This window comes from Notamacropus eugenii, chromosome 7 (assembly GCF_028372415.1).
Source record: "Notamacropus eugenii isolate mMacEug1 chromosome 7, mMacEug1.pri_v2, whole genome shotgun sequence".
In the NCBI taxonomy this organism is placed as follows: Eukaryota; Metazoa; Chordata; class Mammalia; order Diprotodontia; family Macropodidae; genus Notamacropus; species Notamacropus eugenii.
This window is the reverse complement of record NC_092878.1, coordinates 145,886,721-145,958,809: the sequence shown is the minus strand read 5'-3', so window position 1 is coordinate 145,958,809 and position 72,089 is coordinate 145,886,721. Positions and strand designations below refer to the sequence as shown.

Below are 72,089 nucleotides of genomic sequence, written 5' to 3'. Positions count from 1 at the left end.
TGCAAAGATTTTTCCTAATGTACAATTTGAGTTGGTTCATCTGAAATCTTTTCAATTTCATATACTCAAAACTATTTTATCTTTTTAGAAAAGATAACTATTCCTTATCCCTTATTTATTTAAGAATTCTCCCTGTAGCCATAATCATAAGAGGTACTTTTATCTATTTTATTGTGATTTTTTTTAAAAATGGCATAACCCCTTTTATGATCAGAGATCTATTGGTAACTCAATGTGCTAGATGATATAAAATACTGATCTTGGTGGCACAGTGGATATAGTCACTGGAGTCAGGAAGACAGGAGTTAAACTCCAGCCTCAGACACTTTCTATGTGACTATGGGTAAGTCACTTAGCCTCTGTCTCCCTCAGTTTCCTCAACTGTAAAATAAAGCTGATAACACCTCCCAGGATTGTTGTGAGGCACTCTCATTTATCTAAATGCTAAGGGTTTGAGTGGCAACAAATGTTTCCCAGATCTAGAGCTCTTTTTTCTTCCAAAAATAGCTTTCCAGTTTTTCTCAGCCATTCTTGTCTAATGAGGAGCTATTCCCAATGTAGTTGATATTCTTGGGCTTATCAAATACCAATTCATCATCATTTTTTTCTAAATCATTGTGCAGAGGCTTAACAAGAACATCCATCAGTACCTAAGGATATAGTTTGTTCAGGCATAATGATTTGAACTGATTGAGGGAAATTAGGTGCATACACTCCATAGGTGCATTTATCTTGTATTTACCTTAAACTGCATTTGCCCTATCCTTTCCAATGTTTCTTGAAGGAGACATGAATCAGTTTGTGCCAAGTGAGTCAAACCACCACTCCCATCTCAACCACCACTTTCCTCAGATGAAGACAGCCTGGGACTCTGAATTCCAAAGTTTGTGGAACTGTGGAAAAGGAGCCTTCCGTCATCAACACCATCAGAAACAACCGTTGACCAACTACCACTGAAAGGTAGGAAAACCCAAGAGGCTTGGGAGTGGTAGCCCATTACCACTGGTCATACTTTGTCCTTACAGTCATCATCCTCGGAAGCAACCCATGTAGCAGTGGAATCCGGCAACTGCTCCAAATACTGTAGCAGTAGTTACTGAAGACTCAGCACAAAAAGGAAGTTTTTGCCACCAAATTGTCAGTTGGTTAAATGCCAGAAATGGATATGATGTTATCAGTGAAATAATATTAAAGAAGCAGAATTACCATCTTCTTTGCCCTGCACCTGAAGGATGATGGGACTTTTCCATCTGACTTACAACAAAAACCTTCTATATGTGCAGTTTTTCTTATTTACTCATCTATTTATTCAACCATTTATTCATCCTTTTATGTTTAATATTCTTTTTTAAAATTTTGACTTCCAAATTATCTTCCACCCTCCAGACTCTCCTTCTCCCATTAAGAGAAGGAATATGTTATCAATTATACATATGAAGTCATGCAAAATATATTTTCATGTGAGCCATGTTGCAAAAGAAAAACATAAAGTGAAAAATATATGATTTAATCTGCACTCATAGTTCTTTAGCTCTCTCTAGAGATGGATAGCATTTCTCATACTGAGTTTTTTGGAATTTTCTTGGATCATTGTATTGATCTGAATAGCTCAATCTTTCACAGTGGATCATTGTATAGTATTGCTATTACAGTGAACAATGTTCTCCCAATTCTCACTTCACTTTGCATGAGTTCATATATGTTTTGCCATGTTGTTGTTTTTTTTTTTCTGAAACCATCTGTAATGTTAATGTACGGTTAATGGTGGATGTGGGGAAGAGTTAAAGATCTTCCCCTCCCATTAATAGGCTTCAATATCTTTTGTTAATTTCTAATAAGGCACTGTGTCATGAGGGTCATGGCCTCCAACTCTGAAGAGTGTATATGTACTCTGAGGTGAAGTTTTACTTTGGGGCTTAGTTTTTGGAAGAAGATCTATGTGCCAGATGAGACTCTTAACAAGCTCACCAGCTTAAGAAACCCAGATGTTGGCATTTCTTTCTCTGGTAATGACGTATATATTGCCTATGGTCAGACAGTTGGAAGCCCTGTCTGTTGGTTCTGCTTGTATTTTTTCTGTTGGTATGTTCTTTGATTAAAGTGATTGTTGACCCCTCAAAAGTGGCCTTCTTTTTAGAAAAGCAGATCCAAGTACCTGTACAACAGACCTTCCTGTGTATGTCACAGTGCTTACTGCTATACCATTCCACCTTGTCATTTCTTATAACACAAGATTATTCCAACAGATTCATATACCACACTTTGTTCAACCATTATGGAATTGACAGGGTAGCCCTTCAGTTTCCAATTCTTTGCCACCATAAAAAGAGCTTCTATAAGTATTTTTGCACATAGACATCCTTTTCTTGTTTTTTTTTGGGGGGGGGGGCGGGGAGATACAGCTTTATTCGTGATATTGTTAGGTCAAAGGGTATGTACAGTTTTACAGTCCTTTGGGCATATTACCAATTAACAACTCTATCAACAATGCATTAGTATCCTGATTTTTCCATATCACCTCCAGCATTTGTCACTTTCCTTTTCTGACATGTTAGAATGTGATAAGGGTGAGGTATTACCTTAGAGTTGTTTTCATTTTCATTTCTCTAATTAGTAGTGATCTAGGTATTTTTTTCCATGTGACCATTGATAGTTTTAATTTCTTCTTCTGAAAATTATTTGTTCATATCCTTTATTAATTGGGGAATTACTCTTATTTTTTATAATTTTGGCTTAGTTTTCTATATATTTGAGAAATGAGACTCTTGTCAGAAAAAAAAAACTTGCTATATAATTTTCCTCATTTCCTGCTCTCCTTCTAACTTTAGCTGCATTGGTTTTGTTTGTGTCATGTAATCAAAATTATTTATTTTACTTCCCACAAGCCTCTCTGTCTCGTTTGGTTATAAATTCTTCCCTTATCTATAGATCTGATAGATATTTTTTCCATCATGCCCTAATGTACTTATATCACTGTTTATATCTAGATCATTTACCCATTTTGATTTATCTCAGCATACAGTGAGAGGAGTTGGCCTATGCCCAGTTTCTGCCAAACTGCTTTCCAGTTTTCCCAGTAATTTTTGTCAAATGGTAAGCTCTTGCCCCAAAAGATTGGAACTTTGGATTTATCAAGCATTAGGTCACTATAGTCATTTACTACTGTGTACTATGTGTCAAATTTATTTCACTGATCCACCTCTCTATTTCTTAGCCAGTACTAGATTGTTTTTATAATCACCTCTTTGAAATTTGGTACACCTAGGCCAGCTTCCTTCACATTTTTTTTCATTAATTCCCTTGATCTTCTTGACCTTTGTTCTTCCAAATGAATTTTGTTGTTATTTTTTCTAACTCTATAAGAAAACTATTTGATAGTTTGATTGACACGTCACTGCATTAATTAATTAATTAATTTACTAAATTAATTAAGGTAAAAGTCATTTTTATTTATATTGGCTCAGCCTCTCTATGAGCAATTACTATTTCTCCAGTTGTTTATATCTATCTTTATTTGTGTGAAAAATGTTTTACAAATTGTGTTAACAAAGTCCCTGGATTTGTCTTGGCAGGTAGACTCCCAATTTTAAATTAACTATAATTTCTCTTTCTATCTCTTCCTGCTGGGTATTATTGGTAATATATACAAATGCAGATGACTTGTGTGGGTTTATTTTATACTCTAAAACTTTGCTAAAAGTTATTAATTGTTTCAACTAGTTTTTAGTTGATGCTTTGGAGTTCTTTAAGTATACTATAATATCATCTGTAAAGAGTGATAGTTTTATTTTTATTGTCTATTTTTATTCCTTCAATTTCTTTTTTTGTCTTATTGCTATAGCTAGAATTTCTAATGTGATAATGAATAATAGTGGTGATATTAGACTTGCTTAACCTTTGTTATTACTAAGAAGGCATCTAGTTTATCATTATTACAGATGATACTTTGTCTTGGTTTTAAATAAATCCTAATTATTTTAAGGAAAGTTCCATTTATTCCTATTCTTTTTAGCATTTTTAAATGTTTTACGTTTTGCCAAAAGTTTTTTCTGTATCTATTGAGATAATCATGTGATTTCTGTTGATTTTATTATTGATATGGTCAATTATACTGATAGCTTCCCCAATATTGAACCAGCCCTGCATTCCTGGTATAAGTGTCACTTTATATCATAGTGGATGATGTTTGTGATATATTGCTCTAATCACCTTACTAGTATTTTAATTTAATTTTTTTCATTAATATTCATTAGAAAAATTGACACGTAGTCTTCATTTTCTGTTTTTGTTGTCACTAGTTTAGGTATCAAAATCACATTTGTGTCATAAAGGGAATTTAGTAGGAATTCTTTACTTTTTTTTCAAATAATTCATACAGTATTGGAATAAATTTTTCATCAAATGTTTGGTAGAATTCACTTCCATCTGGACCTGGGGATTTTTTCTTAGGGAGTTCATTTTTGGCTTCTTTTTTTTTTTTTTTAAAGAAAGGATTATTTTAATATTCTACATTCTGTTAATCTGGGCAAATTTATATTTTCATAAAGAAAGTAGTTTGAGAATGACCTGTTTTAGTACTGTTTCTAAGTACCTGATATCTCTCTATCCATTCTAGAATTTGGTCAAAGAACAAAGTCAAACTTAACAATTTATGCTTCCTAAGATCTACCTCTTTTTCTTTTCTTGAAAATGGGGGGAATTTTTTTTAACATACTTAGTCATCTGACATCTTTTTAATACTCTATGCTTTATCTAAACTTGCAAAAGCACACAGGGATATAATTCACCCGAGAATAAAAAAGGGTAGTTTTAAAGTGTTTACAATTTCCCTTCCTCATTGGACTTCTTCAAGATGCTGGATCTACTTTTCCCACTTTTGTTTGGGGTTTGTTTTGGTTTGGTTTTTTGGTAGAAAAGAAGTAGTTTCATTTTCCTTCTCTTATAGGTTATCTGAATATTATCTGTCTTAGTCTGATGGTCTTATTCCTTTTCTGTTCTTGCTCTGAATATAACTCAAAGGGGTTTCCATGTTGATTTTTGCACTTTGTTGTTAGTATTTTATTTTGTAAGCTTTAAGTCTTTCTGATATTCTTCCATGTTCATCCTATTTTTTGTGTTTTCTTTGGTTATCATTTCCTTTTGTGCTTCAATTTCAACAGATCCATACACTCCTCAAAATGGGTACTTCCTGTAAATGATGCCAAGTGTAGCCCTCAATGTCCACCTCTCATTGATCCATATCCTTACACCAAAGGGTAGATCTGTTTAGGTTATTTGGACACCAGTGTAGCACTTAGGGAATCTATTATCACTTTCTCATGCTACTTTGTGAGATCTGTCTGTCTATATAGCTATCTATCATGTCTGTCTATCATCTATCTATCTATCTATCTGTCTGTCTGTCTGTCTGTCTGTCTGTCTATCTACCATCATCCAAAAGGTTGCTAGGTGGCTAACTGAGCCTAGAGTAAGAAACACCTGTGTTCAAATTGAGTCTCATATGCTTACCAGCTGTGTGACCCTGGGCAAATTACTTAAGTTTTGTCTACCTTAGTTTCTTCAACTGTAAAATGGGGACGATACTTACCTTAAAGGGTTGTTGTGAGGCACATAATAGGAATTTAATAAATGCTTGCTTCTTTTCTCCTCTCCCTCCTGTCTTCCCTCTCTCCCTCACTCCATCCTTCCTACCACTCCTTCCTTTCTTTTCTCCCTTCTTTCCTCTCTCCCTCCTTCCCTTCCTTCTTTCTTCCTTCTCTTTTTTCCTTCCTTCTTTCCTTTTTCCCTTCCTTCCTTCCTTCTTCCCTTCCATTTTTGGTTTCACTAGAACCTCATTAGTAGTTCTCATTTCTCTTAAGAGTCTTCCTTTGTAGTTTTTTCTTGCCTTGGGACTACCTTTAGGTATACTACTTACCTGCACTGAAATAAATTCAGCTATATCCTTGTTTGGAAGCCTTAATTTCTATAGAAGAAGAATGGAAAAAATTCAAATTTTCTTGAAATAGGATATTAAGGAACAAAGTGAAGGCAACAATGATATTTACTAGTATTTCCAATCACAGAGAGGTTCACTGCTGCATTGGAGAAGCACTTCTCACCTTCCAGGCTCTCATTCTGTTCACGCATCACTTCCTGTGAAGTGCACTGCATCAGAAATTTGGCTACAATCTGGAGGAATCCTAAAATCCCAGAACTTTCCCAATGGCTAAAATATGGTACTGTGAAAACAGAGGCATTCATGTCCTAAAACAGTGAAATGAATGTAGAATCAGTTCAAATTTATATAAGAGAGTTAAAAAAAAAAAAAGGAAAGGAAAGGAAACAAAAGCACTTTAAGAGACTACATAATGATTCAGCCACTGCTGTGGGTTGTTATGCTTTTCCCTTCTGTGGTAAGAGACGCTGTGATTCTGTTTCCACATACTGATCTTTTCACAAGCCCTAAAGCCCCACATCTCTTGGGATAATATCCTTTCACTATCTTTGTTTGTTTCTCCGTTTTATCCTTAAATTGTCTGATAACAAACAAAATCATCTGTTGCAAATTTTATATCATTTCATTCAAAGGAAAATTAGTATGAATCAACAAAAGCAACTCTGGAAATCCTAATGATTCCTAGTTAAAGAATTTATCACATTAATTTTTCATGGAAACTAAATCAAAATCAGTGTTAAAGAAAAATGGCTTTATTATGTTTTTTAAGTGTGGTTGGTACAGTCCTATATCCAGAATAAGAAAAAAAGTTGTTTCTGTTTTGTTATTCTTTACTTACTTGACATTTTTATTGCTTTAAAATATACATGACTAAAATCAAAACTTTTTAGAACTGGAGAGAACTCTCTTTAGAACTCTTTCAAGACCAATTTCTTTGTTTTCCAGATGCAAATGGCTAGATTGAATGCCTTGGCCAACTTCACAGTTGTGCAAGGCCAGAACTAGGACCTGTTTTTCTTTGCCTCAGTTCTCCCTCTAGGAAGATCAGTTAATATATCCTTTATAACTTAAGCTATTTGGAGATAATTAGAACCGATATATTTTATGATTAGAATTAGGTAGATTCAAGTCCCTCTCTTTATTATAGTCCTAACAAACAAGTGGCAATTAAAAGGGAAAGACCTTGGTAGTTGGAAGTAATAACACCTGACCTCAAGTTCTGTCTTTGCTACTTACTAGCTATGTAATCCAAGTTATCTATATCTCAAAAATCTCATTTGTAATTGGAACAACAATATTCACCCCATCTATCTCACAAACCTTTAGTGTTGCATAAATGTGGAATATCATTATTAACAAAGTGAATTTGACTCATGTTGAAGTACGTAATGAGAAAAAAAATCAGCTTATTTTTCATAAGGAAATATTTTCTTTTTAGAGGAAAAATGCCTTGAATGTTTTACATTGTGACGACCAACCATGTTCCCAAAGAGAGGGTGAAAAAATTTACTTCCCTCCCTTCTCAATAGAGGTAAGAGACAATTATCTGGAAATCCACTAGGATTGATAGGTTTGAATGATGAATTATTAGTTTTGATTAACTGACTTTTTTTTTCAAACTCCCTTTCCTTTTTATTCTTTGTTGCAAGAGATGGATCACCATCTTTATTAGACAAATAGGAAATGACCTAAGACCAAATAAAGGAGAGAGATATTTGAAAAGGAAGGTAAAATAAAATATATACACATATATATGTATATATATATATATATATATGTTAAAACAAATTTGTAAGTACTCTAACATGAGAAAAGCTCCTTATTATGGATTTAATATATGAAGAAATCAGCCCCAGTCTCAGGAGAAAAATGTTTTGTGTAGTATCCACCTGACAAGTTGAGTGCGATTTTGAGGTCTTATTCAGCATATAGCACTATATGACAGGTGTCTTCATTATCTCAAAGAAATATTGCTGCTATCACTTGTATAATAAACAACATAAGTGTCTGTGTGATATTGCTCTAGTAATGGAAGGATATGGCCAGTCATTTTTTCATAGCTTTCAACTCTTAAGCACCATTGTGTTTTAAATGGAGAGCTGTTATTTTTCTACATGTCAGCAATACAATTGCCCCTATTATTTATGACAGAAATCCCTTGTGAGATATAGCCCTTAAATTAAATAACCTTTCCCCCCTCCTTCCCTATTTCACAGTGGAAATAAGGAAACAAATAGTTATTAAACATATGCAATGCGGAAGGCATTCTGTGAAACACTTTTCAAATATTATCTTACTTGATCTTCATAACTCTGGCAAGTACTTATTATCATCCCCACTTTGCAGTTGAAGAAACTGAGGCAAAGAGAGGTTAAGTCATATGCCCAATCTAATACAGCTTGTAAGTGTTTCAGTTTTTCTGATTTTGGGTCTACCACTTTACCCACTTTTCCACCTCCATTTCTTAAGCAATATCATAGAAAAGTGATAGAAAAAAATAAACTTGGGCAATGATTCATCTCCAACAAAGAATAGGTTAGATAAGAATCTTCTCTTCCCATTTTTTCCCTTTGTTTACCTTAGTTAGAGATGAATAGGTACTAGACATATGGCCATCAAGAAGGGTAGCACCAGGAGACATAAAATAGCAGATTTATATCACATTAAATTTAAGAGTTATGAAAAATTCTACTATCTATTCATATTTATATCTGTATCTATTCATAGTATTATGATTTCCATCTAACAGATGAAGAAACTGAAGTTCAGAGAAATAAAGTGAATTGTCCAAGGTCATATACTCCAGGATAGTCAAGATAAGGACCCTGGTCTTCTGGCTTCAAGATCTTCACTGACCTATATAAAGCTAGTCACCTCTAGGCACAGAAAATAAGCACATTCTTTGCTAGTGATGAGTTCCCATTCCAGATGAGTTTCTTCTCCTGTTTGAGCTGAGGCAATTTATCATTACTGTACTTGAGTTTTCTCAGATCTAAGAGGTGTTCTATTAAGAGTTATAGTGGTACTTGTCTTCTGCACCTCAATCAGGCTTGAGAGGGATGAGGAGGAGAGTGTTCAGTGATTTAATCAGCATCTCTATATGTTCAGACTAGGGCATCTTTTGCTATCATGCAGATGTTCTGTGTTTAATTCACACTTAGACCTTGATGCCTCTTTATTTTCTAGGAAATTCCCAAAGGAGAATTAAATAGCTCAGTAAGAAGAGAGGCATGATAAAATGTGGGCCTCTAAAAGCTACAATAAAAACAACTTGTGTGCCACCCTCAGCAATGTTATCTCTAGGGCTGAATTAAATTCAACTTAATTTTTTTTGTAGGTAATCAGGGTCATTTGTCCAGTGTCACACAGCTAGTAAGTATCTGAGGTTGCATATGAACTCAGGTCCTCCTGACTCCAGGTCCCGTGCTCTATCCACTCTACCACCTCACTGACCTTAAATTCAACTTCAAATCCAATATTTTTTAAGCATCTGCTAACTACGAGATATTGGGGATACAAAAAATAAGAATAACAGGATCCCTATCCCCAAAGAATTTGCAATCTTTTAGTTGGGTAAGGTGTAGGGATAGCAGATATATCACAAATTACAAATATATACAACACAAGTACGTGTGTACACACACAATTCATAGAGAGGACATACAATTGTATTTGTGGTTTGTTTGGTCATTTTCGGTCATTGGCTCTTCATAAGCCAATTTGGGCAAATATACTACAGTGGCTTGCCATTTCCTTCTCCAACTCACTTTACAGATGAGGAAATTGAGGGAAACAGAATTAAGTGACTTGCCCAGAGTCACACAGCTAGTAAGTGATTTGAACTCAGGAAGATAAGTTTTCCTGATTCCAGACTTCACACTCTATCTATTGTGTCAGCAAACTGTCCCATATACAGTTGTATATGTATGTGTGTGTGTATATGTGTGTATACATTTATAATATTTTAAAGATACCATAGGGGAAAATAGAAAAGAGATCGTTCATTTTTAACTAATAAAAATATCAGGAAGGATCTTTTTCTTTTAAATTAAAAAATTTTTAAATAATTTTTGTTATCTCTAGAAGAATATTTCCTCGTATTTTACCTAATTACTGAGTTTCTGTGCTGATGTGAACATTTTGTTCCTATTGGCTTTGCATCTTAAATTATTTTTAAAGTCCTTTATGTGTGTAATGTCCCTGCCCAAGGACAACTTGGGGCAGTTCCCTGAAGGGTAGTCCTGTGATGCTACCTACGAGAGAGACGTGACTCTTGATTGTCTAGAAGACCTTTGAGCCCATGAAACTGCTTGCATATGGAGAGACTTTGGAGAATCAGAGTTGAACAGAGATGTGCTAGAGAGAAGGTATAAAGTTTTACATGGCAAATTGGATCACTTAGAATCTTAGGCACATAGAGAATGCCATCCTCTACCCTTTCCCTTAATTCCCAATTCCTGTGCCCCAGAAATGGCTAAGAACAGACTTCTGCCAAGGGATAATGTTCTCTAAGGATTATATGTTGCTTCTAAATTGAAAAGTTCAATTAATTTCGTATATCCTATCAACTACCTTAATCTTTACAACTTCCCTGACTTCTATTTACTATTTTCTTTGATAAATATAGTGATCTTTATTTCTGAATCTCTTTTATGTAGCCAGCATTAGGTAGGAAGTAGCTAAGCTGTCCAAGAGTAATTAACATTTTACTCTCTCCTTTAGAGTGACCAAGGAAAGTGAGGAATTATTCCGAATTCCTAAAAGAGCATGGGATCATACATTAGAAATACTTGATGTGTCATAAGTGGATATTCTAGATCTATTCTTTTTGGGGTTAGGAAAGTGAAGAAATGAGTGTTCAGCCATACTTTTCTTGCTCTCACAAATGCATAATTCCCTTGGATAGAGAGTGGGACAGATCCCAGACCCTGTATCTATTTGTCCATGTCATACACCAACCAATCTGTGTATGTTCAATGATCATCTGTCATATTCCATGTGTAATATCTTTTCCTATAATCCGATTTTTTGCTGTTTGTTTTTAAGCTTGCTGTCTTCTAATTATTCTGAGGAGTTCAAAGATATTTTTTTAAATGCAATAATTTTGACACATCTGTAAAATCAGACAGGATCGTAAAAAGTGAAGAAACTGAGACCTATTTTCAAGACTTGCAAAGTATTTGTGACTTTTTGGACAAATAGATTTTTAATATTATAATGACAAGATGACTTCTCTAAAGGTATTCTGAGTTGGTAACCTGAATCCCAAACCCAGCTAATTTGTTTCAAAAAATAGACAAGTTAATTCTATAGATTTAAACACATGGAGAGCTGCAGCACCTGTTCTGGGATTTAAAGTCAGAGAAGACTGCATACTACTTACTGACTCTGGCTGCCTTTAAATAACTCTTAGCAATGAAAATAATTGCTGCTTCAGGAAGGCAGTTGAAAAGACAAATATAGAGTTTCAAATATTTTCTGTACAAATTTATTTTTTATGATTTTATTACTGTCTTTTGTCTTTGGTAATGTCCTTCAAAATAAAACAGGAAATTTCATTCATTCAATAAACATATTTTAAAAATGACCTTTTGGTGGCTTAAATAGTCCAGACAAAAGTAATTCCCAGCCAAATGGGAAGCTTCTGACCTTGCTGAATATAAAAATTTATGATAACCAAATAATACAGAACGCAATTTTAAATATTTTTTAAATGTTTGTCATTTTAGCATTATAATTTTTAATTCAAATTATTGTATTATAAACTTAGCAATCATTAAGAAACTTTTCATTACAAGTAAAAACAAAAGCTGAACTTCTGCTACTGCTTTTTGAAAGTCTGTATTAAATTTAAGTAAAGTTAGATAGCTTTGAAAATAATGCATAGGATTTATTATGTAGATTTTCTTGAAATGAAAATTTATTTTATTGAATCCTCTCATGTTCTGCTGTGTACATGGATATGTTTTTTTCTTCTCTCATTTTGTATATAAGTTTAAAAAGAATTTTAAAATTTATTTAAAAGACAAAGAGAACCAAAAAAAAAAGAAAAAGTATATATTAAATTCATTCCGAAAGTCATAAAATCTCTGTTTGTTTTCTCCTGAGAAGTTTTAATATCTTATACTCTTTTCTTTTCTCTTATTTTACATCTCTCTTCCTACCTACTAAGTCATTGTCCTCTCCCCTGCCATTATAGAAGCCCTCATTTGTTAAAAATATAATAAAATAAAATCAAAAAACAGTGAAGCAAAGTATTTAAGGCATTGTTTTTCTTTACAGCATTATGAATATTTTCCTGCTGATCCCATTCATTTCATCCTACCTAAGTTCATACAAATTTCCCCATTTTTCTTTGAATTTGTCATGCATCATTTCTTATGGCACAATAATATTTCATGACATTCATATATCAGATTTTTTTCAATCCTTTTCCAATTGATAAGGATCTTATTTTGTTTTTAGTTTTTTATCCCACAAAATATTTATGTTATGTAATGACAGTCTAAAACATGTTCAAAGCCCATCAGCTTGCTCAGATTCTGCCTTCCTATAAGAAGCCTAGAAGAGCCTGAGAATATGCTTCCCCATTAGTCATGATGATATGTAAGAAAACTACCTTAAAGGGACAACAGAACATATATTACTATTCTGTACCTAATTTCCATTGACTAATCACATAATTCATTAGAAAGAGCTTTTTATGAGCTGTTTAGATGGGACAATGAATATCTTCAAAAAATAAAAATAAAAAAAAAACTTTGAGTCAGTTTCAGCTTCCCCTTTTCCTCATTCTTGTCTAAGGAAGCTCAGTGACTTTTTTCATCTTTTGGTTGACTATGGTACAAGGAATTTCTTCTCTCTGAAACCATAACACTCACCTACCCCCCAAAAGAGGCCTTAATCTTCGACCTTTTTATTTATTAATTTCCATTCTAAAGAGTAGTCTCTCCACCTTCATCCAGAGACTGAGCCAGAAGAATCTAGGATTCAAAATCCAGAAGAGGTGACATAAAATAATATTAATATAAGGGCATAAATATTGTTACTATCAAATTATATTATCTATTACCTGCCACTCTTCTTAATAATCCTCAAAGGCGGGCCATCTCCAGTCATGCTGACCAATATCTGGCCACTGGACCCAGATGGCTCTAGAGGAGAAAATGAGGCTGGTGACTTTGTACAGCCCTCTCTCATTCAAATTAAAGTCAATTGCAAATCATGTCATCTCCCTGAAGCCATGGTTCTCTTTGAGAATGAAGGATAAACCACAATCTTAATAATGCTAATAACATCAGAATTCTACAAATGTCCTTGCATTCTTCTTCTTCAGATATTTACTCTCCCAATATCAGATTACCTGCCTTCTAGGGGAGGGAGAGAAAATTTAAAATTCAAAAGCTTATGGAAGTGAATGTTGAAAACTAAAAAATAATTAAAAAATAAAAGATCCTACTTTTTGTAATTAAATTTTGTAATTAAAAAAATAAAGTAGATGAAGACTTCAAAACAAAAAGATACTTACTGTCAATTAGGTTGCACTTTACTACCCCCTGAGTCCCCACCCTGGCATTTTACCTAGTAAAGGAACCTAGCTTGAACTGGATCTCAGTTCCTAACACCCTTTTCCTATTCACTGAGATTTATGGCAAGATCTTCAAAGGTAAATTAGCCAGAATAAGTGGTATTCTTGCCCAGATTGTCAAGGCTGACTGGAATATTATGACCAGGTCTTGCTACCTAATATCACACACACACACACACACACACACACACACACACACAAACACACCAACAGCCCTTTCTCCTTAAAGTAATAGAAGCTTTTAACAAGTCTGCTGATGGAAAATCCCCCAAGGTAGCAGGTTTGCTGCCCTCTTATGTCAATTAAAGATGCTTTATTCCTCCACTCATGGGTTTGATTTATTTCAGGACTTGACAGGTGTTACAACTAGCCCAACACTGATGCTTTTGGGTGCGACTTGTGGGAACCCAGTCAAGTGGTAGCTGGGAAAAGAACTCATCCAGAAGAGATGTCACTTTACGAGGCGAATTTGGCAGAACCAATACTAAGTAAGAACCATCTAAATTCTTAGCCTATTCCTCTAGAGACTGAAGTGCTTTGTAAGGGAGAGTATGCCCTGGAGGTATTGGAAGAAAGGTTTGTACTTTGTTCTTGCTAAATCTTTGAAGTAAATATCCCTTTGGAAGTTACTTGGTGCTGGATTGTTAAATGGAACTAGGTGCTAGTGAGTAGCCTCTGAAAATGGAGGCAAGCCAGCTGGGGGACATTCAAGCTAATGAGGCTAGACACGCATGACCGCCTCCTAGGGTACCCTGGAACACCTGTGGGGGTGATGTAGCAGACCAGACTCTGGAAGAGGAAGCAAGAACAAATATATTACATGTACATAGGGACTCTTTCCATCTTTAACTTCTTTAAGATAAATATCTAGTTGATTTTCCTTATTTTTACTACCTATGTATTTCCCCAGGACAATGTGCATTGATAAATGTTTATTTAAAAAGTGATGCATGGCTGGTGAGTAGAGTTAGTTATTATTCTCTTTGAACTGGTTATCATCCTTTATGTTTCTGCAACCTGACCCCCTCCAGGCTCCTCACTTTGAGGCATCACTTTCCCTGCAGACAATGCCCTTAGAGCTACTAAAGGGAGTCACTACATCATCTATGGTCTCCCCCTTGGAATTCCCATCTTTCTCCCACCAATTTCTCCTGATCCAATTACTGACATACATTAGTTGCTTCTCAAAAGGCTTATCCTCCTTCTTCTCCTCTCTTTAAAATGGGTAGAGAAACATTGGAGGAATTCTCAGGTAGAGAAACACTGGGGAATTCCTCCTGTCCACTAGGGGGCATAGATCTCCACCAATTTTGGATTACAGTTAACTGTTTTATATTAGTCGTACCTGTTTGCAAAATGCTGTAAACATCCCAGTCTAAGGGGGGAAAAAAAAAAAAACTTTTCCTCCGTAATAAGGAATGAACCTAAATGCTTAAGCACTAGTCTCTCACTTAGCTCTCCTGGCAGCTTTGGAAGAAAAAACTGCCTAAAATGGGCTTAAATTTTTTTTTGTGTGTGTGGATATAATAAATAATGACACAGTTCTACCAAATTAACCCAATGGTGCAGTTTCCCCTTCCAGTATTAATCTTACCAGGGTACTCGCAAAGGAAATGAGAATTGTTGTTGAAGCATAGACAAAGAAAGAGTCAGAGATAACAGAAGTACACCTCCTTTTCCCATTTTATCCCCTTCTTTCCAGTTGCCACCTGCCCCATAGAAGGAAAGGGAACAGGAGAATGAGCCAAAGTGATGGCAAAGAAAATCAGAGGGCTATTTCCCTCCAATGCATACAGCATCCTAGAGCAGTTTAAACCTAATTTTCAAAATAGTAGGACAAAAATCATCTTCCTAAGAAGCACTAGAACTCACGCTGTTCCTCCTCCTTTCTCTACCTAGCCCTTATAAATAAACTAAATTGGGGCCATGGAATCTCCTACTTCATCATTCAGTCTGTAATTAATGCTTTCTGACAGACTTACTGACATGACATGATCCTTAGATGGGACAGGTTCCCAAAGCTTTTAGCTTCAAGTAATTTCAATTTCTTCCTTGAAATATTTCTAGCTACTCTCTAGTGCCTTAGGTGGAGAGAACCTTCCAGGAGAACAGTGAATTCAGGCTATTAAAGTATCAGTGGTTTGTATATCTGATAGATGTGGAAGAAACACAAGAAAAACTCCATGGGGGGAGAGGGAAGTATTTATGTTTGCAAATCTCCATGCTAGAAAGCAGATTCTACTGTGAGGAGACAGTGAATGGCTTTATTGTCTTATTTTATTTTTCCAATAAATAGCTCTGTAGGCTGTTCTTTAAGACAAGAAATCCCACTTAACTAGTCTAAATTTCCATGCTCAAATTTGGCAATAGAAAAAAAAAAAGAGAAGAAAACAATCAAAACTCAAATGATTCACCCTCTTAGATATACCCTTTAATAATGAAATGTTGACTCTCCCATGAGAAAACCTCAAAAGCAGAAAGTCTGGAATGCTAAAGGACTGAGAAACTAAAATGGGTTGAATCTCAGAATTGCCTGTGAAGAAGACAATGAAGTTGCCTCTAGGGCACAATCTACATTCATACCTTGTGCTAGGTCACTTGTCTGCTCAAGATTCCCGAAATATGGGAGGTGAAACTTAATGAATCCATACTAATCATGCTAAAGTAAGATGGAATGACTGAAAAAGGTGTCACACAGTGGCATCAGAGGTAGATCTGAATGAATCCTTCCTGATTCCATGGCAAAACACTTTTAAATTGAATTGCTTTCTTTTAACTTGCAGATACTGTCTCTCCCGATACATAGAGTAAAGAACTAGGTGTTCTGGGTACATATCAAAATTCTGCTACTCAACTCTCTGTATTACCCTGAATGAGTCATCTGTTCCAGTCTCTTATCATCTGTGAAATGGAGTTTGATGCCAAAGTCCTTTTCCACATCCAAATCCTAGGATCTTTTGTGAAAGCTGACAAAAAAATCCCAAATTTCTCTTTAAATACCCAAGTTTATTCTCTCCTCTCTCTGCCCCTTATAGTGTCTCTGTTTCTCTGTTTGTATCTCTCCTCTCTTTTCTTCTTTCCTCCTTCCCTCCTTATACCTTTACTCTGTCTTTCCTCTCTCGAATCTTCTCACTTTTCTTTCTCACAATGTAACCGCACAATGTATCCACAAAATGCACCGTTCTCAACTTCATGCCTAGGATTTGTTTCACTACATTCTACTCTAAAAAGGAAACACACACACACACACACACACACACACACACACATACACACGGAAAATCAGCTAAACATTGCCTCTCAACAGATGTTGAGACCTCAGATCACAGTTCAGGGAGGAAGGAGCAATTTATTGACATCATCTGTCAGAAGTCAATGAGCTGTCATTCAGCTTCCAGTGGACCCAAACAGGTGCTTGTTTCTTTATCCCCACAATATCCAAGACTCCCAAGAGGGTATTGACAGGCCCCATGTCAGTCTTTAGTGGTTCCACTGACAGGTGTTTCTCTCTATAAGCAGACAACAGGTGTTTTGCTGATGTATCCTGCCAAGAGCCAGGGAACTAAAGGAGAAAACAAAACCAATTTTTGAAAAGTGATTACGGTAATTAAGAACAGTGGTAAGGCGCATGATATACAGACATACATACATACATACATACATATACATACACACACACACACACACACACACACACACACACACACACACACACACTTTGTTCAAACTCTCAGACCTTCAAGCTGAAGAAGAAATCACATTATATTTACTAAAGTGTTAAAGGTTTCTCTCTATTTTGGAAAACAATTCAAATATCGATTGAGCCACTTTTTATAATATGTCTTATACTTTCCACATTGCATTCATTTACTCATGATTTTTTCTAGCCGTTCAATATTGTTGCTGGAAACTGTTAGTGAATAGCATCGTGCTAGGTGTTGGGGCACAAGAAATATGGAATACAATGGTTATTAGCAAGATAGGCAACATATACTTGGACAGCTAAATAGAAGCATGATGGTTAAATCTATCTCATATCTTTTATCATGATGCATCTCTTAGCCAAAGAAAATGGCTTCCCAGGTTATAATGGGAAGGAGGGAGGGAGGAAGGAAAACATAATACTTAATGCTGAGTAGGATACATACCCTTTTCAATCTACATTTTCATATTCAAGAAAGTGAAATTCCTTTATGTGAGCATTGTCTTTTATTACTCCATCTCTCCCTATATTTCATTACTTTTGAACCTCCTTTCTGTTCTCATCATGCCTTCCCATTACTCCAACCCTCAGATTTTTTAGGCAGTCAAGTTCCCTCTTGATTTTGAGCTCTATGCACACAAGATCAACTCTCCACTCTCAATTATTCCATTGTCCCATAATTATCAAATTTTGTTGAAATTCCTGGCTTACTCCCACCATCCATTTCATTTGCTCCTACTCATATGCTTCTGAATGGAGGTGGAAGAAGTCTTGAACCCAAGCTCCCTAGATTACATACTATAATAGTAAGGAAATAATTTACTTCTCTCTAATCAGTTATCTATTCCACTCACCATAGTGGTTATTCCAGATCTGCTCTTCTCACGTTAAATGTCCCACACAATCTTTTATGCCACTATCTCACTTCAACATCTCACAGTTCAACAAAGAATTGAGGTAACATGGGGCAAGTTCCCTTTTTATTCGAAACTCCTCATATCATATATACCTGATATTAGCATACAGTATTTCCCCCTTTTTTTTCCACTCTGATGAAGAGATAATCCTTCTTCTTGCCCAGACTAACCTCTTGATCCCCTTTCATATTGCTGCAAATGATTTTGAACATATGCACCCTTTCCACTTTATTTGGCTTCTTCGGGGTGGTTGTATCACTTAGTCACAGGGATGCACAGTTGAGTGCCGTTTGGAGACATAATTGCAAATAATTGAATTGGTTTGTATTTGCAAAATGCCTAGACCAATTCACAGATTCACAAACAATACATTAGTGTGTCTGAATTTCCATATCCTCTCCAATAATGTCATTTTTGTTTATCAAACTGATAATTAAGGTTGAATTTGAGTTGTTTTAATTTACATTTCTCTTATTATTAATGATTTAGAGCATTTTTCATATGATTGTTGACAACTTGCATTTTTTTCCATTTAGAACTGCCTATTCACACCTCTTGATTATTTCTATGTTGAGAAATGGCTCTTGTTCTTATGTCTTTGAATGATTACTCTATATATCTTGGGTATCAGATCATCATCAGAAAAGACTGCTGCCAAGTTTCATTTCCCAAATAACTGTTTCTCTTCTAATTCTAGCTGTATTAGTTTTATTCACACAAAATCTTGACATTGATCTCTATTCCATTAACCAACTTTTCTAACTTTTAAACAATACTAGTTTTGATAATTTCTGCATTGTGATATATTTGTAGATCTGATAGTACTAGATCCCCTTCCTTTTCACTTTGTTTTGCACAATTTCCTTAGAAATTCTTAACATTTAGATAATTATATGTCTAGGTCTATAAAGTCAGCCTTTGGATCTTGAATGGAATACAACAAATTTGCAAATTTTGTCATTTCTGGTTTGTTTGGTTGTTTCTTTTGCACGTTTCAACCATGGAAAATTTTAAAATTCAAATTATTTGAGTATATATTTATTTCTGTAAAGGATGGGTATTCCTGTGTGAATATTTTATGTGGACAAGAGATGTGGAGGGGGTGGAGATGATGAAGGGGAGGGCAGATTTGAATATACAGTGATTAGAAGCATGACAGGCTTTCTGAAGAGGGACAGGATAAAAAGAGAAATAGAAGAAAATGGAATGGAGGGAAATAATAGAGTCAAAGATCAAAAGTGTAGATGTAAATGGGATGAGGTCACCCACAGAATGGAAGCAGAGAGCAGAATGAATTGAAGTGAGAATTTGATAATATGTTGTATACAAGAGAAACACTTGGAACAGGAAGAAATACATACTACACAGAGTTGAGATGAAAGGCTAGAGCAGAGTATGCTATGACTCAGCTGAAGTGAAGAAGGCAGGGTTTGGCAATCATGGTCTCAGATAAAGCAAAGGCAAAAATAGACCTGATACAAAGAAATAGTAAGGGAAACTAAATTTTACGAAAAGGTACCATAGATGATGATGTAATATCAAAAATTATACAGCAAGTTTCTCTTATAAAGGTCTCATTTCTTAAATATATAGGGAATGGAGTGAAATTTATAAAAAATAAGAGCCATTCCCCAATTAATAAATAGTCAAAGCACAGGAACAGGCAGTTTTAAGGAGAAGAAATCAAAGATATTTATAGTCATACAAAAATGCTCTAAATCACTGTTGATTAGAGAAAGGAAAGGGGTACCACTTCACATCTATCAGAAATGACAAATGCTGGAAGGTGATGAGGGAAAATAAATACAATAATGAAGTATTGGTGGTCCAACATAGTCCTACCATCCTGGAGAACCACCTGGAACTGGCCCAAAGGACTCTAAAATTGTTGATCCAGCAATACCACTTCTAGGTCTGTATCCCTAAGAGATCAGAGGAGAAGGAACTTAATGTACAAAAATATTACTGTTTTTTGAGGTGGAAAAGAATAGGAAAATGAGGGGGATAATCATCAATTAGGCAGTGGCTGAACAAGTCATGGTATCTGATTGTGATTAAGTACTATTGTGCTGTAAGAAATGATGAAGGGGGTGGTTTCCAGGAGGAAAAAAATGTGACAAGAACTATATGAACTGATGCAAAGTGGAAGGAGATCATTGTACACAGTAACAACATTACAACGATTATAAACTATGAGAGATTTGACTACTCTGATCAATATAATGATCTAAGACAATTTCAAAGGACTCATTATGAAAAAATTATATCCATTCCAGAGAAAGAACTGATGAACTGAATGCACAATAAAGTATAGTTTTCTTTGCCTTTTTTAATGATAGGGCTAATACGTTTTGCATTATTTCACATATATAATTGTTATCTAATTGTTTGCCTTCTCAGTGGATGAGGAAGGAGTGGGAAGGAGAGAATCTGAAAGTTAAAATTTAAAAAGGAAAATAATGTTAAAAATAAAATAAAAAAATATCTCTGCCACCTCCTCCCCTGCCTCCTTGCTAGGGAAAATCTCTTAAATCAGAGCCAAAGGAAGAATTGCTCATCAGGAATCTAAAGCAGGCATAATAGTGTAGTATGAAGGGGTCTAGTTTCCTATTAAGTGGACAGGCAAGTTCAAAACAATGAAATCAGGGAAAACCAGGAGAGTAGGAAAAGGGATTGGTGACAGCTGTAAGCTCCTGTGTCCTCAGCTTATTGACCCTAGCTAATTATCTGCTAGATGTGTATATGTGAAATCAATGGATATTATCTGCAGTGAAAAGGGCAGGTTTTCATTTCCATGGCTTCAGATGAAAGCAGGAAAAGAGAAGTAGTTACCTAAGAAACAACTTCAGAAACCAAACCAATGTTATTGAAAAAAAAATTCTTGTCTGTGTGAATCTTATGGACAAGTATCAGTTATTTCTTTGAGGATGTTCCTGGGATTGTTTCATCTTTGTTTTTACAATATATCTTTCCAACTCCAACACAATATTTTTTGAACAAGGAGTCCCAGATCATTTCCTTTCATTCCCAAGGTTCTATGTAAATTCTTTAGGGATGGGAAAGTGTCTTTTGGGAAAGTATCTGTTGGGGAAGGGAGTATTGGCAAGAGCATTAAGAGAAACCATTCACTTGTGGTCCCTACTTTAGTGTCAATTTTCTAGGTTATTTTTCTTCCCAAGAGCCTGCTACTACTTTGACTTTGGGACTGAAGAAAATTAAGTACCCTATTTTGACACACAAAAACATAGTCTATGTCAACATGCCAATAAATGAGACAGAAAATTCAGCTTTGATCAAATTACTTTCCGAACAAATGATCTTTGGGCTGGTCTGTAATCGAGTAATGATTCTATATTTGAGCAACTTCTAGTTCTGTTTTAGCTGGTGATTCTGGGACAGTGTCTCAACTGTTGTTTTTTCCCCTTCTCTTTCCAGTTTCTAGCATACAACTGCCTCTGGAAGCATGCATTGTTTTTCTCTTTTCAGTCGCATTCCCCTGTCTAGTCTTCCTGTACTCTTTGTGGGAGTATATTAAACAATAACTGGAACTGAAAGTGTTGAGAAATAATATTTCTATGGAGGGAAAAAACAAGCAAACTTTCCAAACCTTCTCTTTAGGAAAGTGAGTAGAAAAGCTAAGGTCTTTCTTAGGGGAACACATTAGGAATGATAACCAAACTTAACCATCACCTAGATTAGATTATTGCCATCGCGACCCCAGAAGTGAAAGGTCCCATGTTCCCAAAATAGTAATACTATGAAACATCTTTTTCCATTCTCTTCTTGAGGGGAGTGTGCAAAGAAGGAATAGGGTAATGATTACTATTTTTGGAACATTAACTCCCAAATTATACTTATTGTGATCTTTTTCCTTGTTTAGTATTTCAGTGAATGTTACTTTTAATCATCTTGGGGAAGACAGCCATGTTTGAGGGCATAGAGGAACTATGCCAGTTTGGACATCTGTCGTTATAAGCCAGAAATGGCTTGCATATTAGATTAATGTTAAATTAAATAAAATTGTTTCTGGCAGATTTATGCCCAAGTACACAAAGTATAGCATTGACATTTTTTTCCCTTCAACCCCTCTCACTCAGCATATAAAATCTTTGGTGTTTCCTCTTCTTTCACAAGCAGAATAGATCTTCTACAATCTTCTTACCTCTTAAAGCAGATTGTAAAACTCTGTCCAAAGATTTAGGGGGTGGGATGGGGTTAAACAACATAGAGGGTCACACGATGTCAGAATGGGAATAATAATTTTTTCAGATTTCAATAACCAAGAAAAGGAGATATTTCCTAGGACATGTCAACTCTTGCCATTTCTATCATGAGAAGATGTCTCTCATGTGACTCCTCTACATTCACAGAATTACCTTTTAGTTCAGGATCTAATCACTTATCACCTGATTACAACAATAACCTTCTAATGATCTCCCTGCCTCAAGCCTCTCCCCATTCCAGTACATCCCCCGTGCTGACAAAATAGTTTTCCTTAAGTGCAAATCTGATTATATGACCTTCACTCCCACCCCAATCCAGCACCACCTGCTGCCACTCAACCAACTCCCGTAGCTTCATATTACCTCCTTGTTTAGCTTTTCAAGCTCTACACAACCAGATCCTCAACCTTCTGCTTCCTTAGACAACTTTCTCCCTCCTATACACTCTGAAATGCAGCCCAAAAGATCTTCTCTCTCTTGTTCACAAATGCACAATACTCCATCTCCCAGGTAGATTTCTTTTCAATAGCCATCCCTCCATGCCTAGAACGAACCCCCTCCTTAACTTTCCATTCAATTCAAAAAATACTTACTAAGTGCTGGCTACATGCCAGGCACTGGGCTAAGGAACTTACAATCTGAGGAAAAAAGACAACACACAAGGGCAGGAGGAAAATCAGGGGGTACCTGGCACAGTAGCCTGTGATTTCTTGAAGTTAAAACCAAACAGAACTGCTGATGGAAACTAGAATTGCCAGGAAGTTTGTGAGCTCTCCATAAAGGAAGACTTTGGGAGGAATTTAGTGCTCAGACCTTCAGCCCTCCAATCAGGAGGAAGATTCAATTGATCTTGAGAAGGTGTTGAGGATCAAAACCTGAGTCATTTTTGGTGGTGATGAGACTTCAGGTGATCGCCTGTGGGGAGGGGAGGAGGAACATTGTTCCCAAACAGAGCAACTGTTGGAAGATGGAGTTAACACCTCCTGTAATATGCTACTCAAGCACCATCTTCTGGATGAAACCTTTCCAGATTCCCCTCACTCCAAAAATACCTTATATTTAACTACTTCACATTTATTAACTTTATGTTTTGGTTGTATATACTTATATATTTCCTTATTTTCTCACCCCCTGAGAATGTAAACTCCTTGAGAATGAAGGATGCTTTGTACTTGTATCCCTTGTACCTAGCACAGTGCTGGGGACACTTAAGAGATAGATGTTGATTGAATGGTTTATCAAAGTAGGTTTAAGAAGCTGTAGATTTCTAGAGCCTCAAGAACAGCTGGACAATGTCTCCGAAGTTGGGTGTCAAGCAGGCACATGGAGTTGGTTTGAGAAAGGGGGTCAAGAAATAAAGATGGGAAGCAAGTGCCTTTATGGATATTAAATTACAAAAGTGACCAAAAAAAACCATGCCTGTAATCCCAGCTACCCAGGAGTCTGAGGTTGGCAGAATTGTTTTGAAGTGCAGGATTGTGAGCTTCCATTGGAATAAGCAAACTGGCCTCAGTTTGCTTATTTAGCAAAATAATGTCAGAAACAGCTTCCAGGTTGATCAATCCTCTGTGTGTGTGTGTGTGTGTGTGTGTGTGTGTGTGTGTGTGTGTGTGTGTGTGTGTGTGTGTGAGAGAGAGAGAGAGAGACAAAGACAGAGACAGAGAGACAGACAGAAAGAAACAGAGGGAGAGACAGAGACACAGAGAGAGAGGAAGAAAAGGAGGAGGAGGGATGGCTGGAGAGTGAAAGGAACTGAGAAAGGGAATATGTGAGAATTTTTCAAAAAATCTTTTTTAAAATGTTCTCATTCTTTCTAGCAACAGTGCCTTTGCTCCTCTCCCTTTCCATTTCATTCACTACTCCCAGCTCTACCTTACAGCCCCCCTTCTGCAAAGAAGAAACTAGTAGCCTCCTGTCCCCTATTAAGAGAACAGACGCTTACTCAGAGGGATCAAGACCTTAGGAGAAGCCTGGGCAAGCTGAGTTCCCTGGGCCAAAGCCTTACTATCTGCAGGGGGGTGTCCAATCATATTCCACAGTGCCATCCGGGAAGGGCCTCTCTTTTCTCCAGTCAGTGAGTCTTCCCCTCCACCACACGCTCTCCTCTTGTCTTTGTTTCCTTCCAATCCATGCCCCCCCTCAAAATGACCCCTCGTTTTAGCCTTCCCCTTTTGCCAGAGGCTATTTGCTAGTTTCATCTGCCAACTTGGCTGATCTGAGGACAGGCCTGGTGGAAATAAAGGGGCCTGGCAGCAGTGTCGACAGAAGGCCTCGACAGGATCACTTCCCGACTCCTACCCAGCCCTCCCCACCCCCAGTTTAGGCTTTAGTGGAATACTGTATGCTTTAAGGAATGGGGGAGGAGATCACTGTGGGATGAGAGGGACCTCTGCCCTACTCTCAGAAGCTAACTGAGGATGGGAGAGAGGGGTATCTTAAAGCCCATCTGGAAACTGCTAACCCAGAAACAGCACATAAGGGGAAACTGTATAGATACTTAATCCTAGCAAAAATATTCTGGCCTTCGTTTCTAGGGGGGTTGATAAATTCTAAATTAGGGCAACGTTGAACTCTGGGCTTTCTGGTTGTTCATACTGGGAGAGAGTGACCCCTGGCCTCCACTTTACCTCTAGCCTCTCAGGAGATCCCAAGAATCCATTTCCTGGATCCCCAACTAGTTAAAGTGGGCTAGAAGAAGACGGCAGGGTCTTCCTAGGCTGCTTTCTTGGAGTCCCTTGCTTCATCTAGACAACCCCTGGTTTCCAGGAGGAATCACTGAGGGCAGTTGCACCTAGCAAAGAAGGCAAATACCAATTTAGGCCTTCCTCTAGACAGTTTTCTCTCTCCCATTCGCTTCCTGGGCTTCAACCTAAGGCTGAATGTAACTGACGACTTCCTTGCTGCTGTCCTTGACTGTGGACTTATTCACACTACAGTCTAACTAGGAAAAGGGCCGCCGGCGCAGTCCGTTTTCACTCTAGGAGGAAAGAAGGCAAACGAACTACACAGGTGATTCACCGAAAGGCAAATAGATAACCAAGGGAGACAGGAGCTAAGCTCGAGAGGCTAGGGAGGCTCAGCTCTCCAGCCAGCCCCAGGCGTTCTCGCAGGGCCTGGAACCAGCTTTTGCTGATTTTCCGAGTTTGCTTCACTTTGCCAATCGAAAGAAAACTGTCTCGTCTTTAGTTTATTTCTGCAGGTTGAGCTTCTCGAATACATTTTTTCCCTGACCTTCATGTCAGTGGCTGGGTAATTTGTAGATAATTAACTATAACCATTTAGCGGAGCTCCTAGTAAGGCAAATTTTGTGCGGCAGCCTTTTGACCCATAATGGGGCTCCTAGATGCATCTGAGCGACCCAGGAGTTGAGAAAGGGGCAGAAAGCCCCTCTTCGCCTTGGGTGCTTTTTAAGTGAAGCTCTAGAAGCTCGCTAAAGAGAAAGTGAGATAAGCTTTGCCTTCTGGGATGTTCATGTATATTGAGCCCAGTGCCGGATAATCTTTTCTAAACCCAAAAGAACGCTTGAGGAGCAGGTCTCTAGACCTCTTGTAGTTTGCGCTGCCTCGGCTCAGACCACTTATTTTGCGGGTTTAGCCTTTGGGGCAGACAAGGAAAAGTGTTTTGAGACCTGGTCAGCCTCTCAGTAGAGCGAGCATGGCTAGAGAAGGGACCTTTGCAGACCTCTAACCCGAACAATTACCATATTGTCCCTTTCTCTGGTTCTCTGCTCCTCCTCGCAGGGATTCTTCCTACTCTGACGCCAATTTGACTTGGAAATGAGTCTATGTGCAAACAAATTCAAAGAGTCAGTGTGACTGGCTTTGGAATCAGGAAGACCTGGGTTCAGGTCCTTTCTCTACACATACCATCTATATGACCCTGGGCAAATTACTTAATCTCTCTCGTTTCCTTTTGCAACTCTCTGTTACTTAAATTTCAGAGTAGATGCTGATCAGCGTTGGAGGGGGAGGGAATCCCTCATTGTAATTCAGGCATGCAGCCAGCCAGAGTCAGAAGTCGTCTTCAGATCTGATTTGTCTAATCGTCAGGGACTACTACAAGCATGTAGCATCTAAAAGTAGCTGGAAAGTTGGAGTGGGCGTAAGAGTCCTTTAGGTCTCTGCGGGAACATTATCTTCTGGTTTTTTGCCACTATACAGTCTTGTTTTCTTTTTTTTTGAGTCCAAGTCTGCACAAAATGAGGGTAAGCCCTTATAATTGTAGCCAAAATTCTCTTCAGGTGTTACTGGTTCAAGGCACAAAGTTTTCTTTCCCTTTCTGAGAGTTCCACTTCAGGGGTTCCTGCAAAGTCACCTGTTCTGGAAAAGCAGAAACGCAAGCTGAAAGACAACATTTTTTTCTCTTTTAGAAAAATAATAAAATTTAATCTGATTAAATGATGATACAGTTTAATAATTGTAATAAATACTTTACAGGATCAGACAGAGCCAAAGTATTTTTATTTTAATTTCCCACAGATTTACTAAGACAGAGGGAAACCTGCATGTATCCTACCATTAAGAAATTTTACCAGTCCTCTATTCATTGTCCTTGTTCAGCCTCCTCCATCACTAAGCAGAAAGAAATCAAATGCTCTTTGGAATTTCTTTGTATTAAAAACAAACCAAAAAATCTAACATTTTAACATTTAATATGTTGCTTTTGTAGAATATGTCTTCTGAAGGGTATCCAAATCTCAGGCACTACTTGGACGTTAAATAGCCAAAGGGTTTTATTCAGCTCCTGACTGTGGGGTTTTGCCTTTTCTTTCCTTCTTTTTTAAGTTATGGTATGTCTTTTTATAGCCCCTGCTGTTGACATACACATTCAATTTTTTTTTAGGATGTCTCCTGTCTTTCTTGCTGACATTGGCTCCAATGCTTGCTCGAGTGATTTTTTTAGCTGGCTTGATGTTAAATACTTGGAAGAATCTCAATTCTGTAATGTATGCATGTGTTTTATGTGTTTTACATTATTAAGATAGATGTAAAGTAGAATATTAACCTTACCCCTGGTTTGTGTGAACTTGCATAATTGGCTTATGATAGTTTTTTTATTAAGATTTCCCGTGAATAATGTATCAGAATGTAGTTTATAGCTTCAGTACATTTGCAGACTACAGAAAGAATACAAGTGAGGTATATTTTTCAGCTATTGGAGTATTTTATATAGAGAAATCCTCCATTCTCAGTTTTCTTAAAGTTAAAATCAAAAACTATCTATCATTAATAATTCATTATACTTTTGCAAATAACAGATCTGCATGCCCCAAAGAGAAGCAAAACCTTGTGGGAGGGAGAGCAACTCAGGCAGATCTCTGTACTATCCCAGACTCTGTCCTTCCATGGATAAATGATTGAGTGCATGTGTTCATATAGCAATACACAGTGCAGTTTATTGGAGTAGTAAAACAAATACATATATTAATAGGATTGATAGGTAGTGAGTTTCTCATCACTGGAGCATCTCAAGTGAGTGACTGAATGACCAATTAATTAATCAATGAATAGACAAATATCTCTTAAGTTCTTACTATAGTCTAGGCACTATGCTAGTTCTGGTCCAGGACCCTTGTAGGTGGAGTTTATATTCAGGTAGGAAAATCAAATGAACCCCCAGGCCCATTTCTAGTCTTGGATTCTAGTGAGTATCAATAGATGTTAGTCTGGATGGATGTTTTAAGTGCAGAAATTAACCAGTCTGGGCCTTTGCTAATCCTAAAGGATTTGATTTTCCCCATTCCCCTTCGGGCTTCCCACCAAAACCTGTCGAAATTAGCACTGAGATGCCAGAGACGAAACCTCTCTGTTCATGTGGAGTTTCTGGAGCAGAGAAGTCTCTTTTTGGCTTTCAGTTCTAGTGTGTTCAGCACTGGTAGGAATTCCTTGAGGGAAAACATTCCGGTTTTAGGGGAGGGGGGATCTTCAGGGAGATGGTTAGGCGGGGGAAGTAAGTTATTTGCTTGTGAAAGGAGATGGTGACCTGGGTTGAGGTAGGGAGGTATTTCTGATGTGTGCATGGTGAGGGCGGGGGAGAATGGCACATTTCCATGTTTAAATCACCTATTTCCGCCACTGCCTGCCGGAAGATCTGTCTTCCTTGTGTCAGGGATTCCCAGGCTTTGCTGTGGGATGGGGATTAACCCTGTGCCAGTAGTGAATAGGAGCTGTTGGCGGTGGCCCTCCTGTGAATGCATCCAGAGTTGAGGGTGCAGCCTTTTTCCCTCCCTGTTTCTCCTCCTGCTCATCTTTTCCCTTCTTCTGTCCTTCCCTCCCCCCCCCCCCCCCCCCATCTCCTCCCTTAGCGAGGCTTCCTAACCACGCTGGCCGGCTCATACACAAAGCAGCGGATGGAGGAGAAAGGTCTTCTAGCTTCGCAGGCATGCATTGAGCAGTGAGATCACTCCTGTTATAAATATCCCTGGGCCACGGTTGAGATTGTTCGGGTTGTCCTCAAGCTCTCTCTCTCTCTCTCTCTCTCTCTCTCTCTCTCTCTCTCTCTCTCTCTCTCTCTCTCTCTCTCTCTCTCTCTCTCTCTTTCTCTCTCTCTCTCTCTCCCCCCCTATCTCTGCACTTTCCCCCCTCCCTCTCTCTTTTTTTCTCCACCCCCCCCCCCCTCCCCTCTGAGGCTATGTCCACCGAGTGCAGAGAAAGGGGCAGGATAGGCACGCAGCCGTCGCCACCACAGACGCACCGGGGCCAAGGATCCCGGGAGGACCCTCACAAGATGCTCTTAGGACTCCTGGGTCTGGAAGAATGAGCTTATCCTTCCTCTTCCTCCTCCTCTTCCTCGGCCACCTGATCTGCAGCTCCCGGACTGAAGAGAAGCAACTCGTTCCCAAAGCGCAACTAGGACCCACAGCCAGTAACCGGAATCGAGGGGGCAGCGGCAGTAGGGGCAGAAACAACACTTCTCCCCTGGCTTCTTCTTCCTCTTCTCCCTCCTCCTCCTCTTCCCTGGGAATTAAAGGCAGTGGCTCGGAGCGGAGCAGCTTTCAGTGGAGCCCATCGGGGCGCCGGACTGGCAGTCTGTACTGCAGAGTTGGTATCGGTTTCCATCTGCAGATCCATCCGGATGGCAAAGTCAACGGCTCCCACGAAGCCAATATGCTAAGTAAGTTGTTTGCTACCCTAGAAAACCGGCCCCGCAGCGCCAGGTGTCGGACGAACTGGGAGAAATGTGGAGAGTTCAGGGAAATAAAAACATCCTTTCCCGACCCTTGGACACTGACACCCAAACCGGTGCTGGTTATAATCACACGAACTGGGTGGGGACCCATCTTTCCTAGACACACACATAGCTATATGGGTATGTTTATTCATGTCTAGATCCCTACAGTCCAGGTCTTTGGGTAGTTTAACTAAGAAACCACTGTGGCCTCTTATCCCATCCTCTATATGTAAACACCAGTAAAAGCATAGGATAGCAATCAGAACCACACACACACACAAAAATACTTGCTTCCTTCCTCTCCTCCAATGCACTCTTTTCCCTTCCTACTAGCTCCTCTCCTTGATGAATTTCTCTTTAGCTCAAATTTATTGCATGGCTGGAATTTTCATTAAGAATTAAAGTGCATCCTTGCCCTCTGTGCCCCAACTGCTTCATCGCAAAACACAACACTGCGAGGAACAGCCAACTATCTCCACAAAAATTCTCTAAGGACATTTGACACCCGCTCACATTCCCAATCTCCACTACATGCTGTATTTTCGAAAGATCCCGAAAATGGTCACTCTGCCAACAGGCACGTTGAACAGGGCGATTTGATTGACACCAGAATGGAAATCAACTGGGCTATTTGCAGTTCCTAATAATGATGGTTGTCAGAACACTCTTTATTATTCCTGGAGGTAGATTAGAAGACAGTTATTTATTTATGAAGAAATGGAGAGCTGGCAGGCCTGGAATATAAGTGCTAATAAGGTGTAAGGGCTTCAATATTCATAGCTCTTTTTCTGAAAAGGAACTCTGTGTTAGATACGACTTTGCCAAGTTTGCAACTCCCTTCCATCAGCCTTTTAAATGAAATTTATATTTCACCTCTAAATGTGCCTTCCTTCTTCTACCATGTTTTTCCTTCAAATACTTTTAACATCTCTCTTGGTAAACAATGACATTTATGCAAATGAACTGTTCTGCCTTTCTTGTCTTCCACTTGCCAACTGGGTTTATGGGTTGTTTGGGTCTAGTGGGTAGTAGCCAGGCATCCTGGGAAATCAACTGCTGAATTAGCCCTAGAAAATATTTTTTATACCTCAGTGGGGCATAAAAATAATTTTAAAAAATATTCCATCAGGAGGATTTTAAGTAAGACTGTGAATGGATACATATGGAGGGAGGAAGAGGTGGGGGAGAGACAGACAGACAGAGAGACAGAGACAGAGAGACAGAGACAGAGAGAACTAGGCTATCATCTTTCCCTGATTTCTGAGCTCTATGTATCCTCTTCTTCAGAGTACTTCTCTCAGACTCAAAGCTAACTCAAACACTAAAGCTACATGTTGTTTGGGGGGCTTTCAGGTTGCCTGGATTACTCTGGCTAGTTCCAAGAAGTTGAGTCTCTGAGCCTCAGTTTCCCTATATGTAAAAGGGGTGATTTTTTTTTTTATATATGACCTGTAAGGTAGGTCCCATCTAGCTTTAAGTCTATGATACTGGAATCCATCACCCCAGTGCTCATAGCTGTAAGCAGTGTTTGAGAAGGCACACTAAGGTAGTACAGAGAGGGCAGCAGTAGTCCAGGCTGCTTCCAGAAGCTTAGGGGCTGAAAATAAAAGAAACTGAAAAAAGGTAAAAAAAGATAAAAGAACTGATGCCACAGGACTGGGTGAGGGGCACATTGGTGTATGTATGTGCATTGGGCAGGAGGTGTTCTAGAATGCCTCCTCCTTGGGATTGAGAAAACTTTGCCTTTACAGTATCTGGTTGTCTTTACAGTGTCTCAAGTCCCTAGCAGAGTGAACCATCAGTTTCTCTGCATCAGGCCCTGGATCCCATATTCCATTCATGGTTGTTTGGTGCTAGTGTAGAGCTGGGTAGTCAGTGTTCCATGTTCTAGACTCCCAACTTAACTTTTTATAGCTTTGGCTGGATGGCAGAGTTAGTGTAACTGGATAAAATAAGTCTAGGTCTCTCCCCAACTTCCACAGAAAAGATAGAGGACTCTGGATTTTGACTCCTGAGAGCATACATGCATCTCATATAAACCATAAGAACTCTTCCCTCCTCCAAGATCTGGGGAATGTATGGCTATATATACTTAGGGTGCTCTGTCGATGTTCTCTCATTGTTTCTTAGGCTGTTATACCTGTTGGGTTGAAGGGATCCCACCCTGGGATTTGTAGAAAAGAAATTTTCCATTCCATCACACTCCACTCCACTCTAATCATTAGTACCAGAAACTTTGGGCCTGCTCAGGATCCACAATTGTCAGCCTCAGGTCTTTTCCACCTTACACAACCTCCTTCATTCCTCCAAAGGAATCACTTTGAACACTACTGTAGATGGTGTTTCAAAACCCCCATCCCCACTTCCTTCCCCAAGTCTTTTTTTAGATCAACCTTGGCTGGTAACCACATTAAGTCCCTCTTTCTTTCCTCCTTTGTTTATGATTTATATGTTTTTGTACATAAGTATTTCTAATTACGGAAAACAATTCTTGTACAAATTCTGGTTCCAATCTTCCATTCTGAAAAGAAAGTCAGTCATAAAAGGACAAAACATGGCCTGTTGTATCTGAGCAGGTCTAAGCAGAACAAGGGAGAAGTATATATGTTGTGTGTTTCAGTGGGAGGAGGAAAGGGATTGACTTCTGATCAGGAAACCCTAATTTCTAGATTTCCCTCTTTACAAAGAATTGCTGAGAAAAAAGAAAAGGAAGAAGGCTGGAGTTCCATTGTTGCTAGAGTATGAGAGGTTATTCAAGAGAAAGAGAAGGCAAAATATATCTAAGGTTAACAGCGAACATCAAGGCAAATTCAATTAAGAAAATAATTTGTTGGCCAGAATCTGTTTGTTTGTTTGATTTAATCCAAGAACTTTCCAGTGAGGAAATTCACTCTATCCATGGATATCATTGACACCTGATCTTCAATTTATAGTCTCAGAGAGTGGCCTATGGGCACTCAGAGGTATCCTTCACCTTGGTTTGCTTCCTGTTGACTGGCGTACACTGTTTCAAACAGCTAGGAATGATGTGATAATGATAGCTTTATTTCTATAACACATTGAGGTTTACAGGGTGTTTTACACATATCTCTTTTGATCCTCACAACAAACCTGTAAAGTAGGTAGAGAAGGGTTTACTTCTATTTTACAGTAAGGAAACTGAGGTTTACGGACTTTCTCAAGATCAAATGCCTCTATCTTCAGACCCAAATCTTCTGATTCTTTTCTTAGTATCCTTCCATGATACTACATTGCCTCTCTCTGGCTAAATCTATGTCTTTATATAAAAAGTTAATTATCTTCAAATGCCAGTCAAATAAAAGTTTTAATTTCCTTAATTCTTTCATACTTCATCACAGTATTGGATAGGTCTTCAGAATTCATAAATCTTTTGTCTTTCCTTTTTGTGCCAATGTGAAGAGCTGGGATTTCAATGATCTAAGGAAAGCTTTGGGGAGCAAACTATTCTGAAATTTGGTTTAAAGAGTTGCTTGGAACCTAGAGGAATTAAATGATTTACAGTCAGTATACGTCAGATGCAGGATTTGAACAGAAACCTTCTTGAAATTTAAAGCCTGATTCACTATGACCTACTCCCTCACAGGTCTTTCCTTAGCCACATAAGGAATATCTGTGTATCATTCAGGATGAACTAGACCGCTTTCTAGAGTTAACACTGAAGTGCAATTTCTTCTCATTGGACAATGTGAACTTTAGGTTTCTTAACAGTAAGGAATTTCAGTTACTAGGTTTCTAATACCTCTCCATAGTATGGAGAGAGCACATGACCTGCTAGCCAGAACCAGGAAGGACCTGGGTTTAGGTCTCACCTCTTACGTATACTACCTGAGTGACCCTGGGTGAATCATTTAACCTCTTGCTAATGATCTGGCAACATTCTCAAGCTATAAGTTGAAAAGAAGGTGCTGATCTGCTTTAGCAGAAGGCATTTCCTGATCCAGGGGTTCCCTATGCCCATTAAATCACAAGTCCAGACCCTATCCCTAGCATGTATATTTAATGTTGTATTGATACCTTTTGTTTTTATATCATAGTCATTTCATTACAGACCACTCCTCTGTCCTGCAACTGCACCCTCCTTGGTAACAGAAATCCCTCCACCTTCCCAAAAAATGGGATATGAAGATTGAGTTCATGCAGGTGTTTGGTTCCCAGAGTTTGTAACTCTGCTGAGAGCAAAATTAGAGTGGAGGCTGAAGCCTCATTTCCCAATACTGGCTTCACCATCTGCTTGCTGTGTGACATGGGGCAAATTCCTTACTCCTCTCTGCGTTTTCATTTTCTTATTTGTAAAAATGATCATGATAATACTTTAATACTCCCATCATGCACAGTTGTAGTAAATGTCAAATGTGACGTGTGCTATGAAGTATGACATAAATATACTCTTTTCATGTTATTGTTTATTTTTTACATGATCAGCACTATGTTGGGTACTGTGAAGGATGCCAAGGAGTTTAAACTTTGATTCCTGCTTCTAGGCAATTTTGATAGCACAGCCCCATACCCAACAGTGCCTTATTTCCTTCCTCCTACAGGTACTTAAAAAAACCTATGTCAGTTATGTCCTGTCACTTAGGATTTCTTAAAATGCACTTCTATCATTTAGAAGCTTAAGATTCAGAAGAGGAAGGGTTAGTAGAAGAAGTTCAACCACCTTCTTTTACAGATGAGGAAATGAAGGCACATAGAAATGAAATTACCTATTCAAGATTCCATAGGTAGTAAATGTGTGAGCCAAGATTTGGACTTATTTCTTCTGACTTCATAACCAGAATTATTTCTATAGTACCGCAATGTGACCAAGTTGTAGACTTCATGCATCTGAAGCACAGAGAAAGTGATTGAACGAAGGACTTTGCATACGATAACAGTGATAGTAGAAGAGATAGGGTTGGAAAAGAGCACATTTAAGAAAACTGATGATTATTAAAAGGGTCTTGAAACAACACTGAACAGTGCTAGCGTGTATTTTTTGCAGCAAAGGCAAAGAACTATTCAAAACATGTTCACTTTTTATGCTTGCCCCTTGAGAAAAGTTAAGGTTTTGCTATGCAAAGTCATTCTAACATTCATGTACATTCAAAAAGTTATTTCAAACATTAACATTTTAACAGATGGAATGTGGACATATTTTACGACATTAGGAAACTTCAAATTTTTGGAGATCTCAATTCAAAAGGATAAATTTTAGAATTATAGATTCGGAGCTGGGCAGGACAGGAACCTGGACATCTTGTAGTCCAACTGCCTCCTTTTACAGATGAGGAAACCAAGACCCAGAGGTTAAAGTCACAGAAGTAGAAAGGAAGTGGCCAAATTTTGATTTCAATTTAGGATCTCTTATTCTAGACCTGGTTCACTAAGTCCCCACCAATTTTGAAAGAATTTGAATGGGAAGTTAGGTTAGTATAGAATTATCAGTGTCATGCATTCTTAGGTTCTTTGATATACTTATCAGGATGGCGGTGGTCTCAAGTAAAGAGTCCTAGATCAGTAATCAGAAGATGTAGTTTCAAACCCTGGGTTTGTTATTCCCTTCTCTGGGCTTTAGCCTCTTCATTTGTAAAATAAACAACTCTAGATTCCATTTGGAAATAAAAAGGAATAATAGAAGTCTCCTTCATTGATTTAATAGATCTGTAAAGGTTTCTATCTCATCCTGTTCCACCTCACCTCATCCCCTTTTTCTTATATGTTTCAAATATAGCTGGAATGCAAATGCTTTTGAAATGTCATAGCAATTTTCCTGGGAATCCCTTGTGAATTAACATGTTTTTGGATGAGTTGTGGCATAGGCAAAGGCTACATCTCAATGAAGCCAAAATGTTTGCCTGAAAATTGAAAAACTTCATCTTTTGATTTTGTCCAAAGTGCTATTTTTTCACTGATTTAAAAGTATGGGTGTACATATGAGCACAACTGGATTGGCCAATTGTTCTATTGTAATATATTAACACCCATAATTATGCTCTTCCCAGGCAAAATGGATGAGAAGCCATGTCTACTTTGTTCAAGGGAAGTCAAAATTAGGCAATCGTCTCATTAATCTGATTCTTTAAAATATATTAAGTTTTCTGTGATGGTCTCTGTACTGACCATCAGGCAGATACAAATAACAGCATTCTTATAACACATTCAGGTTAGCCAAGTGCTTTACACAGAGCATATCCTCTAGGAATCACAACCCTGGGAGGTATGAGCTACATACATATTTCACAGATAAGGAAATTAAAACTAAATGACGATGCCACTTCTTGACTATGAATATTAGATAAAATCCCTGTAGGCTGCCCATCTGTATATTGTTTAAAACCCCAAAAGTTCTTTTCTTGGTTTACATTGGCTTAATTGACCAGAAAGGATTATCTGGTGGATTTGGCCAATGTAAGGTTATTCAGGGGGTCACTTTGAGGATTTCCAGAAGAACCGTGCCTGAATTTTGCCCATATTTTTTTCTGCTTCTTCACTTTGCTATAGCTTCTACTACATGGCATTACAGAACAGAGAAATATTCATGGAAGAAGTAATTGTTTATATTATTATATCTCTTGTTATACTTGCACAACAGGCACATTCTGTATTATTTTCTAACTCAAATATATTCCTCTGGCATTAAAATCCCAGAGCAAAAAGATATCAAGAAAACATTAATTTTCCTAATAATTTTTTGCTGCTTTTCAACATTCGCATTTGCTGTACTATGATTCATAATTGAGTATGTTTACCTTGAAACAATGAGTTGGCCTGATGGTTAAGTGGAGAATATAGGTGCTTGTGTCCTGTCACTTGGGAGCAACCAAAGATATGCTCTGCTCAAAATATCTTCCATGCTCAGGTATTATACAGTTCTTACAATTGTTCTGTTAGTGATGTATTTCTTTGAATTTAGCATTTCCCCCTCCTTGCAATCTCCTTTTAAAATGCAAACATTCTGGAAGGGTTAGCACATTAAATCACTAAAACTTCAGGGTAAGTTATCTCAAATAATTTTCTTCTCTGATTAGAGAAAACACTGAGAAGGAAAGGGTGGTTACTGAGGAGGAAATCAAGGGTACTAAAAGGAGGGATGGGAGTCTGAGTCAAGAATATGAACTTGCTGTAATTTTCATGATTCATTTTCTATTCAACAGTTATGTTAACCACACATTCAATTTCGGGTTTGTCCTTTTGGTTGCTATAATATGATTGCTAGTACAATGTGGTTTCGGTATTCAAGCTTCTAGGCTTCCAAGGACAATAGAGATGGATAGTTACTACCTTCTTTATGACCAATATTAGCCAAGTATAGCACTTAGTATTTCCATGAATATGTGCATTCATGTACACACAACCATAATCCTAGGTCTGATTTGCTTACTGAGATTTGGCATAGTAAATATGAAAGATCAGTTGGTTTCCAGAAAATCCTAGGAGTATATGGAATGAAAGAAAATACAAAATTCAGTCCAATGTCTAATACAAATGAATTACCATGAAACTTCTGCTCGAGTTGCTTCGGACTTACTGCCCTTAACACCATTTTCGTAATGTTTGCCATAATATTAAAATAAGTTCTAAAATGTCTGCCCTGGATCTATAGTAATGCGTATGTGAATTAGCAAAGCTTGTGCAAATAGACTGCACTTTTCAGATTAAGAAATGCAAAAGTATAAGAACCAACTGCAAATATTTAATATTATATTCTATTAAAGCAAATCTCATTTTAAGTATAGGAAAGTCTAAATTTCCCAAGAGGGGAATTTATCAGGAATATATCCCTCAAAATACAGTTTGTCTCATAAAAAATTCAATGATCCAATGATTCAAAAATTCAATAACCCCAAAACGGTTGTACTATGTTAATGTTAAAAGTCAAGATACTTTTTGTTCTTCAAAACCCAGATAGAGTAAATTACACTACATTTGATATCACAAATCAACCATGTACAATTGCTAGAGTGTTCATTGCTACTCAGATATATCAATGCTATCTTTTAACTAAAAGTCTTAAAACTATTACTTTTGCAGTTGAGAAATGTACTTCCAATATGTTATCTTATTTTGTTGTTCTCTGTCAGTATATTTTCACTCAAGCACTCAGAAGTATTTACAGACATAGTGCATTTCATTTTTAAATACTCCAAGGTCATCTGAATGATGAATTTGGGTTCATTTTCTTGAAACTCAGATAGGAAACTTTAGAATGTGGAGATCTTAGTAATATTAGGGGGAAATATCATAGAATGTATCTGTCCCCCTGCCACACTTACTCCATTTGGGGAGGGATGGTTGCTGTTTTTCTCTCTTCTTGTTTTTTTTTTTCTTTCTCTCTTTCACACACAATCAATGCAAAAAAAATTCTCATAGAACTTTTACCTGGAGTTCTTTATAAACAAAATTAATAACAGCCTTAAAATAAGTCGTTAATTGATTTCCTACTGTTAGATCTGCTTCTTTGTTAAATAGTTTGTCCCATAAGATTTAGTAAAGAGTATTTGAAATATGTTGAAAATCAGAACAAACAGGGCAGTAACTTAAGTAACTAGTATATTTGTTCGTATCTTAATAGCAAACATATTTTTTTTTTTACTTTAGGAGTTTAATTTAAAGTGAACATCTTCAAATTATCCATTGTCTTCTTTAATGAAAGCTGTGCACTCACACCTAAGAATGTTGATCTGTTTTGTTTTGTTTTGTTTTTTCCCAAAAAGTCCTTCATATGATCCTATGGGGATCATATGGAGAGATTACCATATGGGGATCACATTGGGGAGATTATCAACTGATCAGGTAATCTCATGAGATTTAACTGAGAGAGTTCTTTCAGTAGTGTTGTATTTAGGTCCACTTCACTTTAGGGAGCTGATTAAGTTTCTGAAAAGTCGAGTGTAAATGGAAGAATTTTAAAAATATATATTTCCCATATGCCAGGAAGAATTGGCTTTTTCAGGAACTCCTTAGGGATACCTTAATGTGAACTAGAACATCTTTCTGTGATACAAATATGTTCAAGTTTTAAAATATAGTTTATAAATATGGAGTACTGTATATCAGGTTTGCTGGAAGTGTTGTTAGGTCCACAGTGGACTTTTTTTTGTAGATAATGGGAAAAAATGGAAAACTAGAGAAATTTATCCCCACAATATCACCCATTGTTTCTCTAATGTTTATATGACTATAAGATGCTTAAAGTTATATTATAAGACTCATTTTTATGGCATAGTATTGATTCTCAAAATGCAAATCTATGGAATTAAATCAAAGTTGTTTCATTTACAATTTTCTATCATCTATTACTTGTTCCTTAATCCCTATGGATATATAATTTTCCAAATAAAGGAACAGAGACAAAAAAGTTTTAATAGTATTGGACTAATATATACAATAAAAATTAAGTAATTCTACTTAAATTTTCATATTTCCATAAAAACACAAGCTATAAAAGCTTTATTCTATTAAACTTAATTTTATCAAACCAATAGTTCCTAAATACCTGTAATGTGAACATTACCTTATGTAACGTAGCATTTATGTAATAACATACTGTTTAATAAATTAAGGTAGATGATATGCTTGTCTAGTTGTAAATATTTGTCAAAATTGAATTTAAAGAGGTAACATTTTTAGTGCTTTCATTTCTTTATACTTGACTTGAGGAATGAAATCCCCAATTTTAATAGAAAAGGAGGTTTATAGTCTTGCCAAAAACCCTGAGTTGGATTTTAGACAGTGCCAATGAAAAAATTTCTTGAATTTCTATATAAAAGGTATCATCATCAAATACTATTTAGTAAATGTGGATTAGTGTTTGCAAAAAAAAAAAACATTTGAGTATTTATAACAAAAAGAAATATTAATAAAATATCTCTGGAACCTGCAATTAATAATTTAAGGTGATAACCAATTTTCTCAAAGTTAATGTTAATCAAAACAAGAAAGCAGATTAGGTTTTACGAAGAAGATATAAAATAAAGAGAAACTACATATAAATTGAATTCTTCACAGCATTATCAAACAATCTGTGTTTTATTTTGGGATTTCTGTCATCCTAGGTATTTTGGAAATATTTGCTGTGTCTCAGGGGATTGTAGGAATACGAGGAGTTTTCAGCAACAAATTTTTAGCGATGTCAAAAAAGGGAAAACTCCATGCAAGTGTAAGTAGAATTGCATTATGTTCATTAATTAAAGATGTTAAGGAAACTTTATGTGCAAAGTTATTTTCCAAAATCATAGGTACAGGTGACAACTTGTCTAGGGATATATATGTGTCTGAATATATATATATATGCATATGTATGTGTGTACATATGTATATTAAACTTACAGTTCATTTACATCTTAGCAAAACTTCTTTTTGCAGTTATGTTTGATACTTACCTCATTTACTCAAACATTTTTATTGGATTCAAATATCCTCACTCAGAAATAAGCACATATAGAAATAACATTATTTTACTTTTTAAATGTGAATTTTCAATGCTTAGCAATGGAATGAATACAAATAATCCAAATGAAGTTCATGAATATCTACCTAATTTATGATCAGGACACTTATTTTCATTTTTAGTTTATTATGCCTAGAAAAGATCCTGCCATACAATAGGTTTTTTTTAAAAGATTATATAAAAATATTACCTAATACATATTGTATATTAGTTTGCATTTCATAGATTGCAAATTCATATGTAGATAAATAATTTCATTTGTTTCTTGAATGGAAAGTATGCAAACCTTATATATTCTCTCTCCCCTAGGTTTCATTTCCATGTATTCTATCTTTTTTATTTAACTCTCATAAAATAATTACTTTTATGTCTAAAAAGACTTCTAAGATTATTTTGATTCAGAAATATTCCTTGTTTTTTATGATACTATAGTGCTTATTACCACCATATAAATCATTGTTTTCCTGGCACCAAAGGGAGAGGACTTACTCAAAAAAATAAATACAAGTGTAAGATTTTTTTTTTCCAATGCAGTGAACAAAGATTTAGAAGCATTACTCTGAAAAAAAAAATGCTTTTAAAGGAGATTAAAATGAACAATAATTGACAGGAGAAACATATTGATTCAATAAAGGGAAAAAAAACATTTATGGTAATTTTAGAGATGATTTGACTGATAATCTCACATACCAGTTAAATGTATTATAATATGATGATTGTACCACTTAGTGTGCCTTTAAAAAAAAAATCTCTGCTTCTTGGAATGAACAGCAGGATATGAAATATTTCCCGGCCCTACAGCACAGCCTAAAGTTATAGAATACTTTTAAGATAACGGAGAAGTCCTGGTGAATATGTAATCTCTCATTCCAATTAACTTAAAACAATAATTTATGTATTTAATATGTGTGTGTGTTTATAAGAACATAATTTTCAAAGCCAGAATTTTACAATATGGCAACTATAATGATATACTATTTTGAACAACTCCCTTTTCTTATATTTATTTTGCCATAGTATCATTTGGGGAAATGTAGGATATCCCCATTCTATCACAAATCCCATTATCATTATAAAAATCAAAATCCAGATAAAGGATAGACATCAATAATAAAGCTATCTCTGACGAATAGAATATTTTCTCACCCATCTACTTTTACTTGTAAAAAGATAAAATAATAGATTTTTATATATTTGAACTTAGCCATATTAAATATAGTCTTATTTTTTGATAATCTTCATTTTAGGTAGAGGAGAACCTTACTATTTTGTTTACACATTGCTAGCCTATGGTTTACATAAATTAGATTAAACTTGGGCCAGGTTAAGAATAATTGTCACCAAGAGTACTGAATTACAAATGGATGCCAATTAGCTACATTAGGCTATGAAGATAGGATACTCAATTCCTCAGTCAAATTCAAGAAATACATTTCCAGAAACTTGACCCAAATGTCTAAAGACGGCTGGTCTAAATAACACAGATAATGCAAAAAACAGTAGAAGGTCTCCTGTCTTGGCTTGGCAGGATAAAGTTATTTCATGGCCTAATGAGTTTTAAACAGTACAAGGCAAGTCTTGTTCTCATCACTCACTGAAATGCTTTGATATAAAAGTCATTTTGATGACTTTAAGCTGAAGCAGAGATAAATGTTAAGTTCTACAATTATGTGGAATCTTTCAAAACCAAATTTTTCAAGCCCTCATTCTCTTATCTGAGCTTACTGGGCGTTATGGGACCTTTTTCTCTGTGTGAAAAAATAATTAAATTATAAATTAATTCATTTTTAAGGATTCTGGATTTAGAAACAATATTAATCCTAGCAATTATCAGTCCTATGCACAGATTGTTTTTCCTTGTTTTAAAAGTCCTGTTTAAGATTTTGAAAACTTAATGCTATTTCCCAAACATTGATTAGTTTAGATTCTTACGACAGGTGCAGTACAACAACATTATAAACCATATTATAAAATCTGCATGAATAATTTTGAGTTATTTTCAATAAATAATTTTATAAAGATACTGAGCTTTCCTGTAGAGCTAGAGCATTCAGATCAAAAAAGACACCTAGTACGTACCTGCGTAGGTTCAAGGTACTACGGCCAGTGATAGTCCTTACAAAGTCAGTGCTAAAAGTGCAAGTGAGGAAATTCTTCCTATAATCAATGCTGTCCTCAATTCCCAAACTTTGCTGAGAAAAATACATTGGCTTTCTACTTCTGCTGTTGTTGTTTTGAAATTATCATGATTGAAGTTTACTGAATACATACAGAATTACTAGCTTGGATATGAAGGCACATCCCAAGTGTTCAAAATTATCTTGTAGCTAGGTAAACATATGCAAAAGAAAGTACTGTTCTTCTAAGTCCCATATGGAAACATTTAGATTATCTTACTCGGTTGGAAAGTTCTAATTATGGCATTTTATTAGCATTTTATGTTATATTTTCGGGGTATCATCTTGAGCTAGATTCTTTGGTACCATATTTTCAACTTCAGTCTACCTACATGAGACTGCTGATGCTACCCCCACTAAGTTATTTTGTATAAGTATTTTGTCCATACTTTTATGTGTGTGTGTCCCTGGAAAGAATGGAAAGACTTTGAGGCAAGGAAGAGCCTGCTTTCTTTTTGTTACAGTACCCCAAGGGCCTTGAACAATAGCTGGCAGGTAACAGGCACTTAATAAATGGTTGTTGATAGATTGATTAGGTATGTTATATGAATTTAATGGGTAGGTTTTGGTCAGCAATGTTATAAAACTTGATTAAACCTCAAGATGACTCTTCAAAGCTCAAAAATGGATTTTTTAGATGCATTTATTTCCTGTAAGTTCATCAGTGATTAAATGCCTACTGATCAGCAGTCTCCCAGACCTACAAACATTAGCCTAGACTCTTGACTAGAGAAGGAGATGGGAACAAGTGCCTGCTGTCTAACAGGCAATATGCTGTGTGCTTCACAAATATTCTCTCATTCAATCTTCACAATCACCCTATTAGTATTTGTTATGATGAGAAACCAATTCTAGCTCCTTATAATTAGCCTGAGTTTGGGGCATAAAGGAGGCCTGGTTTTTGTTCCCTCAAAATTGATTTTACTTATCTGCTTTAGAGAAAATGTACTGTTCAGATTTACAAAGGTTTGGTGTCATAGCAAAAATGCTTAGTTCAGTTACTTTCATTCATTCAAAATTTGACCATTATTTATTACATACTACTGTGTCTTTGGCAATTCTGTTGAAAAAAATACAAAATACTTTTATTTATATATAAAATCGCACACCCAAAGCAGTGTATACAGAAGGCTTACAGGTTCTACTTTTTGAAGAAAAAAGACCAGCATTCAGTTTGACTTCTGAATAAGAAGACACATTTTAGTACTACACTAATAAGGTGCAATATGCCATAAATAGGACAAGCTGGTCAAGTGTAGTATCCTGGATTAGACTCTCAATTAATTTTCCCTGGCAGCAAAAAAAAGAAAATAAAAAATAGAAACCACTATGAATTCAGTGGGGAAGTCCAAGGCCACCACTCACATTATCTCAGTTTATCAGTGCTAGAATTATTCCTTCTATATATCTTCTCTTTCTCAGATAGTTCTTAAACTGAATAAAATATTTTCCCAGAAGTAGTCCCTTTACCTCTTCATCTTTTTCTGTTTCCCCTCCTTACCATTTGTGTTTTGCATTTTAATAGGAAGTTTGATAGGGAGTCTTTCTTGAGTTCCCAAGAAGGTCCAGAATTTTCTCTTCTGGAAGGAGATCTCTCCCAGCTTCCCGCAAAGCAGATGCTAGCTTCCCCTTATTATTCTTTCTCAGCAAAGATTTTGTTTGTTTCTTGACAAGGTAGGAAAGTATCCTCCTTGGCAATTCAGTACCCTGCTTAGACTTTACTTCTATCTTTGTTAAAATATATTACTTAGGCCACCTTCTGGTCTCTTATTAATAGATGTTTCTTTTCCCTGCATTATGTTTAATTATAGAACTTCCCACGTTAATTACAACTCCTTCAAGTGCCTCGTTACAATCTTGTTATAACTCAGACATCTCTTTTGGGTCTCACTGTTTTCCTTCAGTGAGCTGCCAAAAGGCCTAGATTAATGGAAATTCTCTCTTTCTTCTATTAAAGAACATTCATATATATAGGTATATATATATATATATATGTATATACACATACACATATATATATACATATATATATATGTATATACACACACACATATATATACACACATATATGTATGTATGTATGTATATGTATATATACATATACATATATATGTATATGTGTGTATGTATATATATGCACATATATATGATTGTATTATATTTATTGTGATGGAATATAAACTCCATGAGGACAGGGATTGTTTCTTTTTTTAACATCCATACTATCTAGCATAGTCATCGACACAGAGCGGACCCTTAATAAATATTTATCAAATAACTGATTGATATTTAATTATCAATCTAAAGAGCCATAGAAAATGTTGCAGTAGGAAAACTTCTAAGTGGAGGACATTATGAAACAGGTGAGGATGTTTTACTTGATCAGCCCTGAAGTGACACTTTCAAGGCCTCTCCTCCTCTGATAGCAGACTGTATTCATTGGTTTGCCTAGGAACAATTACTGGAATTCAAGGTCTGGTCTAAGGGTGGCCAGAAACACTTCTCACAAAGTGAAATAAAGAAGTGAAAAATGGTTTTCATTAATATTCAGATATATTAATTAAATATCCTCTTCGCAAAGCTACAACCTAAAGCAGGGATGGGGAACTAGGGGCCTTGAGGCCACATGTGGCCTTTAGGTCCTCAAGTGTAGCCCTCTGACTGAATTCAAATGTCACAGAAAAAATCTCCTTAATAAAAGGATTTGTTCTGTAAAACTTGGACTTAGAAGACTATACTCGAGGACCTAGAAGGCCATGTGTGGTCTCAAGGCCACAGGTTCCCCTCTCCTGCCCTAAAGTATCATCTAGAAGAGAGATACCTTCCCACCTCTCCCACACCTCCTTATTATCTAGGATATTCTAATTTAACTTTGCTAGCCTAAGTTGGGCTCAAAGACCATTGAAGTCACTTCTTACTCTGAAAATTCTACTTCATAGGGAATAAGTGACAAATTCATGCCAAAATGCAGATGGAAGGGGGTCATCTATCTCTGCAGTTCAAATTCACTTTTTTATACAATGTAAACCCAGATATATGTGTTTATACAGACATATGTTGTACATATGTAAGGTATATTGCATAGTAATCATATGGCTGAGTTGCTCTATTTCTATTAGCAGTTTGTAAATCTTCTGTTTATCAGGCATTTACTCACTGATGAACTTACAGAACAAGGACAAATCTGCTTTCATATCCAAAGATTCATCTCCATGTTTAATCATACCCATGTTTACAAACATGCATGTGCCTATATGTAAGCCACACCCAAAAACATGCATTATGTTTATGTGCATGTCCATGTATATATGCATTGTATGAACATGTATGCATATACATATATACACATATATGTGGGGGGAGGAGAATATAAGAGAATAGATCGAGGAGGTTGATGTCTTTGAAGCAGGAGACTGTGCTATATTAAACTTCTGAAGTCTAATGGCAATACCTTGAATTCAGAGATGCTATTTATGAGACTAGAAGATCTTTGACAAAGTGTAGTAATTTTTTATAAATTCTCTTGATTTAGAAAAATCACAGTTTGGTAAGTACTAATAGACCCTTAGGACATAGAACTGGCCTTAAATGTTGGACATGTTTATTCTAGTTCTGCTACTTAGTTCCTGTGTGACCCCAGACAAATCACTTAAAGTCTCTGAGCTACCTTTCTTCAACTGTAAACTAAAAGGGTTGGACTTAAGACCTCTAAGTTCCTTTAGGCAGTGAGGCGGTATAATGAACAGAGGGCTGATCCAGGAGTCAAGAAAATGAGTTCAAATCCAACTTCAGATACTTTTACTAATTCTGGACAAGTCACTTAGCCTCTGTCTGTCTCAGTTTCCTCAACCACAAAATGGGGATAATACTAGTACCTACCTGCCAGGGATGTGTTAAGGATCTAATAACATAATAATTGGAAAGCACTTAACACAGCGGCTGGCACACAGCTTAAGGAACACCTATTCCATTCTTCCTATTCTACTTCAGCTCTAAATTCCTTATATGAAATGGGGAGGGAGCCTTAAAAATTCTGTAATCCAATTCTTTATTTTATAGAGGAGGAAAGTGAATTCTAAGGAGGTCCTTAGCCATGTCCTACAGGTAGTAAATAGTAGAGTTTGTGTCTGAACCAATGTATATTGATTTTTAGACCACCATTCTACTCTTTCCCTTTTACACAATGCTTCCACTGCTCTAACAGATAGGGTAGAATTAATATTTGACTTGGAATCGAGGGAGAATTGGGTTTGAATCTAGCATGCAACATTTAGTAGCTATATGGGCATGGGCAAGTCACTTAAACTCCCTGGGCTTTTTCATCTGTAAAATGGTAATTATAATAATATCAGATGTACTTATGCCAATGGACTGTTATCAAACAAGGATCAAATAACATAAAATACTCAGTCAACCTCAAAACATTTAGAAATATCAGTTATTATTATTTTGATTATAAGGTCCAATAGCTCCAAATATTTTACCCTTTCCACCTGGTTGACTCAAAATTCCCAACCCAGATGGTCAAGATGGATGCCTTAATGGAGGAATACTGTCCAACTCTAATATTTATTCCCAGTTTAGAAAAGAAAATACCTAAAATTTCTGTCAGACTGAATCAAGAAATCTAATGAGAAACAATGAAAAATGACTCTTCCTTCCCAGAATTAAATAAAATATCACCCAGCAGCCCATGGACAATAAATGGGGAGACCACTAGAAAAGCCATAAGCAGGACAAGCAAATAAACCCAGCCTTCAAGCAGGACCAGAAATGGGCTAGAGACACATGTAGACTGCAAGACTCAGTGTCCAAAGGCAAGAGCAAAAGTCCCACCAGTAGAGACCTAGAGTGATGAGAAAGCTTCAGAGTGGGGACCTTGAAAGCCCTACAGGGTGTAGTGACCAAAGCAACACATTGGTGCTCCCATTAGGATAGTCTGACACCCAGGTTCTCAGAGGTCCTAAGCACTTTGTTTTGAGATGCTATACTTGGCCCTGTAGCTCCAGCACCCTGAACCTTGAAGAGGAGGCAAGATGTAGAAAGATGAAAACCTAGAGAGGTGGAGATCAGTGTAGAAACCTAAGGGATCCAGGGCCAGACCAAACAGAGTAGAAGACCTCATTCAAAAGCACTTTAAGGAGCAAAGACTATCTCTGGGACAAAGCCCCAATACAGTAACCAAATAGTTGGAGAGATGAATTAAATCAAAGAAAATACTGACCCAATGCCAAATATATATTTATATGTGTGTATATATGTATATTGTGTATGCATATATGTATATGTGTATACATATATATATATATGTATACACACACACACACATGTGTATGTGTATAGTACAAATCTAGAGATTCCCCAAAAGAAGGAGCAATTAACTCCATAGCAACCGCAGGAGAGACTCATAGGAAAAAAATAGATTTTCCATAAGGACTACATGAATAACTCGAAAAAATGAAGTAAGACATTTTTAAAATGATATGAGAACCATGAAGAAGTGGAAGGAGAATAAATAGTTTAGAAGAGCAAGAGGGAAATTTTACCCAAGAAATGGTCTTCTTGAAAACTAGAATACATCAAGTGCAAGTAAATGAATATGGGATACCAGGACATATTGGAACAAAATTAAAATGACTGAGAAAGTAGAAGAAAATGCAAGATATCTGACAATAAAAACAAGTGACCTGAAAAATGGATCAAACAGAGAGCCTTTAAGAATCATTGGATTCCCTGGAAATCATGTTAATATATATATTTTTTTAAAGTCTTAGACACTATATTTCAAAATAAATGAAACTGCCAAGATCTATTTTAGAACCAGAGGAATAAGTCAAGATAGAAAGAATCTACCAATTACTTCCAGAAGTGAGGGGAAGGAAAATACAAGTGGTATATTTCCTTTCTTTTAACCAACACATCAACGGGGCATTAAACATGAGTGAAGTTTCATACAGCCATAGTCTTTTAGCTCTGCAAAGAAATGCGACTTTTCTTGTATCTTCAGGACCAAGTTTTCTCATTAAAACAATAAGGCATTCCTTCCTTCCTTCCCTACTTCCTTCCTTCCTTTTTTTGCTTCCTTCCTTTCTTTTTTCTTTTTTCCTTCTTTCTTCCTTTATTTTTTCCTTGTGTTCATTCTTCCTTTTTTCATTTAAAGTCCTTGAGAATTACTGTTAATGTGCATTGGTGACAAGGGGGTACTATGGGACAAGGGAAGATAGGATCTGGACAATTGGAAATTCAGTGTTGCAACCAAAATGGTGGAAGGACAGTACCTCATGGAGAGGACACCTAAATTGAATAAGGCAGTGATCGTGAAGGTAGATGCAGAATATCTGAACTTCTGCCTACTAGAAGGATTGGCCTTTCTGGGAGATGAACAGTAATATCTCATTTTTGTGTAGACTTCAATTAATTGTATACCTACATCTCTCTTTGATCCCTTTGATAATTTCCAGAGTCTGCTGTTGAATTTTTTAAATTTATTTATTTATTTTTTGAATTTATTTATTTAACTTTTAACATTCATTTTCACAAAATTTTGGGTTCCAAATTTTCTCCCCATTTCTCCCCTCCCCCACCCCAAAACACCAAGTATTCTAATTACCCCTATCACCAATCTGCTCTCTCTTCTATCATCCCTCCCTTCCCTTGTCCCCAACTTCTCTTTTGTCCTATAGGGCCAGATAACTTTCTATACCCCTTTACCTGTGTTTCTTATTTCCTACTAGCAAGAACAGTACTCGACAGTTGTTCCTATAACTTTGAGCTCCAGCTTCTCTTCATCCCTCCCTCCCCACCCATTCCCTTTGGAAGGCAAGCAATTCAATACAGGCCATGTCTGTGTAGTTTTGCAAATGACTTCCATAATAGTCGTGTTGTGTAAGACTAACTATACTTCCCTCAATCCTATCCTGCCCCCCATTGCTTCTATTCTCTCTTTTGATCTTGTCTCTCCCTAAGAGTGTTGACTTCAAATTGTTTCCTCCTCCCATTGCCCTCCCTTCCATAATGCCCCTCACCCTGTTTATCCCCTTCTCCCCCACTTTCCTGTATTGTAAGATAGGTTTTCATACCAAAATGAGTGTGCATTTTATTCCTTCCTTTAGTGGAATGTGATGAGAGTAAACTTCATGTTTTTCTCTCACCTCCCCTCTTTTTCCCTCCACTAAAAAGTCTTTTGCTTGCCTCTTTTATTGAGAGATAATTTGCCCCATTCAATTTCTCCCTTTCCCCTCCCAATATATTTCTCTCACCACTTAATTTCATTTTTTTAAAGATATGATCCCATCATATTCAGTTCACTCTGTGCTCTCTGTCTGTCTGTGTGTGTGTGTGTGTGTGTGTGTGTGTGTGTAATCCCTCCAACTACCCAGACACTGAAAAGTTTCAAGAGTTACAAATATTGTCTTTCCATGTAGGAATGCAAACAGTTCCAACTTTAGTAAGTCCCTTATGACTTCTCTTTGCTGTTTACCTTTTCCTGCTTCTCTTCATTCTTGTGTTTGAAAGTCAAATTTTCTTTTCAGCTCTGGTCTTTTCATCAAGAATGCTTGAAAGTCCTCTATTTCATTGAAAGACCAGTTTTTCCCCTGAAGTATTATACTCAGTTTTGCTAGGTAGGGTAATTCTTGGTTTTAGTCCTAGTTCCTTTGACTTCTGGAATATCCTATTCCACACCCTTCGATCCCTTAATGTAGAAGCTACTAGATCTTGTGTTATCCTGATTGTATTCCCACAATACTTGAATTGTTTCTTTCTAGCTGCTTGCAGTATTTCCTCCTTGACCAGGGAACTCTGGAATTTGGCCACAGTGTTCCTAGGAGTTTCTCTTTTTGGATCTCTTTCAGGAGGTGATCGGTGGATTCCTTGAATACTTATTTTGCCCTCTGGTTCAAGAATCTTGGGGCAGTTTTCCTTGATAATTTCATGAAAGATGATGTCTAGGCTCTTTTTTTGATCCTGGCTTTCAGGTAGTCCCATAATTTTTAAATTGTCTCTCCTGGATCTATTTTCCAGGTCAGTTGTTTTTCCAATGAGATATTTCACATTGTCTTCAATTTTTTTTCACTCTTTTGATTTTGTTTTGTGATTTCTTGGTTTCTCATAAAGTCATTAGCCTCCATCTGTTCCATTCTAATTCTGAAAGAACTATTTTCTTCAGTGAGCTTTTGAACCTCCTTTTCCATTTAGCTAATTCTTCTTTTGAAAGCATTCTTCTCCTTATTGGCTTTTTGAACCTCTTTTGCCAATTGAGTTAGCCCATTTTTCAAGGTGTTATTTTCTTCAGCATGTTTTTGGGTCTCCTTTAGCAAGGTGTTGACCTGCTTTTCATGCTTTTCTTGCATCTCTCTCATTTCTCTTCCCAGTTTTTCCTCCACCTCCCTAACTTGATTCTCAAAATCCTTTTTGAGCTCTTCCATGGCCTGAGCCCACTGAATATTTATTTTGCCTGTTTGGGATACAGAATGTCTTTCCCTGATGGTAGGCATTGTTCTTCCTCATCTGAAAGGAAGGGAGGAGATATATGTTCACCAAGAAATTAGCCTTCTGTCATCTTATTTTTTCCCCCTTTTCTGGGCATTTTCCCAGTAGGTTACTTGACTTCTGAATTTCCTCTCCACACCCACCTCGCCTCCAGTGCTAGTGCTTGGGGTCTGAGATTCAAATGCTGTTTCCCAGTCCCAGCCTCTGGGCTTTGGCAAGGATGGGGCTGCTATTCAGTGTGAGATTAAGTTTAGGTGCTCAGGTGGGGGCAGGGCCGCCTCACGGGGCTCAGTTCCCTCAGGGGGTTTATGCAGAGACCTTCGACATTGGATCTGAGCACCTGCCTGCTCTGGGAGCCCCCTTCTGTTGCCACCTCCACTGCTGCCTCCTCCACTGCTGCCTCCCTAGGGGGCCTGAGTTATGGGGGCACCCTACTCCCCTCTCCATGAACTGAAAAACCCCTCTCACTGACCTCTGCTGCCTGTGGGTGGAGGGACCTGCATGGCCACTGGAGATTCAGTCCCTGAAGCCTGCTCGGATCTGTTCCTCTCAGTGTGCGAGGCCAAGCCAGGACTGGGCTCTGCTTTCTGTCTGGTGCACGAGAGATCCTTCGGGTCAGTTTTCCAGGTCTCTCTGGAACAGAAATCTCCTCCATTCTGCCCTGTGTGGCTTCTGCTGCTCCAGAACTCTTTGGGAGTTCTTCTTCACAGGCACTCCATGGGCTGTGGATTCGGAGCTAGCACATGTGTATCTTTCTACTCTGCCATCTTGGCTCCTCTGCTGTTGATGTTTTTAAGGGGAAAGATGTGAATCATAAAAACAAAAAAAAACGGAAAATTAGGGATTGATTTTTATAGAGCAAATGTATTTACTCAATTCTCAGTATGTCTTATGGCTAGTTAGTTCAAATCTTTCTTGATTTCCTACACTTTCTACATAGAATCATAAAATTGGTTAGAAGGGACTGTCTGACAATATCTGACTATTCTGCAACTCTAGTCTATCACCCCTGACAAGAGGTAGGAAACATTTTTCATCATCAGTCTCCTAGAGTTGTGACTGGTCATTGCATTGATCAGAGTTCTTGTCTTTCAAAATTGTCTTAATTTAAATTCTTGTCTTTAGATAAACTGTTTCCCTGGTTCTGTTCACTTGATCTTGTTAATTTTTATAAGTTTTCCAAGGTTTCTCTGAATCTCTCCCTTTTGTCATTTCTAGCAGCACAGTAATATTCCATTATATTCCTATCGTTTTCGTTAGACGTTCCCCAATTGACAAGTGCATACTTTATTTACAGTTCTTTGCCACAACAGAAAGTTCTGCTCTGGATATTTTTGTGTATATCTATCTCTCACCCATCCTTTGAAATTCTTTTTAAAGAAAACTCCTCTTTCTAAGTTCTTTTATGTGCTAAAAATCATTGGTCTTTTCTCTGTCCTTTCTTTTTTGATAATGGAAGTTCTTGTCTCTGTTGACCTCCATCTAGATTCTTTTTGATAATGGAAGTTCTTGTCTCTGTTGACCTCCATCTAGATTCTTTTTGATAATGGAAGTTCTTGTCTCTGTTGACCTCCGTCTAGATTCTTTTTGCTTCTTTTAAACCTTCATTGATCACTCTTCCAGAGAATCCCAAGATTTCCTGAAAAGGTTTGCTTTTTGGATAGTCCTAATTTTTAGGAACTTTTTGATTGCAATGAACTGAAGTCAGCCTTTCTTTCACCTGTTGCTCATCATTCTCCTCTCTGGAGTCAAACAGACAAGGTCTTCTTTCTCTTCTACATGACAGTCCTTCAATTACTTTAATCCAGTCATCATGTTCCTGCATTCTTTTCTCTAGAATAAACATCCTCAGGCCCTTCAAAAGACCCTCATTTAGCATGAGTTATAGTCCCTTCACCATATTAGTAACCCTAAAATGTGGTACCCAGAACTAACACATTACTTCAGATGAAGACTGGCCAGGGCTTCCCCATTCTGTGGATTCTATGCCTTTCAATGCAGCCCAAGAATGCTTTATTTTCTTTCTTTCCTATCATATCGCACTGCTGACTCACATTCAGCTTAAAGTTCATTAAAGTCTCAAGGTTTTGTTTTTTTTTTTCCCAGAAATTCTGTTATCTAGTCACATCTGCCCCATCTTCTACTTGTGAAATATTTTTTTTTTAAATTCCAGATTTAAAACATTATATTTAGCCTTGTTAAATTTCATCTTGTTAGATTTAGCCCAATATTCTAGCCTGTTTAGAGCTTTTTGGGTCCTGACTGTCATCCAATGAATTAGTTATCCTTCTGAACATCCTTCTGTCATTTTAAACTGGGATATACACGCCATCTATGTGCTTTATCCCAGTCATTGATAAACATTTTAGACAACACAATGCCAAGTACAGATCCCTAAGGCATTTCAGTAGGGACTGTCTTCCAACTTGACCTAGAAGTCGTGTTTCTGATTTTGGTGATTCAGTGAGGCCTGAATCCACTAAACTAGACTATCTGTGATATGCCATATTTAGATTATCTGCAATTTATCCTGTCTATATCTTGTTTTTACGTGATTGTTTGCATGTTAACTCTCCATTAGACTGTGAGCTCCCTCAGAACAGAAGTCTCTGTCATATGCCTTTCTTTTTATCACTAGCACCTGGCACATAAAAGGAGCTTAATACATGTTTACTGGTGGGCTGATTGATTAATCAGACATTTTAAAAATTATCTTAATGTTAATAAATCTCATTCTCTTATATTACTCATATTGAATTAATAAATACAGTACTTACGTGACTTCTGATCAAAATGATGCTTTCACTGAAATCTCATGGAAGGGAATATTTATTAAGTACCTACTATGTGCCAAGCACTGTGCTTTACAACTATTGTTTCATTTAATCCTAATAACAACCATGAAAGGGAAGTGATATTTTTATTCCTATTTTATAGTTGGAGAAACTGAGGCAAGCAGAAGTTGCCCAGGGTCAAGTAGCAAGTAAGTGTCTGGGGTGATATTTGAACTCAGGACTTCCTAACATGAAAGCCAATGTTCTATCCGCTGCACCACTTAGTGACTTCATAGAAAATTGCAGTGGGGAAATTTATATTTCTAAAATCATCTACTCTAGGTCTGCACCAATTCATTTGGTGTCAAAGTCTCATTGCATGAGATGCAAGGGTTTCTTGCATGCTTTTTAACCTCATGTCTGTATAAGGCTAGTAATACTTATTCTGGGTGAAGTTTTTTTGTGGAAAAGCTATATTTTGTGAGAAAGCATTTCATTGAAATGTTTGCTTCAACTGGGTCTTTTCTGCCATACTTCAAGGAAGTTTTCAGACAAAACATTTAATTAAGAGACCAATAATGATGTCCAAAACAATCGATGAAAGCTGAAGTTTTGCCCCATATATTTGTGTGTCTATGTAATGAGATTGGTGAGGTGATCCCATTGACATCACCAAGCTCTCTAATGGTCATTGGACTTGGTCACTCATACTCAAGAAACTTTTTAAAAATGTCCTCTCCTCTACAACCCCCTTCATCCAACCAAGGATGCATTGTGAAAAATGGATGCCTGAAGACTTTCTTCTTGAACATCAGCACTTTTGGAACAAGAGTTTTCAGGGAGAGTTTTCACTAATACTATGGAACTGAGACCAGAAAAGCAAGGTTTATGCATGTATGATAGTGAAATAAGGCCCTTTCATTGAACAAACAACAACAAAAATAACAGATCTTATCAAATCCTCAATACCTTTTTTCACTGCGTCTTTAAGGGAAATAAATATGAATCAGAGACTGAAGAGTTCAGTACATTTCAAGGTACTTGGCCTGACCTCTGGTCTTGCCCAAGTCTGATCATTCCCAAACCTAAGTTTTAGAGATAATGGATTTTGCAAGACAGAAGTGAAAATGAAGTCAGCGTACCATATGTAAGATTTTTTAATTGTATTCAATTGCATTTCAAGAACAAATTCAAGGCTATATATATTTTTTCTTTCCATTTTGTCTTACTCTCCTCTGAAACCTAACACATCATCACTTCTAAAATTCTCATCCTTTCATCCCTGAAGTCTTTATTTTTTTGGTAAAACTTTAAGACTATAATTTAACCAAGAAATCACAATACTTCAAAAAGCTAAGAAATTAAGAGCAAATTCACACTTCTATTTGTAATAAGTCCTTTCTTTTTTAAAAAAATATAAAAGGAATTACTATGTGATTTCTTAAAATGATACCAGCATTAGTTTTTACTTTAGAATGGAATTTATAGAATATGGGATCAAGACCTCAAAGATATTGAACTTTGCTTAAAGTTTTCGGTTTTCAGTCTATTGGATTTCAGATGTAGCAATGGTTAGGGGCTATCTACAGTAGAGTTTTAGAAAATTCAAATGCATAGGGACACAATTCCCAAATAAAGGCTCCTATCAGAATTCAAACTGCACCTACCTGTAAATAACCAGCATAAGCAAATTACATGTCACTGGTATCTAGTTCTTTCCATAGGCCCCCAATTACATGTAGCCAAATATTTAGAGTAGATCATAATGCCCATTCTGTCTCATAGCATTATTGTGAAGAAAGAATGCTTTATTATATTGTTTGGAAATGTAATTATTATGCTGTTTTAGAGACTGTAGTCAGAATGTCATCTTGACCCTGGACTCAATCTTGAAGGTCCACCCAAGCTTATGTTTTGGGATCCTTTCATGTAATGTCATATGTGAATTGTGTGTGATACCCTTGAAATCTATATAATTTAAACCTCCCAGAACCTGGAAGAGGGAAACACTTCTTTTCAGATGTCTCTCTTTATTAAGACCTAAAATTTGTTTCTAAAATATTTCAGATTTTAGGGTTTGTTTTCATGAAGAATTGTAAGGGTTGACCGAAATGTGAAATGATTTTGGAAATTCTGAAGAGCTTTATAGATGTAGCAAATATCAAGAGATGTGACCCCGATATTCTCAGTTCTACAGTTCAATCCAGATCTCTCTCTCTCTCTCTCTCTCTCTCTCTCTCTCTCTCTCTCTCTCTCTCTCTGACTTGCCTTGCTCATCCCACCTTTGTCCTCACTAGCAGTTTGCAGTGATTTTCCAGATGTGGACAACATTGTGACTGCAATTCAGTCAGGATTCTGAATGTTATTTGTATGGGGATTATCCACCTTCATCCATATTGTAGCTGCTGAGCCCCCACCTATATGCTTCACATTTTTACATATTTTTACAATGATATCATTAACACTTAAATGTGAAATATTTAGTAAATAAGAAGTCAAAAGCAATAATGATCACAACATAACGTTGCTCAAAGTAGGCATAATCAAAACATAACAGATCACTTATAAACCAGGTCCATACTCTTTCATGGTTTCTAGGGATGGGGGGAGCGGATTAAAAACACTCTTACAGAAACCTAGCGGAGCAGCACATGAGTAGGGAAATACATGTACCCAAAGCATGACCCTTGAATCTTTGGATCTGGATTCTTTCTGGCATTACTATGTACCACTTATCACCTGTATCTCTTTTGAACTAGGTCATTTTTCTGTTATTCTTGGGCCACTCAAGTAAGTTAAGATCTTTTACATAAAAGGATCTTTACAGCTGAAGTCTGCAGAGGTTCCAGGCTTCCTCTGTAGACAATGTGATACTCTCTCAATTAAAAGAAAGAAAAAAAAAGCACTTCTCTTTAATTCCGGGTTGTAGAAAAGTCCTCTCGCTGCTTACAGGTTGTGATGGGTTTTCCCTTCGTGAGGAGAATAAAGGTAAATAGAGGCAAGTTTTCAAGGGTTTTTCCTTCTTTCTTTAGATGGTGTTAGAAAGCAAAGCAACCATTTGACTACGTCTTCAAGCCATACTAGAGAATTCTCCATTTCTCCAGTCAGCACTTTCAAACAGCCATGATCTGACTTTTTTTCCCTCTTGCTTCTAAAACCTTGGAATCAGGGTCTCAGTGACCTATTTCACCCAGAATCAAAAACAATATCAAATATGGCATAGGTGATCATTTTACGTTAGTCCCCTAGTCCTAAATAATCCTTTGATTTGAAGTGTTCTAATAATAAATTCCTAGTCATGAAAATAGCTATATTCAAATTAACAGTGGAAAAATAATGCAGTCATTACTTTTGCCTCACAAAAAGAGTTTTATCCAGTTTTCTCTGAAGGGTTACTTTTAGTTTCTCTTGACACAATCTGTGTTTTTCCTTATTTCTTCTATTTCACACAAAATATCTTTTTTTCTCCTTTCATCAAATAATAGATTTCTATAAGAAAGGGAAAATATCTTACATGAACTATTGTTTTGTTTTCTATCCCTACCAGTTTGCTCCTTCCTACAGTTACTTTTTGGTTTTCTCATAGGCATATTAACACAGAGTAGTAGTGACTTATAATTACTTTTTTCTTTTCTGAATCAAACATTGACCACTTTATACACATATTGGATGATATATTATTTTTAAAGATTTATATTACATGTATCTAAATAATTTTATATTCATATTCATGTATATTATTTACATATTACATATAAATTATTTATATTACGTAAATAGTATATATTTCTTTATAAAGATTTATATTATTTATGTATCATATATAAGTAATTTGTATATTTACATTCCTCTATATTATTTAGATATTTACATATAAATACATTATATAATTTACACATTATTTCTTTATAAGGACTTATAAAGAAAACATCGTCTAAGAAGTGTATAAAGTAGTCAATGTTTGATTGAAAAAAAGAAATAATTTGAAGCCATCCACACTCTGTGGCTATGCCTCTGAGAACACCAAAAACCAAAGAGCTATAACAGAACATAAATAAAGCTACATGATGGCCCTCTCTTAACAATACAAATATTACTGATAATGATGGAAAATTTATTCTCGTTTCAAGGGCACTACAAAACCCCAGGTCTCAGAACACAAATTCATGTGTTGCCAAGGGACAATTTCCTAGGCAAAAGTTTCTGGTTACTTTTAAGGCTCAGGGTTCAAGAACTTGCAAGAATCTGCCTTAGAAGAAAGTGCTTTTTCTGCAAATCTGCAAGCAGCTACAGATCTCAGGGGTCATTTATTTTTTAGACCTCTCATGGAGTGAACAATAATTAAATATATTAAGGCACCTAATTATTGCTTTTATGAATGTTAGTGTTTGGGCTACTGAGTCAGTGGTAACTCAGCAGAAATCAGCTCAGAAATAAATGTGGTGAGTGATGGAGCTGTGTTGACAGCAAGATCTGGGCAGTTTTACTTAAGGGGATGGAATAGGAATTGCTAAAACTTTGGCTTCTATTATGTCTCAAATCTATTCAAGGCTTCCTTCTGAAAGTCAAAATTCTCTCATTTTGTTTTCTAGGCCAGGTTTACAGATGATTGCAAATTCAAGGAGCGCTTTCAAGAAAACAGCTATAATACCTATGCCTCAGCCATTCACAAGACAGAAAAGACTGGAAGAGAATGGTATGTGGCACTGAACAAACGGGGTAAAGCCAAAAGAGGCTGCAGCCCAAGAGTCAAACCCCAACATATTTCTACCCATTTCCTTCCAAGATTCAAACAGTCAGAGCAGCCAGAACTTTCTTTTACAGTCACTGTTCCAGAAAAAAACAAGCGACCTCCTCACCTGGTTAAACCAAAGGTCCCCCTTCCTGCACCTCGAAAGAAGCCACATACAGTCAAATATAGACTCAAGTTTCGGTTTGGATAGCACTCAGTCTTGTGAGGAGACTTGTTTTCCCCTTCAGTAGTTGCTATGGGTGTCTTCAGAGTTCTAGGCCTAGAATTTCAGGTCAAGCTGTGCTTTTCTCCATTAAGGACATGCAAGGAGATAACAATTTGTATCCCTAGATCCAAGCAATGTTACTGTTTAACAGTAAAGAAGAGTGCTAATGAAGTGATGTTCTTAGTAGGAACCTAAATGGAAGAAGACAGCTGCAAATCAGTGACTTGGGAAACCTTTTCTTGGCTTAATTCTCGATGGCATTTGGACCTCTATTTTCAGGACTGGACTGTGTATTTTGATCATTTTTACAAAACAACTTGAAAGAACATACATGGGACATTTTTATTTTTATTTTCCAAAGAATATTTTGGTGCAGAGAAAATATTTTATTAACTCTTTTTTTGTTTGTTTGTTTTTTTAAGAAAAAGGCATATTTTCTTACTTTCATTATTACAATTTAAGGAATCATTTTAATGTAAGATACATCACTTATCCATGCACTTATAACCCTTTTGCAATTTATGTAGATATCTTCTGCATTTTCTTTCTTCCCATACTTTTCATTATTTTTGACCACGCCTCATCAGATGTTCTAAGTTTAGATCTGTGTCTAAAAATGTTTGTTTCCTTGCCCCACAGCCCCAGGGTCATCTTGTTTCCTTTCTCTTTGTAATTTGCCATAATGTGGACTTATTCCTCTTTGGTGGCTGGGCCAGAATGAGAGAAGAATATAGGGAAGGAGGCTTTGGGGACAAAAGGGAAAGGCATTTGGAGGGGCAAGTACAGAAAGCATTTTTTTCTTCCATATATGTACAGCATCATTTGGTGAGGACAACCCTCATTCTGTTTCCTTTCTCTTACCTCCCCTCTTCTTTTCTTCCCTTCCCTTCTTTTCTTCTTTTTCCTCACAGTTACCCACCCACCCGCTCCCCAAAGAGTGGAAGAATTCATTTTACATTTCCAACAAGCATGCTGTATGGAGGGTTTAAAATATCTTTAATGTAGCATCCCTTCTAGAGAGGCCTATGGAAACAAATTACACGAAAACAAAAAGAACTATACCCACTTCAAAGATCTATCAAATAATTCTTATCTGTGTCCTTTCTCATTATCAAAAATTGTCACTGTGATCAAACTTTTTAAGTCGTTCCTTCCAAAGACAATCAACCATTCCTATAACAATGGCAGCCTTTCATTTCAATGGAAAACAAGTGATCGATCGAAGGCAATTTGTATGCTACAGTAATCCTCCCTTGAGAAAGGAGCAGGTAATGATGGTGTCTAATCCTGCGTCATATTATACAGCAAGTGCTGGTCTACAAAAGTTTTATTTAACATGAGTTGCATAGCTTATTTATTTCCCTGAGTGCTCACTTATATGCAGTTTACGGGAATATATTTGAATTCATCTTCTATACAGAAATGTGGCAATAAAAGTGGTGTAGTGACTATGGGAACTATGTGTCTTTCTTGGTAAGAATGACCTGTTTCACAAAAGGTATCTGTTTCACCATACTCTTGGTCTTCTACAAAAGAAAACATATGAAAGTATGCTTATTTGTCAGGATGTGTGCATACTTTTTTAAAAAAACAAAGATGTGGCTTTTTTTCTTTGTAAATATGATGCAAAAAGTTAAGAGATTTGAACAGATTACCATTTAAGTCAGCCTGGTTTGTTTTAGTGGGAGAAAAAATTTTCTCATTAATTATGCTAATATAGTTTAAGTTGATTAGCATAAATAGTCAAGCAATACTGTAATTCAAATAGAGTATTTCATTATAAAACTAATAATCTGATAAAACTTTATTTCAATTTAATGCATGATTTCTTTATGAATTTAAGGCTTTTTTTTTTAACCCTGCAAACCTCAAAGAGCTATGATTAATTTATACTCTAATAAATGCTTCAGGCTTGACTAAGTTTGATGGTAATATAGAGATTCTTACAAGCTCAGATGTTGTGTACTCTGTGGAATGAGGTATCCAGCTATTAAAGGTTGGCTATTTTATGTACATATAAAATATATTAATAATTTTTTAAATCCACAATAAAGCGTATTTGTACTTCTTTTCTGGCAATTGTTTCTTTTTATGAATTGATTTAAGTAAAGTTCTTAATTAAATATAAGAAATGTAAGTTGTAAAACCAAGTAAATGTGTTTCTGTAAAGGCTGGCAAGCATGAAATCAGATCTGAATGCAAATGTTACTATTTTGCTAGATGTTACTTGTCATTTAGATAATGTTTCAAACTCCTATAACTTATCTCATACACTTATTTTGATTAGATTAGTAGAAGCTAAGTTAAAGTAGGATAAACACAGAAGAGATATCTTATGCATGCCAGGACTCATTCATTTCAAATTTTAAAGCCAAGCTAAAATAAGAAAAAAATTAAATTGCATTTCTTATCTACAGTTTACCAGCCACACACAATTACATTTAATTAACGCTCAGTGAAGCCTAGTTACCTAAATTAGCTAATTGAATGAAACATTTTCAGAAAGCATATATCATATTCTACCTCGATAATTCTTGTTATCTAGAGACTTCTATTTATAGTATTTGTGGTTGCATTTGAATCCCAGAACTTGCTCTACAGGTGGGATAATAATACACAGTAATCAAGTTATTTGAATGTAGCTTTGATCATTTAAAAAAGTTAACTGAATTGACTTTTAAAACCTTTGAATGACAAACATTTAAATCAAATGGCAATTTTCTGTTTCATTATCCCAAATTTCTCTTTAGCATTAACAATATTCTTCATTTAGGGCAATCTATGAAGAGGTGCCTCTAAGAGTACATAGGTGCATAGAAAATATTCATTTTGTATGTGATATGATCTGGATTTCTTTTCCTCTCCCCTACCTTCCTTTAAACAAACTAGGTTGACAGGAAAGAATATAAGTGACATGAGTTATCCTACAGTAGCTCTTATAATACTAATTTATACTAAAAAATATAATGAACTAATAAAAAAATCGGTATTTTTGTGGTGAGTTATTCAAGGTTAAGTTACTTTCTTGGAGCTACATATCTAGTAGATGTCAAGTGTCTGAGGCCAGATTTGAACTCAGGTCCTCTTGACTCCCGGGCCAGTGCTCCACCTACTACACCACCTAGCTACCCCTATAATACCTTCATTTTCAAAAGATATGTGAAGGGTGGTATAAGTACTAGTTCTGATGATTTGGGATTATAATAATTTTTCTCTCTAATTAGGGCCATTCTTCAGACAGAGTAACTAAACATTCAAATATGGTCAGTATTGTATATAACAATATAATTTCAATGATAATGTTATGCTGTGGAATCATTACCATTAAAACCTTTTCACAGAACGAGGAAGCAAGACATCACAAGTTCCAGTTGGGTTTACACTTGCTTTTCAATAATGTAACAAAAATGTTGTCATGAGAAAACCGGGAACTTTGCTTTAAAATGGACCTCACTGAAGAAATTGTTCCCATGTGTATTTTGTTGTGGCTGTTATTGTTCCTATTAAAAAGTTTTTTTCAGATTTTGAAGCAGAGGCAATTTTAGAAGTGTGAAAAAACATTATTAAAGTAGTGATCGGTTAGCTATATAAATATATATATATACATATATATATGTATATATATACATATATATATATGTATATATATATATATATAGCTATATAAATAATAGCTATATATATATGTATATATATATATATATAGCTATATAAATAATAGCTATTGTTTTGTTGAGTATTGTTAGAGGGAAACAGCTCTCCGCTTCACTCCCAAGTCCCTAAGTGAAGATACTGCAAAAAGGAGAGACAAATGCCAATCTGAGTGTACTTCTCTGGGTGTTAAGAAAAGCTATTTCATGGGAGAGTCACAGCTTGGCATGCCTAAATAGGGCTTCAAACTGAACCTGGTAAAGAGTTGCCAACACTTCCTTTCCAGCTTCATGCCTGTGTGAAATGGTGGAAAGAGCTTTGGACTTGGAGATCTGAGTGGGTTTGTTTCTTTTTTAAAAAAATATTTATTTTCAGTTCCAAATTGTCTTCCTCTCTTCTACCCCAACCCGAATCTATTGAGAAGATAATGATTCCCATTATACATAGGAAGTCATGCCAAATGTATTTCCCTATTTGTCATGTTGTAAGAGAAAAAAAGCAAGAAAATGAAAGAAAATATATACTTTAAAATGCACTCAGAGTTCACCAGTTCTTTCTCTGGTGGTGAATAGTACTTTTTAACACAAATCCTCCGGATTTGTCACAGATTATTGTATTGATCAGAGTAGCTAAGTCCTTCACAGTTGATTATTGTTGAAATATTGCTATCAGTATGTACAGTGTTCTTCTGGTTCTGTTCACTTTCTTTTGCTTCAGATCATACAAGTCTTCCTTTTTTTCTGAAATCATCTACTTTATTACCTCTTATAGCACAATAATATTCCATCACAGTCGCATACCACAATTTGTTCATCCATTTCCCAGTTGATGGACATCCACTCAGTTTCCAATCCTTTGCCACCATAAAAAGAGTTATTACAAGTGGTTTTGTACATATGAGTCTTTTTTCTTTGATTTCTTTGGGATACAAACCTAGTAGTGGTATTTCTGTGTTGAAAGGTATTCACAATTTTATGTCCCTTTGGGCATAGTTCCAAGTTGTCCTCCAGAATATTTGGTCCAGCACATTAGTGTACTTATTTTTCCACATCCCCTCCAGAATTAGTCATTTTTGTTTTCTACCGTCTAAGCCAATTTGATGGGTGTTAGGCAGTACCTCAGAGTTGTTTCAATTTACAGTTTCTTGAATTAATCTTGATTTAGAGCATTTATATGAACACTGAGAGCTTTAATTTTTTTCTTGTGAAAACTGCCTCTTCATATACTTTGACCATTTATAAATTATGAAATGACTAAAAGATCTTTATTAGAGAAACTTGCTGTAAAATCCCCCCCCCAATTTTCTTCTTTCCTTCTACTTTTGGTTGCATTGGTTTTGTTTGTGCAGGTATTTTTAACTTCATGTAGTAAAAATTATCCACTTTACCTTCCCTTAACCACTATATTTCTTGTTTGCTAGTAAACTTTCCCCTTGTCCACAGATATGGCAAGGAATTGTATCCATGATCTTCTAATTTGCTTATGATATCACCCTTTATGTCAAAATCATGTACCCATTTTGAGCTTATCCTTGGTATTTGTTGTGAAATGTTGGTCTATGCCTAGTTTTGTCTAAGTTTTCTAGTTTTCACAGCAGTTTTTGTCAAATAGTAGTTTCTTGCCCCAATAGTTTGAATCTTTGGATTTATCAAATACTAGATTACTGTCATCTTTACTTCTGTATGATATTTGCCTAATTCTATTCCATTGATATGCTACTCTATTTTTTTCAGTACCAGATTGTTGTGTTGGGTACTGCTTTGTAGTATACTTCTCAAACTGGTACTGCTAGGCCACATTTATTTACTTTGTCTTTTTTTCATTCATTCCTTCAATATTCTTGACCTTCTGTTACTCCAGATAAATTTTTGAAAATTATTTTCTAGCTCTATAAAATAATTCTTTGGTGATTTGATTGGTATGGCACTTAGCAAGTAAATTAATTTCAGTAATATTGTCATTTTTGCTATATTTGGCTCAGCCTACCCATGAGCAATTAATATTTCTCTATTTGTTTAGATTTGTCCTCATTTGTGTAAAAAGTGTTTTGTAATTGTGTTTATTTAGTTCCTTTGTGAGTCTTGGCAGGTAGACTCACAAGTATTTTTTTATTGTCTGTAGTTAATTTAAATGAAATTTCTCTTTCTGTCTCTTCCTGCTGGATTTTGTTGGTACTATATAGAAATACTGATTAATTACATGGGTTTATTTTACATCCTGAAATTATGACAATATTCTTAATTGTTACAACTAATTTTTTAGTTAACTCTCTAGGGTTCTCTAAGTATACCATCATATCATCTAGTTAAAAGTGATAGATTTTCATCATTGCCTGTTCTTATTCCTTCAATTCCTTTTTCTTGTCATTGCTGTAGCTAGCATTTTAGTACAATATTGAATAATAATGGTGATAATGGACATCCTTGCTTCATCCCTCATCTTATTGAGAAAATTTCTAGTCTATCCCCATTACACATAATGCTTGCTCTTGCTTTTATACAGAGACTATTTATCATTTCAAGAAAAAGTCCATTTACTCCTATGCTTTCTGGTGTTTTTTTTTAATAAAAATGGCTGGATTTAATAAAAACTGGCTGGATTTGAATTCTAACTCTGAACATTCACCTCTGTGAAACTCATTTTCCTCTTCTAAAAAGTAATGAAAGCAAAGATTTGCATGACTTGCCACTCAGGGTCTTGTGTAAAAAGTAGGACTTTATGAGGTATGATATAAACGTGAATTATCATTATTCATGGCATTTAGTGCATAAAATGATCAGTAAGCCATTTTAAAAATTTGATACTTCTAGGCTATACCTGACCTTGTACAGATGTCTGAGATTCTCACCACCTTTGATCAGAGATGTTGGGATTATATATTTTGAACCCAAAATATGAATATTATTTCATTTTTGTGAAATTCAGTCAGGTGTGTATCGAATGAATACTAAAGACAAGCAAAGTAATTTGCTTTACAAAATTTGCAAAAAATAAATTGCAAAAAGATTTGCAATTACAAATATGAAAGTGTTTTAAGGGTCAGGATGGCATAATGGAAAGGTATCCTTGGAATCAGGAAGACCTGAGGCAAATCTTGCCTCGAACATTATGATTATAGACAGTCACTAAACTTTAAATTGCCCCAAGGAATTTTCTTCGACTATAAATTATAGATCAGCTGAACATTGTCATAATTTAAGGAATTTCTGCATTAGGAATGGAGGATGACTCTGAGGTTGTAAATATGAGTGACTAGAAGAATGATTCTTCTAGGCCTAATTCAAACTTCTTCAGGTTAAGAATTGGTATGAGCCAAGACACTAAATATCCCAGGTCTTGTCATCTACCCTTCCAATGAAGACTTTGGATGTCTGGATCTTTCCATCTGCACTGCAGCTGAATTCATTTCTGCATACATACATACATACATATATACATACACACACACACACTATTTGTATTTCCAGTGGTTACTACAGTGATTGGAATATAAGAAACACTTAATAAAATATTTTTTATTCATTCATTTACTTGTAGATCATCTAACATTCAGCAGAATTAAGTTTATGTAGTTATAGCAGGGAAAGAATATTTCCCCAGAAGATAACATTGATTTAATTGGGCACAGCTTGTTGGTTTTACTATTGGCCTTGCTGGCCTGCTGGGCAGAAGCCTGAAGGAATTGCTGCTGCTTCCTTAGTCACTAGATTTTGTACATAGGCACCAGGAACCTACATCAATGGTCTGAGCCATAGTTCTCTGAGTCAATTGTCTCATAAGCAATTTCAATACTTTATAAGTGCAAAAATCAGCGCAGCTAGCAGGGGACAGGGTCTTAAGACATTTCTTCCACAACAATAATGGTATTCTCAGTAGAAATAGAGAATAAAAGAGGGGTGAGTTTATTGCAAGATAATTATTTCTCTTTTGAACATGTTGAGTTTGAAGTACCTGCTAATGTCCAACAAGCAGTTGGTGATACGGAACTGGAGCCCAGTCTTTATTGAAATGACAACTGGAACACATTGAAGTTGGTGAAATCTTCAAGGGAAGGTGCAGAGAAAAAAGAGAAGTTGGTACAGGATAGGGCTTTGTACACCCACAGTTAGTAGGTGGGACATGAATGATGATCTAAGAAAGGAAATGGCAGAAAATTCTTTTTTTCTATCCATCTTTTTTTTTTTTTAAATTCAATTCAGTATTTACCAATTTAATTGGTTACGTGATGATCATTTCTCCTTGCTGTGTACATTTTGGACATGGAAAGAGATTATCATCTGAGTTATCAGGAAATTCATGTTTCCTTGGCAGGTACCTCCATTTTCCAGCAGCTGCCCTGCTATTTCATGCCACCCCCCAGATAAACTGATCACCTGACATCTTAACACTAACACAGATTGACTCAGTTTTTGATACTCAAAACCATCTCTACTCTCTCAGTGAGCAATATTTATCTCAATCTTGACTGACTTCAAAAATACAATGTTTCCCCATGATGGCATCTCTTTGAAAGCAAAAATATATAGAGATATACAATAAAACCAAGCGCTAATTATAGGCTGCATTCAGGTTTTACATAGGCAAGAGTTGGGCAAAGAGCTATGACATTTAATGAGAAAAAGATGGGACTCTTCAATTTTACATGAAATTAATTGTTGTTGCTTTATTTCCTTAACCCATCAACAAACACAGTATGCCCACTAATTTTAATGCACTGTGCTAGACATGATATTGAAAACTCCTGAAGCAATCAACTAGGAAGAAGTTAATATATTAAATTCACATTTGTTTGGCTGTCTGTATATCTTGTCTGTATCTATGTCAGTGAGCTCAATCTTGGATTGTAAACATTTTAAACTAAGGAACTATATCTAATAACCTCTATTTTGCAACTTAATGTCCAGTGTAAAGAGGCATTGTAAAGTTTCTGGACATGACACTGGGAATGAAGAAAGTATTTATTTTAATGAGTCAAATTTGCACTATGCCTACATTGCTTTATTTCCCCTCTGTAGCAACACTATAGCCTCAAGTACACATAGGTGTCTATCAATATGGGATAAAGTAGATGATCATCGTGGTTTATAAAAATCACAGTTTTTTTCACATAGAACTGGATTTGTTGTGATTTTTTTTAGTGGCACTGTCTCTTTTTCTTGCCACCATTTTCCCCCCTGAGAGCCTCAGGAAGTGAAAAGCTGCATTTATCCCTATTAGGCTATCATCATATGAAATTTTGATTTGTTTTGCAATCACAAGAATGCTCGGATTATCATGTAGTTGTCAATGCTTAGTTATTCATAAACCAAACAAGCATTTCAGTGGGATGTCAGTAGGAGGGTGAAGACATTGCTTTTGGTAATTTGGTTCTAGTTGTGTTTCCCCATCTCCTTTTAACCCTTCCCCCACCCCCACATAAACTCTCCCTGAGAAAATAGACTCTTTCTATATCCTACAGAGAGATTAGTTATTGCATAATCTCACCATTACAGTTACAGTTCAAATTCTCATTAAATTCTCTGCCATTTCCTCAGTGGGAAACTAGAGAATTTATCAGATTTCCATACAGTCAGGTGAATTTCTGCTGAAAAGGCAATAGGATGTCCTTTTACTCTCTAGAGTACAATTAAACCTACGCTTTCCTGGCTAGGCTTCATTTTATGATCAGTTTCTCTTTGTAGTATGCAGAGATTCCATAACCTACCTTCCAATTTTGACACAGGTTATACATTTGAAATTTGAAAGAACTCACTAATCTCTCTATATTCCCTTGAATATAGTACCCATGGGATTAAATGTAGCTGTTACCAGAATATTAAAATGTTCACAGGAAAATAGTAAGACCTTCATGACAGTCACCATCCATATGAATCAGTATAGATGATTAGTTTAATTTTTAGAAGTAAGAGACAGTATAAAGCACTCTGGGAAAATGTGCTGGCTTCTGCTAAAAGCATATAAAATCATGATTCATTACAATGGCACCCATGGGATTTGGGCCACTACCGTACCACAATATAGGAAGGACACTCATAAGCTGGAGAATGTTGAGAGGAGGGCAATGCCAATGCTGAAGGGCCTTGAGTCCATGACAGATGAAGATAAGTTCAAGAAACTGGGTATATTTAGTTTAGACAAGAAAAGGTTCATTTACAAGCTGAATTGTAGACTAAAGGGCATCTCTAGGAGTGAATGTCTTTGCTAGTCTCAGTGGTCCTTTGTTCACCTTTGCTCATAAAGGCACTACTGCAACCTTGAAAGACCACAGGAAAACAGATTTGGAGCTGGAGATCTTCTAGTACCACCTGGTCATTTTTATAGATGTGAAAACAACCCTTAGGAGGTGATACTTGGGACCTCACAATGGCCATTCAGCATATGGAATTTGGAACCTTAATCCAATAACTCATTTCAAAGCTGAACGTAACCTAGAAAAAGTGGATCATTCAAAGAGGCTAACTCATGCTCTAATAAATGTATTAAAAATACAGAGAAGTTTCCTATAAATGGAGGGCTATTCGTGCTGAATACCCTTCTTGGTTGAGAGTCTTATCCAAATTATATGTCAAAAGGCCGTTTGGTGGATAAAGAATCATAGTAAACAACACTTTTTCTATCTTATGGCATGTTTTCATTCATTTCTGTCATTCTGCTGAGTTATCCTTTCCCACACAAATTGAGCTGACCTGAAGCTCATATTAATTGACCAGAATCCAATATTTTAATAGTGTTATATGCCTGTATTTTCCAGATGAAGAATATACTTTCACTCACTCAGTACAGTAAATATTCATAAAATGATGATAAAATAAAATCGCTTTACTCATTTCATAAAAGTTTTAAACTATGGTTCCTGACAGTATGTAGTCTAGCATTTTTACAGGATGTAATAATTTTCTGCTTTCTCATATCTAAATTCTTCTATTTGGTTTTCAAGGCCTTCCACAATTTCTTCTATTCAATTTATGCAGCCTTATTTCCTAGTGTTTTCCTTAATGCACTCTTAACTCTAGTCAGGTCAAGAATGTCATTTTCTTTGCCTTGGCTTGTGTCATTTCATCTACCATCTAGGATATACCATAGAACCACCACCATCTTTCCCAAAGTCTACACATCATCTTCAAGGCAGAATACACTATTTTTTTTAAGAGTTCTGGAGTGATCACTGATTTAGTACTTTCTAATTCCCCCACCCAATTCCAAACTGGATTCCTTGTTGGATACAGTATTATTGCTCTGGTAATTTCTAGTGCCACTTTGTATACATCTCCAGGTTGGTTCCTGAGACTCTTGATTCCACTCTAAGACTACCATTTCTGATTCACATTCCCACCCTGCCACCTTTGAAAAGAATATGATCTTCTGTACTAGTGGTTGCATTGATTTCACTAATGAAGAAATGAATGTCTAGAGACTTGTATCTCTAACCATTTTAACTGTATTTCTACTTGCCTATCAGATTTGCATGATTGAAAAAAAGGCATCTTCTTCTTACTGTTGATCTGCATGGGATTATAACATTTTTTTCTGAGAAGACCTTTTCTTGTCTTGGCTGCTGTGATTGGTATGAATGAACACCCCCCCAGGACATTTGAGGAGGCTGGCAATGTTACCATATTATTATGAAGGCACCTCGGGTTTAGTTAGAGCAGCATTCCAGTAAGGCTGGACTGCTGTCAATAAATAGTTTCTGGCTGTTCCCCTGAGGATGTGCTTAGTGGACCACCCTGTGAGCGTCTGGCTCTGTGGTCACAGCTCTGTGCATGGGCGTGAAGGTGGGCGTGAAGACACAGACAGGATTCACATTTGTGATCATTGGTCTGGCATGGGGGAAGCCTGAGATAGGTGCATGTCAACACCATCTCTGTGAAAGGGAAGCAGGGTTACCTGTAGATTTTCATCAAGTATCAGGGTGATTCATTCAAGGGTTAATTGAAGCATGCTTATGAGGTAAGTGAAGTTTCAGCTTAAGGGAGAAGCAATGCACTCATCATTCTTACCAAAACTTCAATGATTTTTCATTTTTTTAAGTTCTAGATCTTTCCTTCAAATTATGAATTCTCAAATATCAGGAAACAAAGGAAAAATTGGACTTTCCCCAATGTATAAGATATATACATATATATTCACACATATATATGTATATATAGTGTATAATGGAACAACGTAATGTAATTCAATAAATGATCACCCAGTGACCTTAAGGAACCTAACATTATTAAGGAAAGACTAACAATGGAGAGTAAATGCCAAAATACTTATCATACCTAGAGGCAGCAAGGTGGTCTAGTGGATAGAGTTCTGGACTGAGAACCAGGAAGACCTGAGTTCAAATCCAGCCTCAGACACTTAGTGACTGTGTGACTCTAGGCAAGCTGCATCACCTCTGCCTCAGTTTTCTCATCTGTACATCAGAAAGAAAAATGGCCCTTATGTCCCAGGGTTGTTTTGAAAATTAAATGAGATAATATTTGCAAATCCCTTAGCACAATGCCTGGCACAAGTATGTACTGTTACATAATAAATGCTTGTTGCCTTCTTTCCATCTAAGAAAATGTCCCATTATTTAGGATAAAATTATAACAATAATCATTTTTCTTGCTACTTTAAGACCATGATGATTTTCACCTACCACTACCGTACAAGATTAACATGTTGTAATGATATCTGGTAGGAAAATACATTAAAGTACAGTTGATGAAGCTATGAACTGGTCCAACCATTCTGGAGAACAATTTGGAACTCTGAGCAAAGGGCTACAAAATCATGTATGTGTACTGAGCCAGTAATACCATGGCTTACTGGGTCTATACACAGAGACCAAACCAAAGAGAAAAGGACCCATATATACAGAAATGTTCACGACTCTTTTTGTTGTGGAAAAGAGCTGAAAACAAGGGATGCCCATCTACTGGGGAATGGTTAAACAAGTTATAGCATATGAAATGTGATAGAATAGTATTGTGCTGTAAGAACAATAAAATTTCTTCGGAGGAGCCTGGAAAGACTTTTATTAACTAAAATGAAATGAAGTGAACAGAACAAGGAGAACCCGGCAACAGCAATATTGTAAAAATAAACCACTGATAGACTTAGTAACTCTGATGAATACAATTATCCACCAAAACTGCAAAGGACTCCTAATGAAAAATGCTGTCCACCTCCAGATAGAGAACTGATGAACTTGGAATGCAGATTGAAGCATATCTTTTTCCTTTCTTTTTATTTCTTTACCTAGAATGTGTCTAATGCTGTAAATATTTTTTGTATGACTTCATATATATATATATATATATATATATATATATATATATATATATATATATATATATATATATATATATATATATATAATGGTATCACATTTCTTACTGTCTCAATGGGTTGATGAGTGGGTTTAGGAGAGGAGAGAATGTGTAGCTGAAAGTTTAAAAATAAACTTTATAAAAATGAAGAATATCCAGAATATACGCATTATATGTGAGAAACCTGGAGATATTTCTCAATTCTTCAAGAGATTGTTTAGTATTGATTCCATCTGCCAGCCAAGTTATATTGGGGGATATTCAGTAACTTTCTCTGAGCCTCTACAGTAGTCCAAGAAACCTCTTTTTTGGATCTAGGTTTGTTTGTTTGTTGGGGAAGAGGGGGTTTCTCTGCTCTGACATATGCTGAACCTGCCATTTTGAGAACTTTCATGTCCTGTTCTTGTATAGCCAGGATACTTCCGCTGGTCAGAGTCACACTTAAGGTGAGGGTAACCATGTATTTGTTAGAGTAAACAGAATTAGATGGCTACTAGTAGCACTTTTAGTATTTCAACAACATAGATATAATTGGGTTTAACATCTAGTTAGAAAGATTAGAGTTAAAAAAGAAAGTGAGGTAGAGGCCTCTCAGAGGTCTAACCCAAAGTGAATTCCTCCCTGTTCTAGTCCCATCCTACTCTGCCCCACACTATTTAGCAGTGTGCTTGAGATTCATTCCAAGATGTCATTTACCCCCAAACTGATCTGAGGGCAAATTCTGCATTGTTTACCCTGGGTATTAAAA

At 36.4% G+C, this 72,089-nt stretch overlaps 1 protein-coding gene and 1 long non-coding RNA gene across 3 annotated transcripts; one reads left to right on the top strand and one right to left on the bottom strand.

Moving 5' to 3' along the window:
- Nucleotides 1-16,852: 16,852 nt before the first annotated feature.
- On the bottom strand, nucleotides 16,853-23,248 carry LOC140513525 (uncharacterized). Its single transcript, XR_011970217.1, has 2 exons — nucleotides 23,054-23,248; nucleotides 16,853-17,085 (listed from the first exon to the last, which is right to left on the bottom strand). It is a non-coding gene; the product is annotated as an uncharacterized lncRNA (long non-coding RNA).
- Nucleotides 23,249-29,017: 5,769 nt separating this feature from the next.
- On the top strand, nucleotides 29,018-59,842 carry FGF5 (fibroblast growth factor 5). Of its 2 annotated transcripts, XM_072623271.1 has the most exons (3): nucleotides 29,018-29,479; nucleotides 39,592-39,695; nucleotides 58,020-59,842. In XM_072623271.1, exons 1-3 carry the CDS (start codon nucleotides 29,122-29,124, stop codon nucleotides 58,368-58,370), a joined length of 813 nt encoding a protein of 270 aa, XP_072479372.1. In that variant the 5' UTR covers nucleotides 29,018-29,121; the 3' UTR covers nucleotides 58,371-59,842. The 2 variants fall into 2 exon arrangements, with proteins under 2 accessions (XP_072479372.1, XP_072479371.1); XM_072623270.1 differs by lacking the exon at nucleotides 39,592-39,695 and having other exon boundaries at nucleotides 58,020-58,113.
- Nucleotides 59,843-72,089: the final 12,247 nt, after the last annotated feature.

Bases quoted from the DNA above. Each gene is read 5' to 3' on its own strand.
- FGF5 (XM_072623271.1), top strand. From the start codon at position 29,122: ATGAGCTTATCCTTCCTCTTCCTCCTCCTCTTCCTCGGCCACCTGATC. The intron at 29,480-39,591 runs GTAAGTTGTTTG...CTGTCATCCTAG, and splicing joins CCACGAAGCCAATATGCTAA to GTATTTTGGAAATATTTGCT. The intron at 39,696-58,019 runs GTAAGTAGAATT...TTTGTTTTCTAG, and splicing joins AGGGAAAACTCCATGCAAGT to GCCAGGTTTACAGATGATTG.